At 33.1% G+C, this 60,948-nt stretch overlaps 1 protein-coding gene across 1 annotated transcript; it reads left to right on the forward strand.

The window, feature by feature from the left end:
• Window positions 1-19,632: 19,632 nt before the first annotated feature.
• On the forward strand, window positions 19,633-60,098 carry LOC124368946 (protein disulfide-isomerase A5). The gene is made up of 12 exons (XM_046826513.1): window positions 19,633-20,020; window positions 24,610-24,830; window positions 27,296-27,500; window positions 29,497-29,607; window positions 30,050-30,162; window positions 32,957-33,125; window positions 35,535-35,702; window positions 36,495-36,735; window positions 40,203-40,402; window positions 43,521-43,653; window positions 52,971-53,087; window positions 57,276-60,098. The coding sequence occupies exons 1-12, from the start codon at window positions 19,994-19,996 to the stop codon at window positions 57,536-57,538; spliced, it is 1,968 nt and encodes a 655-aa protein (XP_046682469.1). The 5' UTR covers window positions 19,633-19,993; the 3' UTR covers window positions 57,539-60,098.
• The last annotated feature ends 850 nt before the right edge of the window (window positions 60,099-60,948 follow it).

Raw genomic sequence — 60,948 nt, forward strand, 5'->3', positions numbered from 1 at the left:
CTGATCAGAGATCATGTGCAAAACATCCTCCTGTATCAGAGTGCCAATTCTGCAGTGCCCACCGCTGCAGCCCGACCAGAATCCCGTCTGCTGAAGACAGTAAGCACTCTTCCTGGCCATAGCTCGAATGACAATGTCCAGGGGGGCGAGATTAAGACAACAGTCCAGAGCCGCGCCTGGCGCACTAGGAAAGGCCCCTGTGATAGCGAGGCAGGCCATCCTTTGGATACCTGCCAGACGTGCTACCACCGTCTTGGCTTCCGTTTTTGGCCACCATACGACAGCTCCGTACATTAGTGCAGGTCTGACCACGGAAACATAAAGCCAGTACAAGAGCCTCGGCTTCAGTCCCCAGGGCCCACCTATCACACGTCTGCATTGCATTAGAGACCACTTACCCCTGGCAATGACCCTTTCTAGATGAGGTCCCCAGTTTAGAACCCTATCTAGGATCACGCCCAGGTACTTGACCTCAGGCTTCAGCTCAACGGGTGAGCCTTTAAATAGAAAGGGACCAATGCACAGTCGTGTTAAGATTATCAATACAAAATTCATACTCGTATTATTACTAAAACAGCCAATGACGCAGTCAAACTGGTGCAGCAGTAATCGTAAGATAACATACTGAAACAGTGTCGAGCGTGGGCGTTGCTTGGATGGGTGACCACTGAGCGATTCTGTCCTTGCGAGCAGCCCGCCTGCACAGTTGGTCCCCAAGTTGAGTGTTAGAGACAGCGTCCTTTACTTCACTTCTAAAACAGACACTATGCCACCGTTCTAACCCTCTATCAATCTTTGGCACAGATTCTCACAAGGTAATCGTACTTTAGAATTTTGTTTTTGATTTACATAAATGATTTTTGCAATGCTAATTTCAAAGGATATGTCACGTCATTTGCTGATGACACTGCCTTATGTTATATTGAAAATAGTTGTGTTGATGTAGAGCAGCATATCAATTTCGATCTGCTGTTGTTGAGGCGGTAGTTCCATGTTAATAAAATAGTGCTCAGTCCAGAGAAAACAAGCTATATACATTTTAGTCTTAGCAGAGAATAATAAACTTAAAATCCGTTAGTGTACAGATGTTTAAACTGCTTGGGGGCTCCAACGTTTGTGATGAATTTTGTTTCAAAATTAGGGAGTTATAAAGTATCTGGGAATCGTATTAGATAGGGAACTAGATTGGAAACCATATAGAGCAATTTTAAAGGGAAAATTGGTGAATCAACTTCGTATTTATAATTTTCTTAGACAATTATACCCATCAGACGTACTTCGCACGATTTACTTTTCTTTAATTCATAATAGGCTTGATTATGCTCTCTTCTGCTGGGGCGGAACTTATATCACAAATTTAGGAACATTAATAACAATAAAAAAGATTGTTATAAGATTAATAACAAAAGCTAATTGCAGTGTACATTCTTATCCCTTATTTGTAACCATGAACATATTACCCTTTCGATATATGTACATTTACAAAGTATTTAAATTGATTTATATTAGAAGTGAAAATGCTTTGAAAAAAGAAAATAAAATAGAAATGAGATTAAGAAATGCAAATAACTTTTGTGTACCAAAACCTCAAAAAACACATTTCACAAAATTCTTTTCTTTTATAGCCACTAGGGCATATAATTTATTACCAGACTTGGTCCAAAAATATTAGGAACTTAAATATATTTTCTTAACAAACTAGAGTATGGTTGATCGGACAAGATGATATTGAATATATGGTAAGTCTACTCTGCTATGTTACAATAATACTTAAATAGACACGTTAGAGCATTATAAAATAACTGTTTATAATATTTAACGTCACATGTTTAAACCTAACTTTTTAATTGTAAATCATGCATAAATCCTTTTATTTAATACAGCACAATAACTTTACTAAATTTAAACTTTGAAATATAATAGTACATTGTTTGAAGGTTATTTTTGACGATGGAAGGATTGTGAAGGAAACAGGATTTTCCGGACATTTTCCATCGTTCAGTGAAACAAGAAATCAGTAACACTACGTTTCAAGATCTGCAATCTGATCTCTTCTTCAGGAAATTTCCTAACTTAGGCGTGCCACAACGCTTTGGTAAGATTTGTTTATTTTAACCTAGTTTGTAATTATGTATTAGGTTATTTTTTTTAGCTGAAGAAGAGATCAGATTGCAGATCTCGAAACGTAGTGTTACTGATTTCTTGTTACACTGAACGATGGCAAATGTCCGGAAAAATCCCGTTTCCTTCATAATAGTGCATTATTTACTACATAAGTTCCAATAACTAATTTTTATTATTTAAATGTTGCTCGTTTCTGCTATTTTTATTTTTTACTCTTTTTTATACATTATTCCCAACAGGCAGAGCCTTGTGGGGTACCTACAATTCCCTTATTGTTTAAAATATATTGGCATAATTATTAGTATTAAAAAAAGAAAGAAACCCCTAAAAGGATTTAACCTACTATCTATATTGTATTACTCTAAGGTACATGTACCAATTGGAAGTAAAATAAGTAGAATACATTTGTTTTATTTGTGTTTTGATCTTATTGTAAATAAGTTAAGTTATGTCATAGTGTTATTTATTTTTAAGCGTTGGCAATAATATTTGGTTGTAATATTTAGTTTGTTATTTTGGGGAAATAAATGATTTATTATTATTATTATATATTTATTATAAGTACAGCCAATAGAAGTTTTGTAATGCAGTGTATTTTAAAGTTGGATTGTTGTTAAATGCTATAAGAAATTCAGAATTAAGGGAGATATTATTAAAGTATAAAAAATAATTTATATTTTGCTTTTGTGTTATGTAGCCATTTTTTAAACTATGAATGACGTATTGTAATATCTCTATAATATATTAACATTTTATAAAACTTAAAAATAGGCTATTATAAAATAAAAGGAACTGTAATTGACATTCATGAAACCTACGTGAAAAATTGGGCATATTTCAAGTGCTAAAGCAGCTATAGTAACAACAATTTCAGGATATGTTCATAAATGCATCTACTATGGTGTGTATTATTGTAAATTAATGCCTGTACAAGAGTAAAATTAGAATTTCGTAATTAAAAATAGTATTTAATATTTAGGATACTTAAAAATAAACAAACTAAAATAATACAACTCCACCAATCAATAACAACAAGGAGACAAACAGAACTAATTGAATTTTTTAACAATAAGTTATTGTGTCCAAAAGTTTAGTTTTAAACTTATACACAAATAGTCTAAACATTATTATAAAATATTCATAAATAATATTTTAGCTTGGAAATTTTGTAAACTCCACATGGCCATATTCAACATAAAAATTGCATTAAAATATAAAACATTCGATTTACATTAAAAACGAGTACTAAGATACTACAAATCAAACCTTGTAAGCTGTATTAGCCCCTTGATTGAAATTAATATTTTTAATTTCTTTCTTAACAAGGATATATGCTTTGTTCTCCACCTACGAAGGATGACAGATGATCTCAGTCACTTTCGGAGGTGGAGAGTAAGGTACGTAACCTTATTTAATGTATTTAATGAATATTTATCCCTTCCTATTAATATGAAATATATTTTCTAGTGTTGCTTACACCCGGCTTTGTTTTACAGTTTAGTGGTTTATGTTGGGAGATGGGGAATCCTGAAAGATTCAAATTTCAGATGAAATATGTTTTAAATGAAGTTAAACACTTATTAATCATGATTAATTGTGATATGTCACCAAAATTTATTGTTTGAATGATAAATTTGAAATAATAAATCTGTATTCAGAGCAATGATAGATAACACATGAGGTGAATGAGGTACGACAGGCTTTCGTTCTAGCGGGATGGTCTCAATGAGTAAAATAAAAATGGACTATTGAAGTCGTTTGGTTGCTTTCTAACTGAGATTGACGCATTTTCATCAGAATAAAAAGCTTTTATAAAACAACTAGCTGACCTTTGGCAACTTCCTGTCATGTGACATAAAGAAGAATGGAGCGATGTAGACGATGACCGCCGATAAAAATGTTAAAAACCTCCAACCACTCATTTTCCCAGTTATGTATGTCACTAACGTAGCTGGCATATTCATTGTTTCAAGTCTTATAAGTTAGTTCTAAAGTGAAAAAGTACAATGTTTTTGATGCGTTCATGAGAAAGTCATTTGTTAGACTAACAGTTCTAACTAAGATCCAAATTACTAAAGTCCCATTCTATTGCACCGTTTAGGATTCAAAACATTAAAATCTTTGTTTAGTACTGTCTATAATTTGCTCCCTCCATGAAGCACATGTTTCCTTTCTCTTAAATATATTTCGTCAGAGCACTTTTGACAATTTCTTAACATATACAATCGTTTCAGTCTGTTAATGCCTGATACACTCTTTGTTTATTATAGTTCTTCAAAATATAACTTGACACCTCCACTGCTCGTCTATGCTGAGTGATCATGAACAGTCAAGTCATACCGGTATATATAACGCACTAACGCTTATATCACAGTCAATGTGTTAGTGAAATGCCATCTATTCACTCTGATACGTCACTGTTGATCTTATCCATCAACAGACTCTCTGTTGTATATCTTAGCGTCATGATTTCTTCCGTGCGTGTCCAACCGGCGCGGCGGCACAATTGCCGAGCGGCTTTCCTTCTATCCCCCCTCGATTACTGCCAAAATCGTGGAATCATAGAATGGCAAGTAATTTACTACTGTACTCTAAAGCGTTTTGTTCATCTCATGAAACACATAACATGTAGGAAATGGTGCCATGGATCTGTAATCCCGTAGCCACATCGAGATATAATTGTATGATAAATTTATCACAAGGATGACATGGAGATTGGACAGAACATGACGTAAGTCTTAATAACCAATTGATTGATTGATCGATTGATTGCATTTATTTCCAAAATGTACATACAGAGTAATTAAAGTACATAAAAGATATCTTTCTAGGAAATTATCCCCACATGGGCATCAGCCTGTGTGTGGGGAAACGAGTTCATCAGTCTGCACTATACCAATAACACTCAAAAATATAAATTAAAATAAGAGAATGAATTATTAACAAAATTATCATTGACAAATGAAAAAAAAGATTTAACCTCTAAAATAAACCATACAAGACCAGATCATGGAATACCTGAGTACATTTAGTTAATAAAAAAATCTAAAATTAGAAAGGAATCTAACTTATGTCGGAAATAAAATTTGAAAACTTAAAAAGGTTATATAAAAAACTTACATAAAAAAGAGCAATCAGAAAGACTTTAATTCAAAATTAACCAATATAAGTAGAGAGGGACTTGGGTTACACCTGCACATCCTGCACACACACGCACACATTACACACACCGCACACGCACACACTACACACACACAAACACACCACTCACGCACACGCACACATGCACGCACCACACGCCCTCATTGGCCTGTACTCGAAAGATTATACAAACTCACCACACACTCGGATTACCATTGAATGTATCACAAAAACATATAACAGAAATTTAATACATAAAACAGCATACCTAGGTGTAGATTGAGGGAAAATACTGACGAAACCCATCTCGCCCAACATCTACCAACCATTTATTTACTAATTGTTCTGTACGTACTAATATTGCAAGGTCTTGGGTTTTTTATAAAGTTTGGTAATTTAGAAAAAGATTACGTGAGCAATATAGCGAGATGATGTCGAATTAAAGGCTTTAACGAGTCTAGGAACAATAATCCTGTTTTAAGTGAAGAACGCGTGAAATTGATGTGGTTACTCTGAGAGAAAATTGAATCTTAATGTTGATAAATGTACAAAACTAATGTCCGGACCAATGCACCAAAGTAATTTCATCATGTTTATACCTTCATGTTTTATAAGTACTTAGCTGTGCTAGTCAGTAGCATACTCTTTGAATCGTAAATTTTATTTCTGATTTGATCCTTTTACAACTAAAAGAGTTGTAAGTTTAAGGCTTGAGCAGAAGGAAGTGACAGATATGTTGAAGTGTTCCTTCTACTCAAGTGTAAACTGTCTAAAAGGGTAGCAAAATCAAAAATAAAACTGTATTACTGTTAAAATAATCTCAAAGTGTTTTTCTAAATCCATTTTAGGTGGTCATGTAACATTTTTACTGACGTATCTTTTGTGGTTGGGAACAAAAATTTAATAATTTTTATGTACTAAGGACCAATTAAAATAATTAAGAAAACAATCTGTCATTTCTTCTGGTAAAATATATGTTGTATATTACTTTAACATATTGTTTTGTTTTAGGGTGAAAATGTACCTGCCTTCCTACTGGCATTGCATCAAGCATACATTGTTCCAGATCATTTGTTTTATCATTAGACAAGTAATGATTAAACAATATACTAAAATCAACATTCTTAAAATTATGTATATGTTAATTGCAAAATATTTTTTCTTAAATTTAAAGAACATCTAAGCAATGTATGTAGGCTACCATAAAACATGAATATTTTGTACATCACCCATTTCAGATTCAAAATGTAAAATCTGTAATGTATTTGTAAATAGAATAATTAAGTATTTTATACTAAATAAAATGGCTGTGATGTTTTAGTTCTATGATTTTCCTTCAGATATTATCCTCAGCTCCACACTCATCAAGCCTCTCTATAAATCAATCAGACAGTATTTGGAAATTTGAATATAGGTATTGAATATACTCAATATAGGTTCTACTGGAAGGTATAAACCGACTAGAATTGAACCTTTCTGGAGAAGACACTTCGGGTTAGGCTACAATAAATACTTACATAGGGATATTGACATCTCAAATTGATCATTGATAATTAGAGTATAAAAATAAATGTTTGATATTTTAGAGCTATTTTTTAACTTAACTACTTTTTAGGCTACTGTTGAAAAATGCAGTTAATTTAATTAAAATAATTAACCCGAACAGATTAAATAAAAAGTTCATATAGATTAGTTAAACTTATTTGAAATTTAAAAAAAAATACAGCATCCTTCTGATCACTTATTTGAACTATTAATTTGCATTTCTAAAAATATTAATATCCGAACGAGTATAAGAATTCACATGTTATAATGTTTGTCTAATCAATTCGGTCTCATAAGCACATTTATTTTAAATTGTTATTTACTTATTAACGATGAAAGTGAAAATAATTATTCAGAGTTTCAAGTTTATTAAAGCAATATTCTAATACATCATCTTTCCAAACAGTAACTTCCATGCCGTAACATATAATTTTGATTTTGCTTCCTCTTCGAAATTTTCATACACAATTTGAGGAAATTGTACAAACCAGGAATTTTTATTAAAAATGCAGTCTACAGCGATCCAATCTTTATATCACACATACAGAGGAAACAACCCACTACAATACGGTTCCATCTAAATAGTCTTAACAGAAGGAATTCTAATGCATCATCTTCTAGAACTACCAAGGACTTCCAGACTGCCTACCATACCATACCCTGGGACTACATCATCCCGGAGAAGTTGAGCTACCGTCTTTCATCTTCGAGCTTCTCTTTTCTGCATCTCCACTAACTGTGAGGTAGTTATTAATACTCTTGATTTATCTCATTTTTCAAAATTATACAGTTATTTCAGATGCCTTTAGATTTTCCAATTAAATATTCTTTCTTCATGCCAAAAGCTCGATACCCACGATTCTGTGATTACATCCTCTTAATTTTTACTTTTTAATAATTTCTGTTGATTATTGATTCAACTACTTAATTTCCCTTTTTCCACAATAACAGATTTTGTGATAATTTAAATATTTGTCAATAAAGTCTAACATTTGTGTACAAAACCGATTGTTACATTTCAATTTTACTTGTAATCTTAAACGAAATATTATAACCGTTTGTGTGTTATGTGACATTGACACATAAATTTATGGTTTAATTACAACATCACCATATGATGTATGATCATTACTGTACGAGTATTGAAAACTATTGGAAGAAGTGAATAAAAAGAACATAGAGTCTAATTGTTTTTGAAATTCATAATTAGGGACTAATTTTATAAGTAGTAGTAACTGTGTCTACAACGTAAGTAGAATCTACTGTGTGGTCACTACTTACTAGTTTAAGATAAAGATACAACTAACTTTTCTATTTTATCAATTAATGTCAGACCCGTTTTAATATTTTCCCGCCTTTTCATTGAAAAAAAACCCGTTTTTGTTTTATTACAAAGTATTCAATATTTCTGTCCCTGCTGTTAGTGCACAAAACAGATTTTCTTTACATCTTAGTTATGAAAACATCAATTTCAGCTAAAAACCTTGAAAATTACCAGCTATAACTAGATCGAAGAATTAGCATTGCTTTTCATCCGCTTAAACTTAAGTTGTTTCTACCCCGTCCGGAGAAATGTTATCTATAACTAACGGAGTAGTATTTCCTATTTTATGCTTACCGAACCTAGTTACTGCATTAACTTTTACATTAACTTTAACAGTTAAAGCATCAACTACTTTTTATTTACTTCACTGAATATAACTGAACGTATTAAATATTCCAAGTAATCATTCACATAAAGTGCAAACAACCCCTAGATGCACCGCAAATAGGTGAGGGGAACGAATTTAAATATGAAAATAAGACATTTCTTCACCGGAAAGGAATTTCTATCAACAGAAAGTTCCGTCGACAAGGTGAGCTCTGATAAACGGCATAATACAACAATCTAGTGATATCTGGAGTTAATGAATTTAAAATATCTTTGATGTGTGATCGTCCAAATTCATTCAAAATTGGAGTGTGCAAGAATTTACTGGAACCTAATATTATCTCAAATAAAATGGACATTTGAAAAGGCCTATGAGTCCAACTGGAGTACAGAAATGTTTGTAATAAAGAACGTACACTGTTTCCCTCAACCATGACACAAATTTTGTTTTATAAATTTGATCTTCTATGAGGTGCAAGTTTACATTCAACCACAAAGGTCAAGTCACGTAAATAAAATATTAGGTATGAAAGGAAAGGAATTAGTAAGGAATATATTACTAAGTGGTACAAGTCCAATGACGAATTCAACGTTTGAGTTCCAACTACACACATAATGAAGGGCTAATTCTACTAGCCAGTAACAAGTTATTAATTTCTATTGCTTTTGTTGCCATGAACCCCACATTCGCGAACGTGAGCTTCTCACGAGATCGCACACTTAATGAAAAGAAACATTAATCCGATCTCAGACTCCAATTAATAAAATGCAGCATAGTGGGGACGCTGGCCTTACCGTAAGATTTCTAAACGGAATACCTTGAATTGTAAAGAAGAACTCAAAATCAAATAATTCTCGGCTCTAATAGTGTATTGTTGTACTAACAAAATAAAACTGGACTTCGAACTCGGACAGAGGAATTAAAACCCCGTTTTTCTATGAGTATACGGTACTTTGATACTAACAGAGACAGATGTAGATATCTCTAACTCCAAACTTGGATTCATCGGATATAGTGTATTACGAAATGATAGGTTTACTGGTTCTAGTTTGAAGACTTGTGTTAAGGGTGGTCTCATAGTTGCTAAATCTGGTCTCAGAATATTAACAGCCATAAATACTTAAAATACTGTCGTTAAAACTTTATTTCTTTCTACTGGGGTTCACTCGTTCACGTTTTTTTGATTTGAGGTACGTACGTCCCACCTCAACAAGTTGTTATGGCATATGAACACTTCTGAAAAGCTCTGATATTTCGTATTGATGATTTCAAACTTCCAGATATTAATTGGGACACATATCCACCCATTCTGACTAATGGTTTATCATGGATAGTTAGTATAATTAAAGTTTGAAAATACCAAGTATTCATCAGTCATATTTGCATTAGGCTAAACTTATTTTAGATTGCACCAAACCTATTCCTTGCAATTTATTGGAACGCGAACGTCGTTTCAACCTTATGAACCAAATAATGACAGAATCCAGATCTAGAATCTTGACACAACAAGTGAAGTCTGATACATCTAACATTATTGACCGAATATAAGGCAGTAGAGTGTGGAGCCTTATGTTAATACGTGACTACAAAGGCACCAACTGCGGAAAACACTAGAATATTCCAAACGAAACCTCTAAGATATTAAGACATTCTGTTAAATTCTTATCTGAGGATGGACCTTATTTTGTTATTCTTTTTGCAAATGCACACGACGATAACAGGATATTAACTTATTATGTGTGTACTACATTAATCAATAATTTGTGTATAAATAAGTTTGGTAGGACTATTTAAGTTTGCACACAGTTTACAAATTTTGCATTTTTTAGTCTACAAAGGTTCAAATAATTTTGATTGCATTTATTCAGCATGTCTTTAATTATTAGTTTATAATTATTTTCTAGTTTGATAGATTTTAAAAAATTCAATTTAAGGTATTTTATAAGCGTATTTTAGGTTTAGATTAAATTTAAATCTAAAAAAATACATTTTGCGAAAAAGAAATGAATAACATTTTAGAATTACCATGTTTTCCTTGCATTTTAGATCGTTTTTAGTTTGAGATACTTTTTGCAACTTAAGTAGATCACATTAAATTTAATCAATTATATGTATTTAGATTTTAATGTTTTGTTGAATATTAAAAATAATGTAATTTAGATTACAGTCTTAATTAATGGTACTGCTTAGCCTGTCGCCTTTTTCCGTAAACCTTTTAGAAGTAGGGTCCCAAGACTCCCACTCACTGAAAATAAATGTTTACTACTAAATTTACGATCACATCAGGGGTGTACTGGTGCTGGAACGCTGTTCCGGTACCGTTTTAGTAAAAGAAAAATGAATTTTTTGGGAAAATGTTGTTCAGGGACTAAGGGACCACTAGTAGAATTTATTGTGTACATTTAACTGAATACTTTACTCCATTGCAATTCCGTTGTTTTAAGTATTAATAATCTATGCTTATTCAAACCAAGCATTGAATGTGATTGAATGTGTTTAGCGCCAGCATAATATTAATTCCTAATGACGACAATATACCAGAAAATCTTACCAAACTCTGGTTGTTGTGATAAGTTTACCTTCATAAGCTAAAAAGAACTTATATTGAAGATTCGTCGATATGTCTTGTTGATAACTCTCAATCTCAAAATGATAAATCTCAAACTTTGACAACTGATAAGCATAGTTATCCTTCCACTTGGACCTAATAAATCTGAGAATGTTCAAAATACGTTTTCATTGTTGGATTGTTGGAACGAAAAGCTTGATTGTAAGATTTGAAAGACAGTTTGTTGTCCAGCTTGGAATTTTTAAACAAGAGCGCTCGGGTGTGTAAAAAGAGTGGTTTAGTTTGGTATATATCAATAATCAAGCAAAACAGATCAGTTGACTTCTTTAAAATAAAAGATCTTTGAACACAATTATTCTGCTGAAAGAATCGCTTCTGAATATAAAAAAGAAATAATTGAGAATGTGTTTTATGAAAGGTGCAACCCCACCTAACGATAATCATAACGATTTTAGAACAGATTAATTGATTGCCAAAAACAACAGGCCTTACTCCGACCACTTTGGCCTTTTTGATATGTAAAGGTTAAATGGTGTAGGTGTTTGATTACATTATGAAAGTCCTGTAATTAAAATAATAAGTCATTAATTTGATTAAATGAAAAGAAACATTATTCCAAAACACATTTATAAGTGGCCAGTTAGCTATTATTTTGATAGATTAATCAACAAGTCTTGGAAGCAAAAGCATGTTGACGGAATATTTAATATGCGAAGACGGTAAAGAGAAGCCCACGTTTTATACTCCTCGATTTTGTTTAACTGTTTGATCAAATACAAGGCTGTAGTAAACACTTATTGCTTTGAAAACATGGAGAAAATGAGCAATGTTCAGCAGTGGTTTGTCAATATGCTGTCATCTCCTGGATTTTTATATGTAGTGTACGACATCATGTGTTCTATGAGAATAAACTTATTAGGATAAGTGTCCGACGTTTAGAGGCTATGAAGGCAAAGTCTGACACCAGTACTTTAGAAGCAGGGCGAAAAAAGATATCAATAATGAAGTCAAATTTGGTATTGTCCTGTTCCACCCTCTGACAATAACTCCAACAGACAATCATGAACAGTTGTTGACAAGCGTCGTAAAAAACGAAAAAAAGTATTTTAGACCATAATCCCGTCTGTCGAGCACACCGTTTCACCAAACGGCTTTTGAATCACTGTTACTAGAAATTGATTATGTGTGAACCCCCAGCTGTGCTGTTTCAGTGTTGTGTCCTTTATTTTTAATTTTAAAATGTAGTTTTTTTTACCCAATTAGTGGTTTTTTTAAAACTATATAAAACAGTTCTTAAAACATTTTTGTTCATAATTTACATAAAAATGTTTAGATTTTTTTCGTAATCTTTTTTTTTCCAGTACTTTTCCTACAACTAACCTTACCCGTTAACTTTAATTGTTTTCAGTGTTTGTTTACTATTAGTAGTTTTTCTCAAGTGAGAAGGTAATGGACAACTTAAAATTTGCCCCTTCAAACAACTCAAACTGTTTGGATTTTGATACCATAACTAATGATCACAATTATTGTTCTAATAAGCAAACAATGAACATAATTTCAGGAATAAAAACTATTTCTAATGACGATGTCAATAATCAAAAACGAGTGGCAAATCGAAACAACTAGAAACAAAAGACATTTGTCAACAGCCCAACGTTTCAGATGTTAAGAAACCTTGTAGACCTACAGAGTACGTTGCAAAAACTGCTAGACCTATTGAATTGCACAACAGATTTGAAATGCTGAGTAAAACGCCAACCTAGGGCTCTGAAGAAGAAACGATGAATGACGACAAATGTAGGACGAAGGTGAGGCCTCCACCTATATTTGTCCCCCAACATTGTCAACATAAGTAAAATGATGGTAAACATTGAACAAGTAATTAAAAAAGAGTCATATTCATTTAAATGCATAGCTAGAGATAAAGTAAAAATTAACACTGATACTATTGAAGCCTACCGCGCATTAGTCAAAACATTTAAACTAACATGAAAGTAAACTTTCCATAACATACCAAATAAAGGGTGACAGAGCTTATAGAGTAGTGCTTAAGAATATGCACTTCTCTACGGAACCCCAGGAAATTAAAACAGCTATAGAAGCTTATAACCACAAAAGTTAGGAATGTGTCGAACCTTAGAAGTAGCAAATCTAAAGATCACATGTCAATTTTTTTTGTAGACTTAGAGCCAGCATCAAACAACAAAAGACATTTTTAAAATTGAAATTCCTACTAAATGCCAAAAATTGTACTTGAGCCCCCTTACAAACGTAATGATGTGGTGCAGTGCAAAAAGTGTCAAAGATATGGGCCACACAAAGGCTTACTGCTGGTACCAAAACCGCTGTGTAAAATGCGGCTCAGATCATGATACTAGCAGCTGTAATAAATCTGTAAATGTTCCTCCCAAATGTGTATTATGTGGTGGTGAGCACCCAGCCAAACTATAAAGGTTGCTCTATTTACAAAGATATTAAGAAAAAGGCTTTTCCACCTCTAAGACCAGCGTTTAAAAAAAGACACTCCTCTCTCCAGTGCAAGATCGAGAAGTAGATAGACCTATATCTGTTCGTACTCAAAATTCAAACAGGTAATCAGTCTCAACCAGTATCACCAACATTATCTTATGCTAGAGTGGCATCAGGTCAATCAAATATAGAAGCAAATCACAATCTGAATCAAATAATTGATGGATTTTTAAATAAGTTCGAAATGATGATGTCTCAACAAGCCAGCAAATAGGTACATTAATTAACCTATTGACAAACTGTCATATCAAAACTAAAATGAATAGATTTTATAGGATTGGACTCTGGAATGCCAATGGCTTGGCCCGACATGGCCAAGATATTCAACTTTTCATTTCAATACACAAAATAGATATTATGTTAATTTCTGAGACCCACTTTACAAACTTAAATTTTTTTCAAAATCCCAAATTTTACTTTTTATTCTACAAACCACCCTGACAAATACGGCGCATGGAGGTAGCGCTGTGCTAATCAGAAAAACAAATAAAACATTATGAATTACCTAAATTTCAAGAAGATCATATTCAAGCTACAAGCATAGTGGTTGAGGACTGGATGGGACCACTTACATTTTCTGGTGTTTTACTGCCCCCCCCCGAGGCACAATATTACCAAACTTCAATTCAACGAATTTTTTCGAAACTTTAGGGCCTCGTTTTTGTAGCAGGTGGTGACTTTAATGCCAAAACATGTCATGTGGGGTTCAAGGTTGATTAACCCTAGAGGTAGAAATTTGTTAAATTGCATGAATGACAATTCACTTGAGTTACGTATCTACAGGGGAAACCAACCTATTGGCCTTCAGATCCCAACAAAATTCCAGATCTTCTTGATTTCTTTGTTACGGGAGGTATTTCTCCTAACTATATGGAGGCTGTTTCATCTCTTGATTTGTCGTCCGATCACTCTCCGCTCATCCTATCAATAAGTTCATCATTTGTATTGAAAGAAAAGGCAGCGTCCTTATCGAATAAAGGCACAAACTGGGTGAAGTTTCGTGAAACGTTAAATGAACCGTTTTAAGTCTTTAATATATCACTTAAAACAAGAGAGGAAATAGACAACGCTGTGGAAATTTTTAATTATACTGTTCAGAAATCTGCTTGGAGTGCAACGCCTGAACTTAATAATACAACGTGTGGCAATATCAATTACCCAATATATATTAAGCAGCACATTGCTCAAAAACGTCGCTTACGAAGAATATGGCAAAATTATTAGAAATGTAAGAGATAAAACAATGTTTTAACAGAGCATCATGACAGTTAAAGATTTTGCTTAAAAACTTAAAAAACATATGGTTTCAAGAATTCACTTCAAATCTCTCCCCAACTGAAGCAACAGACTATTCTTTATGGAAAGTAACAAAAAAGCACAAAGAAACCGCAAGTGCCCATTCCTCCAATATCTAAACCAGATGGTTTCTTGGGCGAAAAGTAACAGAGAGAAAACTGATTTGTTTGCTGCATATTTTAGTAATGTTTTCAAACCATACCCTGTAGATAACAACTTTGATAATAGACATGTTGTAAAGGAGTTTCTTGATTCACCTAACCAACTCTCACTACCTATTGGCTCCTTTAAACCATCTGAAATATATGATGAGATTAAAAATCTTAATCCCAAAAAGGCCCCTGGTTATGAGTTAATAACAGGTAAGATACTACAAGAGCTTCCTAGGAAAGCCATACTCTTTCTTACCTTCGTATTTAATGCTATTTTGAGGCTTGAATACTTCCCATCACAATGGAAGGTGGCTCAAGTTATTGTTGTTCCTAAGCCAGGGAAAACCTCAAAACGAAGTAATGTCCTACAGGCCAATCAGTCCTACTACCTATACCTTCTAAATTATTCGAAAAGTTATTTTTAAAACGACTTCAGGTTTTTTATAACTGAATGCAATTAATTCCCAATCATCAGTTTGGTTTCAGAGTGCACCACTCACTATCGAACAAGTCCATAGAGTAGCTAATATAATAAGGCAAGATTTGGAATCAAGAAAAATTTTGTTCTGCAGCATTTCTCGATGTGAGTCAAGCCTTTGACAAAGTGTGGCATGAAGGGCTTCTATTTAAAATAAAATAAAAAGTCATCTACCTCACACTGTTTTTACAACATTATAAAATCTTATTTAGAACGAAGGTATTTTTCAAATCAAGTTTGATGATTGTCTTTCAGATCTGAATGAAATAAACTCTGATGTACCTCAGGGAAGTGTACTAGGACCAGTGCTGTACTTAATTTTCACTGCAGGACATTCCAACTAATCAAAATTCTTTGACAGCAACATTCGCCGATGACACTGCCGTACTGGCATCCCACTCCAACCATGTTGTAGCATCACAAATTCTACAAACTAACTTAAATTCTATCACAGTTTGGCTTAAAAAACTTGGAGAATTAAAGTGAATGAAACTTAAATCTGTTCACGTCACATTTACGTTGAAACATGACACCTGTCCACCAGTGTTTTTAAACAACATTCAAATTCCTCAAAGAAATGAAGCTAAGTATCTGGGTGTACATCTCGATAGGAAGCTGACTTGGAAACCACACATATGGAACAAAAGGCTCCAATTAAATTCAAAATTTTTCAAAACTAAATTGGCTTTTTTGGGAACAAATCCCATTTATCAATAGAAAGCAAACTGTTGTTGTACAAGACTGTTCTAAAGCCCATCTGGACGTACGGAATTCAACTGTGGGGAGTTGCTTCTACATCAAATATTGAAATTATACAGCGTTTCCAATCTAAAGTTCTCCGAAAGATATTACAGGCCCCATGGTATGTTCGTAATGAAGTCATTCATAGAGACACGAATATCCCTTTTGTTACTGAAGAAATTCCAAAGTTCTGCATCAAGTATCAAAACAAATTAAACTCTCATCCTAACTACTTGGCTATTAATCTGCTGGACAACAGTGACCATCAATTTCGGCTAAAAAAGACATGATTTCTTAAACTTAGCTGATCGATTTTAAAGATGAACAATCTCTTAAATGTTTATGTTAATTAAGGTTAATGAACTTTGATTAACCATGTCCTTAAGATTTATCATCAATTTACTTATTGTTTGTTGTATATAAACAGATTGTAAATTAATTAAAGTCAAAAAAAAAAAAAAAAAAAAAAAACTGTTACAGGAACTAAAAGTTCTCGAACTTTATCACGCAACCTCCTGATCAACCTGACGAATTTAGAATAATGGAGATTGAAAATCTGTGTGAAAGGTGCCAGTTACCACATATTGTTTTGTATTTGTAATGGTATTAAGATGATTTTTTTTCTTATTCGAACAAGCGACTTACAGAGTTATTTGCTTTTGATAATCCACTAGTATTCTTGAATTAACAGCGTTACATCATTGTAACAACTAATTAAAACTTCTTCTTAAAATATACAGTATATAATAGTTATAATTCTATCTCCTCGAAATCGTTTTTAGAGGTTATGATTTTAAATATTGTATGCAGCCGGAAAATAGAATATTTTATCCACCTCTGCAAGGTATTACCAATATTACTAAACAACTGTTATGACACTTGGTTCTCACACACCTTATACATAACTAGGATTTTTACAGCGTAATTTGGATGGGGCAAAATGATAAAACATGAGGTTGTTATTTGTTACAAATACCCGGGGAGTATGCACATAATTAGAATAGGCATTCAAAACTTACTATACAAAACCTATATTCATTTTAGCTAGCTCACAATAAAATTAAACCTAGACAACTATTACATTACAATCCCAAACTATACGATTATACGTAAAGGCCAATAAGTTTATTTATACATATAATTAACTTTTGGGTGTCAAAGTTATTCTTCTTTCTTGGCATAGCTAAGAAATAAGAGATCGAATTAACATTCTAATAATGAACCAATTATTAATGTACTATTTTAAACTATATATGTTTGTAGAATTTATAGTTGAAATGTATTTTGTAACATCCATGTTATATCAGAAATAATTGTGATCTTCTTCATTTTTGGGACCTTCCCCCCGTCTTTTTCTATAATATGCATATCTGTTTAATACTCAAGGATTGTGAGCTTTCTTATGACAGTTTGCTTTGTTAGCTAAGAGAGTAACCAGCAACGGTTGGCTACGATATTAACAACCAAAATGTTTGCTATTAACAATAACATTTGTTATTTATTCCTGTTCGCATTGGCTAAAGCACGGCGCCTACTGCGACCAGCCTTTGTTACGTAACGCCGTTCACAGTTTAGTTAACAAAAACTTTATTTTCCAAACAGTTCACAAAAAATACAATTCCATGTGCTATACAAGGCACGTGTGGAAGAGAAAAACAATTTCTTTTTTAAATATTTTGTCATTATATACTACAGTTGGAAAAGTATATTCAAAGCCTATTCTGTCATCTTTTGGCAGAGGGTGGACTTACATTAAAATAAATAACACATTTCAAAGTTTTTAGAAATTATAAATACATAAATCAAACAAAAACAATTAATAGCAGAATGCTTAACAAATCTAAGGACTACTTAGGCAGATTTAAAATATATAAGTCAGTAATTCATGATTAAATACATCCGTGATATTTACTCCATTTGCACCAGCGCAGTCAGTAGTCTCTTTCCAACTTCACACTACGTTCATATCCCGTTGTGAAATCATGTTACTCCTTCTACTCGTGGTTTACTTGTTAAGTTGTGAAGATATAAGTTCTGACGAAGAAGACATTATGATAGCTGTAGCTTGTTATGAGCTAAGCGAACGAGAACCAAAGTACTGGGTTCTCGATGTCAATCTAAAAAGGGAAGAATGTGGTAAATTTGCTCATCTCTTCCCAGATCTCTTACAAGATTTCGTCTGAATAGACCAATACAACGATCTGCACTGCTGAGGGTACGTTCGGAGAATGGAAAAACTCTAGGCAGATAAAGGAGGCCATGTAGAAGGGGTATCCCCAACCCACCATACCATCACCTCCCTTCCGGCCTTCTCGAAATATCGAAATGCACGACCCGGCCTATCCGGCCTCAGTCGGTGTCAGTGCCGTGTGGGCCGAGCCGCTCGCAGTGGGCTATGGTGTCCATTTGATCGTACGCATTTTGACAGAGTATAAAAGGCCGGTCCGGGCTGGGCTGGGTCGGGCCGGTCGCAGTTGGCGGGTGTCCATTTGATTGCGTGTATTTCGACTTCACAAAAAAGCCGATCCGGGATCTGCTAGGCCGGGCCGGTCGCAGTGGGCGCCGTCCTTAACAGTGTGAAAACCTGATTATAGTGTTGATTCTTGATAAAGTTTCAAATGAGGTTTTGGTGTGGGAGGGTGATGTTCCTAAAAACAACAAAATTATCGGTTATAATTTCTCTGGAATATCGAGTATGAACAGTTTGTTTATGGGCACTATCACTTGAAAAGGAAAAGTAAAGTTATATTACTCGATATGAAAAAAACTGGTTTCTAAATTGATAATATAACTTGTGTTTTTAAGACTGTACGAATTTTTAAGTAATTATATTTTCTAATGTTATATTTCCTTCTGTAAAGTATATTCTAGAGTCTAATACTGGCATTTGTTTCGATTATATATCCCTTCTCTGTGCTTTGGTACAGTAGGCCAACAGCAATCTTTATTAGGTAACGCAAAAGTTTATCTTTAAGTTCGCCCCACCGCTTAAAATTAATGTTCACTAAATAAAACAGTAAAATTCACTGTATTTAAATGCTAGCAAAAATTACACAGTTTATCTATAGTTGAATGGACATTTACATTCACATTTTATATACGTTTTGTTCAATATAATCCAGTGAAATTAACAATATATTCTTTCAATTTAACCGACTTTCAAAATAATCTATAATGAGACACAACCATATCAAATCCCAAGTTTATAACTATGCAGCAATATTTTATAGTAAGAGTGAAAAATTATTCGTGACCAACAAAAGAATGTATTATCAAACCTTTTTTGTTTTAAATTAATTTTATTGTTTTAAAACGTAGCGATAACCGATAGCTATACAAGCGAACCTGAGACTCATAATAATCGACTATTATCAATCGGTCCTAACCCTAACAAATTAGAAATGTCACTTGTTTGAGATTTCTACCCTCCCCTAACCCGAATTTAGTGTCAACTGTACCATTTGGAACAAGTTTTACTGTGACATTGTGACGCCGCCGAACGAATGTTTTTTTCTTCTTTGTAGTTTACTAGTTCACGTACAATGATTCTGATATTCGAGTTAGTTTGTCAGTGGTAGTGGACGTGTCAGTTCTGTTCTGGATAGGTTGGCGTCGGCTTAGCTGGCTGCCTTTATTTGACCGGCAGGTTATGTAGAGGTAGCGTTCCAATCTTGTCCAAGTTTCTGAATAATTGATAAATATGTTTTACTCTCGGAAAAATGTTCGTAAATTTAGAATTCTGTATTTAGTTTAATTATTTTAGAAAATGACGAGAATTCTTCTAATTTATCTGGTAAGTAAACTCATTCAACTTGAAATTATAATTCTCTAACATTACATTTCAATCTTAATAATAGACAAAATATAATATGTCTACAGTAACTAGTATATTATATAAACAATATTAAATTATATAGTAATTTTGAATAGTTTGTTTTTAATTTCTGTAACATTGTCTTATTCCTGATGAGGTGTGTATAACATGTTTTGACAGTTTCCAACAGGCAAAAATGTAACATGAATAATATTGCAAAGACATGCTTCAGCAAATTTATTTCATAGTATTACTTAATCTCCTTAAATGAATTAGCATTATAACTTACTTTAGTGCCTGGGTAAAAAAGGGATTATTAGGCTTTTAATAAAAAGGCATTTAACAATATTGAGATAGGGTTCTATGAACCTGTCTATGATTGAAAAATTAAGTTCTTGTACCCCATCCTCTGGTGCCTTGAATATTAAAATTACTACAAATAATCTCCCAACTGGATACTCAAATACTTAATTTGCGATTAATTATAGGAACTAATGTGATCTTCAACTGAATTTTGTAGGAACATTTAAAAAATCAAATCATTTTATTAACGAACAATGTAAGGCTGCAGCATAATAAGCGGCCACCACGACAGTCAAATCATGGATATTCATAATTGTCGAATCATTGCTATTCATGATTGTTGAATCCTCGATATTCATGATTATTTAAAACTACTGAATAGAAAGTGTTAAACCAAATTGCATTAGATATTTCAAATTAGAGTATAGTTTGTTTGTTTTTATATTTTGATTATGTATATTTATAAAATGTAACAATCAAACATAACAGTGCAATAAACATTAGGTACTTTTGACTATTTTGAAGGATAAATATGTCCGACACCTTGTGACACAATAACACATGTACATCGTCATTGTACTTGTGGTCATTACTCAAATACCATACACATGATTTTACTTTGAATTAATTTGTAACGATAATGTCAAACCAAAGTATGTTATTGGCTTTTAAGATTGTACTATGATGAAGCTATATTTTTATATGTAAAAGAAATATAGATATTTAATATTATAGAAAATAATACTGTAGTTATAAACATATTTTGTATTACCATACAAAAAAACCTTTCTTCAAAATGATAACCAATCTGCAATGATATTTCTGCAAATAGCCTACTGATGATGTCAAAACTACATTCATTTATTAGATAGTCATAGTTTGTTTGGTTCTAACTAAAATAGTTCATGCTTGTTAATATATTCATTAAACCAAATTTAGTGTTAAGAAAGACTTTTCAGGTGTTTTTTTAATGTCATGGTATGTCTTGATTTTTCTTGTGATGAAACACTATTCGATTTCCACCTTTAATTCTAGTTTTCATCATCTCCTCTGTACAAACTGGACACTTTGGATAGAAGGGAGTTTGGACTTAAGGGGAGATCATTATCTTGTAGCCATTTGAAACATTGTTTAATGTTTAAAAATATATTTTGACAAAAAAGCGCTTTTTCATCGCCAATGTTCTTGGTGATGTCTTTACTCACTACTTATAGTACTTTTATTAGTACTGTACTAGTAACATTTGTTTCATAACAATATTTAAATGTTATTATTTCTATAACAGAGCAATGTCTTTATCAAATGAACAACAATATTTTCACCTCAATCTCAGTACGCAACAGTATAATATTGATAATAGGATTTTGGACATCTGCTATCGTTATGGTTACAGAAGATACAACGATGGCATATGTCCGAAATCATGTCATCCTATCAAACCTTACATTGTAAATAACAAACTTTAAACAAAGAGTAAAATATTGATAACCAATAATCAGTTCTTTTCACATCAACCAAAACCTGGTGGTCAAAAAGTTCGGTTCACCTTGTTAATTTTTGAACAATTTTCAGTAGGCAAAGGAAATTTCAAGAATATTGTAGTGTACTTTTTTGTTTTAATCAAATTGTAGAAGCAATCCCTCTCTTTCGAGATAGATTGTTCTATACTTAATATTTCTAAATGCCTACCCCTACTTCACCAAGTCATAATTCATAAGTTATGATTCGCTTATGTTGTGGCCTTATACAAATTTATACATTTTGTGTTCACTTTTTATTGATATATCACAATATGTAAAACAAAAAAAAAAACATTTATATATCACAAAACTTATAAATTTGTTAAGGCCACAATTTAAGCAGTTCATCATTTATATTAATTAACCATTTGGAAGACTCAACTATCGTCAATATGGTTGAATCTGTGAGTGTTCAAGACCCGTCACCAATGATTATGGTGTTAATGAACTACACCATAATGGTGGTGATGTGTTGGTAGTCACTGATTGTGTGAGTCTTTACTGTGAGACTTCAACATGAAGTTGCTTTTGCTCCGCCTTCAGCAGCTTCAGCATGAATTTCACCCCACTCCCTTCATTGCCAAATTTCTGGTCAAAATGGAATGTGCTAAAATAGTGATAGTGCCCACGATGGCACAGCATTCGCTTTGGCAATGATTTGACCATTTCGGCATGTCGATGGGTTACTGGAGTGTGACTCACTCACAATCAATGTCTCACCGAAAAGGCTGGCAGCCAGTACCAAACACTGTCCACAGGTGGAAAGAAATACATACATGCGGACATAGGTTCAAGGTCGATTCATGACCATGTATAAAAACCAAAATAATGTAAAATAATCATAAGTGAATGTATATAATATAGAAATGAAATAAGGTGTTGTCATAGTCTTTAGTAAATTAGAAAAAATAATAAATTAGGTTGAAAATTAAAAACATATTTTACAGCAAAAACCCCAATAAAACCTTAAATTCAAAAGCTAATTAAAAATCAATAAGTCCACTTTTATAACAAAGTATATGTTATACTTTGCAAAAAAAAAACCTTTGAAGATATAGGCCTATACAATTGTTACTCAATTTGTGGAGGATTGTAATAATAAAGTACAGTTGAAAAATAAACAAAGTAACAAAACACCTAATTAAAACTGTAACATGTTTAATAAATTCTATAATTTCCACCATTGCTAGTGGGAATGCCTTCCTACAAGCTTAGAATATCAGCTAGGTCTGTATGTTAATTTAACAAACCTAATATTATTGTTAGAAAAGTAATGAGGTAAGTAATTTAGCAACGTTTACTTTTGAGCTAGAAACAGTTTTGAAAATCACTTACTTTATTTTTATTTATTTATTTCCAACCAATATACTTCTCCATGTTTATATTTAAGATCCATATAATTAACTTATAACAACTTAACCTAAACAAGAATTTCTTACAACAAAACATGTGAACTTACGGTATAGTTTAGCTTGTTTTAACTATAGTATTTGCATATGACATTTTTCATTATTAGTTTACCTAACACATGTAAACAGAATTGTTTATACACATGAATTTAATTACTTCTGGACAAACATCAAGATTCCCTGAGAAGTAATGGTTTGCTCACTCCATTAAATTAACTTTTACATGGTACGTTCATTCAACCATTCCGAAATTTTATTTGAAAACTTAATGTCAATTTTAATTTTAAGTTCCAAGTTATGGTTTCTGTAGAGAGTAAATGTGTTTTAAAAACAAAAGCAGCTATTGCACTTGTCAGACCACTAAGTTTAGCCCTTACTTATCTCTTGCTCAGCTCAAATGAAGTCTCAGCTAGTTGTCCTCTTAGCTTACTGGGCCACGGGGGTTCAGCGTCTCCACTTAGCGATTGTGTAACCATATACATTATTCAGACTCATATGTTAAAGTGTGGTATGTAAGTTTCAGCCCTTTAAATGACTGGAATTTGAATGCAATTCTCAAGCACTTACCAGCTTAAGTTAAAATATTTTTTAATATTTAGTTATTCTTTTATAACAAATGTACCAATTAGTATGTAATGTACGCTATTGTTTTGTCTAATTTAAAAGTATTTTTATTTGCAGTATAAAGCCAGTCTCAAGTAACTAAGGTCTCTACTAATTCAACAGAATATAAACTTAATTTCTTTATTTTTCTGTTTGGCTCCATCAAATGTACTAGAGCAAACCACACCAAAATAGTTCGATGAAATTTGAAGCAATGAGCCATATCACTTCTGACCACTAGCTGTTCTCGCTATGACATGGTTGTGGTCACAACTGTCTCTTTAATGTACATGTTGTCTGAAAAACAGATAAGTGAAATCTAATGTACATATATTTGTTAAAGGTAAGATCTAATGATGTTTGTTTATTGCAACTGTTATTGAGATCAGTAATTTTTTATACACATAAAGCTGGCAGTACCGGATGCGGGGTGTAGAGGAGGGATTGAAACTCAAGATCCAAAATCGAACTATTTTTGGTGAGATTATGGTATATCTCATAATAATACACACAAAATTTATATAAAAATGAATGTAGAATAAAGAGAGCCAAAATTTGGTGATTTTCTAAGGGGAAAGTGGTTATCAGTTTCCTGATGGCTTGCTTGGGATGCCATGCTAAAATATTTCTTGCCTATTTTGACTGCCTTTTTATACGTAGCTGGAAACAATTGACAAAAAAAATAGTGCCCTCTTTAATTGTATAACATTGAAAATGGATGGTGTTTTTGCAGTTTGTTTTGTTGAGTGCACTTCTTGCACAATGCAACAAACTTAACCCTGTGGAAGAATTCTCGGACCCGAAGTTGTTCAAACAGCTGCTGCGCACTCGGACCAATGTTCTGGTCTTGTTTGCCCAATCTCGGAACGCCATAAATGACATCTATAAGGCCTTCAAGGAAGCAGCATCAGAGGTCAGAGGCATCGGCACCATGATCTTGATTGATTGCTCAGGGTATGTCTAACTTAGTTATATTTTATTTAATTGTATAAAAATCACTGTCTTGTTGATTTTATGCATGCTGTACTTTCAAGTCTCCAGATAAATAAGTTTTATCACAATAGACTTTTTCAGAACAAACTCTTTAAATAATAATATATTTTCCAAAGATACAGAGATAGGCTGTATAGAAGAGAATGTGCGAGCCAAGAATTGTTAGGTATTATAGACTTGTTATAGTCATCTCATCTGACTGCTACTGAATACTTTGTAACCGTCTGGCTGGAACGCACTTGTGCCTTAACTGGCTCAGCATTTTTTTCCTGTAAAACTATTTATTGAGTTATACATCAATTTACTCCAAAAATTCAAACCTACAATGGGAAAATAATTAAAAATGTACTTATTAAAATGGTATATGTTTGATGATCAGAAGTTAAAACTTTGTTTTATCAAAATAGATTTTTTAAATTTCATGGCACTAAAATAAACACATTTAAATTTATTCACAAATCCAAAATATTCAAAATGTTCACATTTTTATGCTTAAAAATATACACATATACTTTTGCTTACAAATAAAATAATTACAAAAAACAAGAAAAAAAACTACAGATATCAAACAGAAACAGCTGTTGAGTTTATGTCACATGTGAAAAGTTGTCAGTTTTCATTGTACAGTAAAAGAAAAAATATTTGTGTGTACATAAAAGTCTTTTCTACTAAACATTAAAAGTTACATTGAAAGATTGGGATATTCTGATTATAATATTGTAACTTTTAATCTGTATCAAGGTATAACTATCAGAGCTGTGACGTAATTAGTTGATGATGATTAGTGCAAATTACAACTTTGTCATTGTAAGGGTTAATAGGTTTTTGGGGCTCTAACAAACTATCACTTCTTTAAAAAGTGGGCTTATGCCTACATTCTTGAAATGAACAAATTACCATTACTTTGGAGATAGACAGAAAAAAATTAAAATGTAACCAATAAAAAATGTATGTGCAATAACTTGATATATGATATTATGATAACTTGATATAATATGGAACTTGATAAGAATTTGCAAGTTGAAGTTCTTTACATTATTTTTTAAATTTTATAAAGGTTGTTGAAGTGACAGATGTTTGAGACTAGCTCAGTAATGGTCGGGGCTAGAGCTCCCATCCTGAGGTAAAAAGATCCCTACGCTTAAGTTTGCATCAAGCTGTGATAGCGGTGGTTTGTATCTCTCCTACTTTTCTCACTATGATTAGTTAAAATGTGTGTTGCAGTTTAAAATCCTGCCACATGTGAAATTCCGTGTTTAGATTTTTATTGACAAAAACTTCAAACCAATAAAAATCTATTGTGAAAACAGACTGAGATAGTGTATACTGATTTTTTTTTAATGGCCTCATCAATATTCATAATGAGGATTGCAGTGGTCAGCCTAGCCTGGTTACTGAAGACTTGTTGACGAAAATCAATGAAAATTACCATTTCCTAGTCATGGTATTAGTTCGTGATATTGTTGTGGAGAAGCTTGACTATCACAAATTTTATGCCAGATGGGTTCCAAAATTCCTTTGGCCTACTGAAGACCACAAAAAACAAAGGCTTGCTGCATGGTTGAATTTCTTTAAAGATTACAATAACCATGATAATGAACTTCTTGTTCATTTCATAATGGCAGTTTATGGAATGGGAATACACGCAAAAAACTCAAAAACTAAAGAGTTTTGCGAAACTCTCAGCAACTTTTTCCAATTCTGGTTGATATCCTTTAATGAGGCTCAACAATCAATGCAGAAAGGTATTGTAAAATACTGAAAAAACTGTGGAGGGCATTATCAAATAAGTTTCAAGGAAAACTGAGCTTAACATTTTTGTTTTCCTCATGACATTGCACATCCACACACAACCAGTCGTACCTGACTGGTCTTTTATGATTTTGAATGGAAGATGTTTGGTCATCCTCCATACGGCCCAGATCTAGTACCAAGTGATTAATACCTCTTTCCAGGAATGAAACCTTTGCTAGGAAGACAGCGCATTGATAGTGACGCCAAACTTCACGCCGATGTTAACTGGTGGTTAAGATCTCAGGCAGCGGATTTCTTCAAAAGTAGGATAAAAAACTTTGCTCCATGATAAGTGCCTCGAATGGGGATTATGTTGAAAATTAGCCTAAGAATGTAGCTTTCAAATGTATATAAAAACAATTTTTCTCTCAATTTGGTAAATTTTTATTTCTAAACGTCTATTACTTTCAAGACAGCCCTCGTATTTCAACATTTCATAGTATTTTGTTTAAGTAACCACACCTTCACAATACAGTATTTTGTTTAAGATTGTATGTGTAACTTTCTTAATACAATTCCTGTCTTAAATCCTTTGAAGTTCCATAGGAGAACAGTTCTTACACCAGTTACTGTAAATCCCTTCACACAGATTTTGGGTTGAAACATACGTTGAACAAGCATATGTGTTTTAGGTCAGGCCAGAAGCTGTGTCGTCAGCTGAAAGCCTCTCCTGATCAGTTTGTCATGCATCACTATAAAGATGGCAAATTTCACAAGGTGTACGATCGACAGCTGACAACAAAGAGTCTTGTGCGCTTCATGAATGACCCCACAGGTGATCGTCCGTGGGAGGAGGAACCTACCAGCAAACATGTTATACACTTGGACACCCCTTCGGTAAGTTGCTCATTCACCAATTTCTGTGACGTTAAGAAAAGTAAGATGAATGATTTTAAAAACAGTCAGTGATAATTGTTAATGTTGTCCCACCATTACAGATTTTAAGTCAGCGTTCAGTTATTAGTGTTTGGAAATTGATGTATTCTTTCAATTTCACAAAGAACCTCTTTAAAAAATATTTTGCGATTGAATATCATTACAGTACATTTCTAAAAAGCAGAAAGCAATTTGTTCATGTATTTAGGTTTATCTAATGGAGATAAAAAAAAACTTTCATTCATACACAGAAAAGTTAAGGAAGTACTTATGTTGGTCAATTTTATTTGTGAAATTTTATTACTAATCTCACTCTCAAGTTATACTTGATTTTATTTTCATAGTAATAATCTTTTCTTTTTTGTGTTTTTGAAAAAGGAGAGGCTAATCCATTTTTTTTTTATTCTGCTCATGGGCCACTGAGCTGTGACAGAATTGTATTAAATAGAACAAGTGTGAGTTTTCAGAATGTTTAGTAACTGTGACAGTTAAGACATCAATTTTAGATCAAAAGTTCTTTCACTTATGTTGTTAATGGTACTCGTTGATAACTGTCCGGCACAGGTTCCATTATCAACCTTTACCTAGCATTCCAAAATATCTTGTGCTACTGTCTTGATCATTAGAACAGTGTCGGCGAGGTCTTGCCAAGCTTAATACAAAACTTGGTCACCAACCTATGCAGAGTGATTTAAAATGGCAACATCATATCGATTATGTGGCAACAAAGATTTCAAAAAGCATATTCTTGATAAGATCTTTAAGAAATAAAGTAACTCGGGACATCCTGCTTAGTGTGTATTATGCCTTTGTACATAGTCAGCTAAACTATGGAATCATCCTTTGGGGAAACTCTGGCTATTGTGATAAGTTGTTTGTTTTGCAAAAAAGAATCATTAGGCTTATTTGCAGTTTGCCAGATTTGACTCACTGTAGACCATATTTTATAAAATTAGACATTCTTTCCCTCCCATCAATGTATGTTTTTTCTACACTAATGTACATTAAAGAAAACCTCTATGGCTTTCAACATATAACTGATATTCATGGCTATGAAACAAGGAATAGGCATAATATTGTTACAAAAAGATATAATTCCTCTAGCACTCAAAACAGCTTTATATATCAAGGCATTAAGTTATTCAATGCATTACCTAGTGACGTCAAAGGCATGTCCCTAAACAAGGTTTAAAATTGCTATTAAGTTATGGTTGACTGAAAGATGCTTGTATAGTGTAAGTGAGTACTTTGATGTATAGGGTAACTTTCAACCTGGTTTCGGTCCTCTGGCATCTCTGTATTTTGTAAATTTTTAGTTAATTTTAAACCTAGACTGTTAAATTGTAATTTTAAATTAGGCCTAGTTTTATTGAACAAAATATTTACCGTTTTGACAATGTCTTACAAAATGACCAAAGACTTTAATCTTTAATATAGTAAATAAAAACATGTATTTAAGGGTTGATGTATTTTTAAAATGTATTTGTATTTAATAATTATACGTTAGTGTGGATTGTTGTTATCCTTTAACTGTTGACGTTGTTATACACTTTGTGTTCTGACAATAAATGATTGATTTTTTGATATGTTCCATTACATTTCACGTGTATGGGGTCACAAAATAACTCCAAAAAAAACGTAATGGGCAGGGCAGTCATTTCTACTTTATGAAAGCTAATCACCCAAAATCGATGTAAAAACCATTCTCTGTGTTTTCTGTCTATAATACAATTTAGATTTTATATACAAAATGTACTTGTAGTATTGTTAGAGTGAATGAGGAGTTATGAGGGGTTTAATCGTGTGGATCTTGTGATTAATGAGTGCTATATGCAATGTTTTCCAGACAAAATTATTCAAATTTGAAGATTTTAGACAGATAAAAAACCCAACTTATAGTATATAGCAAATAACGTCTATTCATTATTGTAAGTCGAAATGTTTTATTGGTTTTCAGAATCTTAGTAAGCTGTTGAAGAAACACAAGCGAGTCCTTGTCATGTTTTATGCCCCGTGGTGTGTTTACTGCAAGCAAATGAAGCCTGAATACGCTGCTGCTGCAGCCAAAGTAGGTTCTTTTACTGTTACTCATAATATTTAACAGGAATAATTCTTTATACTGTAGCAAATGTTGATGTATTGGCTTTAGAATATTTTAAGTGTATAATCCAGAGCTTGCTTCTTTTTATTTTATGTTTATTTGTTCTAACACTATAAACAACTTTTTACACAAAGTGATTGAAGAATACATGCATAAAATAGTATGTGAAAAATGTAATAAACATAAATGATTTAAAATGATAAATTAAATAGGTATCTTATGAATTAGAATACATATGCATTGTATCTATATTTTTCATCTGTGTGAGCTTATGACTCCTTGAACTACATACTCAATAGGCTAGGTAGTTCAAATACCATAACTGTATTTTCTCTGTATGTTTTCCTAAGGTCATTAAATGTTTAAGGAAATTTCTTAACTATAACATGAGTAACCTATCTGTCACAAGGTGAAGGAGAATGGGCTAGGTGTGTTGGCAGCCATGGATGTCCACAGAGCAGAGAACACTGGCATGAGGACCAAGTACAATATCACAGGATTTCCTACTGTACACTACTTCAAGTAAGTTGTTAGAAAAAGCCTTATAGTACAGCTTTATAATATAATTCTTTGCCCTTTTTTACAGTTGTATGTTAAATACAAAATTGATTAAGGATTTTATAAGTAGTGAGGAGAGTAGCTTTAGGCAGATTCTGATAGCCTTACACAGGGTTTGGTCCTTGTTCCTCCTACTCTTTTTAATGTTTATACTGCTGCAATTCCAATATCACAGTGTATAAAGTTTATCCTGTATGCTAATGATATTATTATTGCATCACAATACAGAGATCCACACATACAAAATGTACTCTCATGACATTCCTTTCCTCATGTTTTATCAAGCTGTAAATAAATAAAAAAATGGCTAACAAACTTAACACCTGAATTAATTATATACAGCTCGAACACAAAAATCAACTACAGCACTTGGATATATACTTTCAGACCTACCTTATAAAGCCATCTGAAAAGAGAGCATGCAAGGCAAAAACTAGGGTTAATATGTTACAGCATCTAACAGAATAATCTTAAGGAGTGAACAAAAGCTTTGTGCCTAGTCTATCCTTCTGCAGAATACTGTGCTCTTGTTTGTTTATCAGTGTTAAGTGAGAGAAGTTTATGTTAAACGTAGCAGTGTAATGAAGATGATGTTAAACTTAACAGTACCATGAAGACGATAACTTAGCACCCTTATGGCCAACTCTTTCAGTGGCTCCCGATACTAGACAATATAGCCAATCCAGTATACGATAGCAGACTAATGAGAGAATTTCATAAGGTCGTATCCAATCCAATTTCTCCATTTTTCAAGATGTTCCAACCCTTATTAGCTTATTTAAGTCCTGTGAACCACCTCTTAGATCGACATTCCACAGGCAGTCTTTCTGTTCTGATAATTAAGGATTCATATGACTTGAAAAATAACTTCTTGATAGCCAAATAAACCTACCCAGGAAGAAAAAACATTTTCATATTGGTTTTGAAAATTGAAATTGGACAGAAGATCACTTCTGCGACTTGGGAGTAGCCTGTCAGATGATGAATGTACTTTTATTTCTGGAGGAATAACACAACTAAATTTAGATAGTCAGAATGGATTTCAATATTTACACATTGAATACCTTCACAGGTTAAGGTCAATTTTTGACACAAGGCACCCTGCACTTCAAACCAAACCTTTTGTAATACTTGGCAGTGCACCCGGGTTTTTTTGTTCTTATAAACATATTCCTTAATTTTTTCTAGCTTACCAAGTGTGGATTAATGTTCGCAACACACACAGTGAGTAGTCAAAATTCACCAGTGTTCAATAAGATTGTATGGACATGGTTTGATTTGTATAACCCTTTTATACCGTCAGTTGTTATTATGCTTAGCTCTACATTTGATATTAGTAGGTCCTGGTCATGATTAATTGAGTGTTTTTTGTTTCTTCAATATCAGCTGCAGTTAACAACATGGCACAGCTGTGTTTGGTTAGTTGTCTGAATATTAGGCTACATGATGTAGATCTTGGTATTTCTTATTTGAATTTAAAACATGAGTGAAATCATAAATTTAAGTAAAGATATTGTAAGTGAAATTATATCTGTGTAACAATAGAAGAGCTATTGGTAATCATTTTATTGAAGGCAAGTGCAATGAAGATTCTTTAAGTTTGTGAGACGAGTTGGGGGAAATTAAAATTTAATAATTATATTTTGCTTTTTTTTAAACAACTAAAATGTATCAAAATTAAGTTTTAGATAAAAACTCATGTATACCTCCTTAGTTAGTGTATTTATCAAAAGCATTGTTATTGAATTCAACAAGGCACATATCAAGTCAGTTTCAAGCTAACCCTATGCACTCGAAGGCAGTATTTATAATTTATACTTGGAGCTCATATGGCTAACTCTGCTGGCCACCGCCATCTAGTCGGAAAAGTGGATTAATTTTTGCCATAATGTTAGCTCGTATTTCCAGCTGTGTACTGGCCAAGATAAAATACGTGCATATCTCGTAAGGCCAGCACCACTGCCCAATAAACATAGCAGTTATTTTCTAATATTCTCTTTGTTTAATAATGAATGGTGAGTGCTAAAACTTATCGAGCAGCTTTATTTAAAAGTAATTTTTAGGTAAAGCAGTAAATTTTTAATTAGCCTATAATTCTTCTCTAAACATTGACTGTGCAAATAAGACGAATGACAGGTAGTGGGTCTATCCACTGAAGGGATAGAAACCTACAAAGTTTTACTAGAAGACATGTGCTAACTATTCTTGACTACACATAGGTATGTATTTTTAAACGTTTTATTCTGTAAAAAATGTAAAGACTGAGAAAAATGTAAACTGGTTCATGTCTGGGTATAATATAACTGTAAAGGTCTACTTTATAACATTTCATTTTCATATCTTTGTTAACAATATACATATAAGATATAATTTACCAAATGTACAGTATGTTTAACTTTGTATTAGAAAGATTCATTTAGAAACTAATTTAAAATTATTTTTAATTTTTTTAAACATTTTAAATTACTATGTAAATAACGCAGAGGATATTGAAAAATAATTCCGATCTTGGGAGGCAAATAACAAATATGGCCGCCGAGATGTCAATAAAAGTAATGCGGCCATCTGTACTGACCATACGAGTTGCAAGAACAAACTACCGCAAAACTAACGTAAGGTGTCTGCAACCTTGATGTGGCCAGTGCTGCTGGTCTTTCAAGCGCAAAAGGTTCAAGTAAATAAATAATAAAAATAATTAACTGAAAAACAATACACCAAAGTTAAAATAATACCTACTTAAATTTTGTTTCGTTTGTAGGAATGGTGAAATTTTGGCAACCTATGAGGGAGAAAACAAGCAAGATAAGATCGTGGAGTTTATGAAGGACCCAACAGCAGTCCCTGTCAAAGTCAAAGAGACTCCTTGGTCTGAGGAACCATCAGAAGTGAAACATCTCACTACAGATACATTTGATCAATTCATTAAGGTATGTGGATATAGTTTGTACAATTTGTGAAGTCAGATGATGAAACAGCTAATTTTTTGACAATGAAATTTGGCCTTTACAACGTAACTGAAGAGTGTTTCTGAACATATGGAAAACCTTTGAATAATTTATTCTGGTAATGAAATGAAACAATCTACACATTTTTTACATTTTACATTTGTCTATATACTTGAATCTGTAAGTACCTCTCTTTGGAGGTACAGAAGTCTGAAATTATCACTTTGAGTGCTGGTTGGCCTCGAATTACATGCCCCTTTATGTAATTATGGTTGTTTTTAGTGATTTTCACAAGTAATAAACTATTTTTATATATATAATGTTATGTTATTAACTCCACATTATAGGGTTATCTTTATATTAGTATAATAAAAATTCAACTATAAGGGTATAATAAAAGAGTTTTAGTTGATTTTTCATTATACTAATATATATATATACACGAGGTCCAATCAAAAAGTATCCTACCTTTTGGTGCAACGTAAAACTGAAGTTACCTGAAAAAAGCTGGCGTTAATTTTCTTCAAAATAAGCACCCTGAGAAGCAACACAACGATTCCAGCGAGGTTTCCACTTCTGGAAGCAGTCTTGAAAATCACTTTTCGGTATCGCCATGAGATCAGCCGTCGTTTTTTTTCATAATTGCTTCTCGACTTTCAAATCTGGTGCCTTTCAATGGTTTTTGAGGTGGGGAGAAGAGCCAAAAATCGCATGGAGCCATATCTGGAGAGTACGGAGGCTGAGGAACTTGCGGAGTGCCGTGTTTCGCCAAAAAAGTTCGAATGAGCTGGGAAGAATGAGCTGGCGCATTGTCGTGGTGTAGCCGCCAATTTTAAGACGCCCACAAGTCAGGTCTTTTGTGGCGAATCGCATCTCGGAGACGACGTTGGACACTTAAATAGTACTGTGCATTCACAGTTTGACCCTCAGGGGCATATTCATGGTGCACAACTCCACGGTGGTCGAAAAAAACAGTAAGCATCACTTTGACATTGCTTCGAACTTGCCTTGCTTTTTTTGGCCGAGGATCCTGGGGAGACTGCCATTGTGATGACTGAAATTTGGTCTCAGGGTCATATCCATAGACCCAACTTTCGTCTCCAGTTATTATCGATGTCAAAAAGTCCGCATCATCCTCACAACATTGCAGCATGTCCTCAGCAACATCCAATCGCCGTTGCTTCTGCTCGTCTGTCAGCAATGTGGCACAAATTTTGCGGCTACCCGGCGCAATCCCAAGTCATCCGTGAAAATTGCTTCAGCTGATCCGAAACTGACATCTAACTCAGTACTTACTTCCTCCACAGTCATTCGACGATTTTCACAGATCAAAACTTTTGCTTTCTCGATGATTTCCGGAGTTCGACTTGTTTTTGGTCGGCCCGAACGCACGTCACTTTCTGCCGAGGTTCGACCACTTTTGAAACGGTTATACCACTCTTTAATCTGCGTAACACTCATTGCCTCATTTTCGAATGCTAGCTGAATTTTCCGAATGGTCTCACTTTGTTTTTCTCCGAGTTTCACGCAAAATTTAATGCAATAACGTTGTTCCACTTTTTCCGTCATCTTCACAGTTAGAGAAAACCGATACGCGCACTTGACTTATCAGTACATACTGACCCGTCTCCGGCGAACCAGTCGGGGGATCAAGATAAGACTTTGTACCTTTCCTTATCATAGTAGGAACTATTGTCGCAACAAATCTTATCTCATTATTGGCAGCAGAAGCCGCGATACACGACGAGGTCGGATATTTTTTGATTGGACCTCGTGTATATATATATATATATATATATATATATAATATGTTTACATGCAAGTAAGTTCCTTGTTTTCTTCATGTTATTTTACATGATGGGCTTTTGCAACACAAACCAACAGCTTCTACCATATCAAAAAGCTGATTCAATACATTGCTTCCATTCTAGTTCAGAATTGTGTAACTATCATCTCTATAGACATTACAGATTAAGCAGAACATGTAAAAATATAGATTACACCATATAATTAAGTCAGAAACGTTAATCAAACTGTGGTATTTGCGTTCTACCAGAGTTTTGCTGTTCCGTAAAACTACAACATCAGCGCTCAAACGTTAAGGTGGTTATTAAGATTGTTTCTGTGTATACATTTCAACCATATGGGTATATTCTATGTATACTATTACAATTATGTGTGTAAATACACATAGGTCCGAATTATTTGAAATTTTCTTTATCTTTGTCTTATTTTACCAATAAGACAAATATTTTTTGTTTCCAAAAATGATTTGTCCTTTTCAAACAAATTTCATCCCAGTCATTCACTCTTGGACAGTTCATACAATGTACAGTAATTGTTGATTTACATAACTACCACACATTTACACATAACTTGTATGTCTTATAGGAGAATCCGTCAACCCTTGTGATGTTTTACGCTCCATGGTGTGGTCACTGCAAGAACCTCAAGCCAGAGTGGGTGAAAGCAGCAGCTGTGGGCAGCAAACAGCTCAATAACGGAGTAGTTGCTGCTGTAGATGCTACTAAAGAAAATGCCTTGTCTGATCGTTTTAAGGTACTGTGTATTTCTTTTCAACATTGATTTTATTGTTTTAATTTCTGTTTTAGAAACTTTATCTTAAATTTATTCCTACACCTACTACAACATGAAATCCTGCTTGTGTATGTACACTTCCTTATTGTCCTGTTTAAGTTTATGTTTAGGCCAAAATATTGAAAATTAATCTCTGCTTAAATATCAAATTCCCTGTCTTATCTTTACCTTCTGTCGCCATATTATGCCCTATTTAACCACTGGGTTTTCTTTTGGTTTTATGCCACCCAGTGCTAAGTCTTTTAGGAAATTCCCTATATTGAGCTTATTCATAGTAAACATTTATGAAATAGATGAATCGATACATGAAACAATGAATTAGACAACATCATCTGTAATAGTTGTCTATTTTAGCTGTGACTAAAGATCACATCAAAAAACACAAAGATCACATCTTATCAAAAGAATAAAACTTTTAAAATCATTTATTACACTCACAAAATCGACCGAATTTGTGCAAAAACTGGAGCATGTACTTTAACACAAAACATTCTTAAAGCAGTACTTTCTTTGTTTATTAACGATAAATTTTAAAAAAAATGGTCATAATTCATAATGGTAATTAATCTTTGATGGTTGAGTGGAGATTTGTAAACATTGATTTATAAACATTGATATAACATATAAACATATAAACATTGATTTGTAAACAATGATTTACTAAACATTTTTCTAGTGGTCTGAAAACCGTAATAATTAATTATTTAGTACCATAAAATAATTAATTTAACTGTCCATATTATCATATTCCAGGTTAAGGGGTTTCCCACCATAAAGTACTTCAAAGATGGAGAGTTTGTGTTTGACACTCCGAACTTGAGAGACTCAAAGAAGGTGATAGAGTTTCTGCGAGATCCCAAGGAGCCACCGCCTGCACCACCACCAGAGCCTGCGTGGGCAGACGTACCATCTGAGGTGGTTCACCTCACTGAGGATAACTTCAAGAGCCAATTACGATCAAAGAGGCATGCCCTTGTCATGTTTTACGCTCCCTGTAAGTATTTAACAATTGTTATTGCCTTTGTAACAGTATTAATTGCGTTTGGTGACCTTGCATCCACATCGCCTTGTACTTCTTCCCACCGGAATCTAAATATGAAAGTAAAAGATTTGTCTATAACTAGCCATCAAGTGCTCTTCACATATTAAACATACTGCAATTTTAAATGTTATAACTTAGTTTCAGCTTACGCCTAAATCTAATGCTAATTTAAAAAAATACAATCAAGATTTATGTACAAAACATAATAATTATGTCAAATGTTTATTTAGACAAACATTACTGGAGACAGTCGACTTCTCTGAATGTAATTCCGTTGTACGATGGCGAACAATGGGATAATCATTACGAATTTGACTAGATTTGGAATTGACTAGATCAGGAATTTTGGCAGTACACAATCAAGAATAGTACTATTAGAAACGTCTTTTTGACTTTCAGAATAACTATTTATAAATCAAGTGAACTAATAAATATTAATGTAATTGTGAATAACTTTAATAAAACTGGTAATTTCTAATCTATCAAAAATGTCTCCATTAATTTTGATTACTTTTTACTTGTTGACAATGGTTAGAAGCATTAAAAATTATACATTAAAAAATCTAACAAGAGAAAAAAATCGGACTGGAGCTGAAAACAAATTTTACTTACAAATATTTACAATTTGATGTTATCTCCTTCTCGGTCTTTACACGTTCGCTCAATACGAATATTGCTAATGTTTATAGCAATGCTGCGTCATTTTCAATAAACCAATTCAATAGTTACGTTCCTTTTTCTTTTACTGCTTCAACAATCTCAAATCTTGTTCATTTCAGCTGACTTGACTTAGTGAATAAAAGGAAGGTGAGTAGGTTGGATGGTCTAAGATGTGGATTTTGTAATGCTAAAAACGTCTTCACTGACAAAGTATTGTGGGCTGGAGTATTGTTCTGGTGGAGGATTCATGACTTGTTTTTCTACAAATCGTTCTGTTTTCTCTTTACATGCTCATATAGAGTAGTTAGAACTCTAATGTAATATACTCGTATACTCTTTGCCACTCTGGTACCTAACCAATGTGCATTCCTGTAATAAAAAAAAAAAAAAAAAAAAAAAAAAAAAAAAAAAAAATACCAGCAAAAAAAAACCTATCATTACTTTGAATTTTGAATTTTGATTTTGTCATTAGTGCTTTTTTGCTGTGAGAAGCAGGGCATTTCTAATGGAAATGGAAGCCACAGTCACACAGCACACCTCGGCTGTTATGTTAGATTAATTTATCATCCACATAGTAGATTATACTTTGCTCTTATGTGAGTCATTTCTGGTAGTTGTAGATAAATTCATGATGAGAGCTCTCCATGTGGTAACATTGTGTTATCGAATCAGGGACAGCTTATGCTCTTTTAATATTATGCATGGGATAGGACATCCATTCATTCATCCTTAATTCAAGGTTGTCTGTGTAATCTAAAATTACTGACTGGGAATGGGGATGACTTTTCTTAGCTTACCAGCTGTTGAAGTAACAAATTAGGGTAGTTCAGAGTTCACTCTAAGAGGGTGACTTGCCTTTTTACTTAGATTTATTTAAAAAAGTGTTACTTGATATAAAAGTTGTTCTAAATTGAAACCGACGTCCAGAATATTGGCTTACCACTTAGAGCGGGTGACCAAATCCATCATAGGTGGTTGCTGTTGAGCCATTGCCAAAGCGGAAAAGTAACTAGAAAGAGTTCGTTAGAAACTAGTAGAGGCCTACAAGACTCGTCACTCAATCAATAAACATATGGGTAGGACCTTGGAAGGGAGGCTTCGCCCCTAGCCCTAGGAGAGAGGGATAACCCAACCCGGGTATTTAACTTATTGTTGGAATTAGCAGTTATGTTGTGCGCTCAGCCGGTGTCAGGTTGTGTACAAAGTAAACTGCTCATGTCTTGATGTGAGTTGTTCTTGATCAGTCCATTTGGTTGGTAGATTCTAAGATTTGCTAGATCAGATGAAATTCGCCCCTTCAAAAGTTATGTTTGAGTGTACAGTACATAAATTATCCTGATATCTGATGATGCCACATGAACAATGATAACCAGATATCCAGGCTTAACACGTCCACTGCATTGTTACAATTGGTAATCTTACTCTTATTGTGTTGAACAAAAATATGTTAGCAACATACAACTTACATGGCAAAGATGTCAAATTTATAAATACAATAACTTTTGGTGATGTGTGAAAAAGAAAAACGCTCCCTGTAATGAAATGCCAAATTATTTTAAACAGTGATCTGAACGGGAAACCGAGTATGAGTAAGAACCTCATTAACCCTAGAGCTGGCAATGGTGTCACTCTGTACCAGCGGCTCTATTTTAACAGCCTCGCAGACGTTTCTTATAATGTATCATATTTCATAACTGTTAGTTCAAATATAAACTATTATATGTCAATGTATTCACAACTATATGGAGAGCATTATAATAACAATATATTATTGTTTCCATGGAAACATATTTTTATTTTTTTACAAAATGTAAGAAAAATGTTTTTTGGGAATTTTTTTGTAAATATTCCGTTGTGTAACTGCTTAGCAATAAGCTTTACATAAAATCCGTAAATTTATAACTTATTCGAAAGTTTATCCTGATTCCAAAAATATATAATTATTGTAACTTTTACCTCAAAACGTTTGTGTTACAGGGCTTTGTATGAAAAAGCACCCATATTTACTTATTTTCAAAAATGTGTACATTTCTAAATACATATTATTGTTCGTGGGTAAACATAATCTCTTGACTGCATTTATACTTATATATAAGTATGACAGTTAAAACAAAAATAAAATAGAATAATAAATAATTTTAATCTTACCTTATTTACACATTTACAATATATACAAAGTTTCATTTTTCACTCAGCGTCACTAGATCCCGCCCTGCGAGCTCTCTAAGATCATTTGATCGGTCTCTAAAGTTTTCGCCCATACTGAACAACTAAAACTATAACCTAAGAAAGCTAAAAAAACAATATTAACAACACCAAAAATACTATTGGATTTGTAAACTCAAACACAAAACCCGGCACTTGTTTACAGTTTCACAACAATGTGGTTGACCCGTACTACGTTCACGTCAGCTGTCCAAAAAAAAAACAATGTTTTACGGTAAACAAAGAAGACAATAATCGAAGTAAGAACAGTAAATCGGTACTATAGTTATTGCTTTTCCAGAATATATAAAATAAAAATCATTTATATGACCTTAATTACCTACAATTTCAATAACTGTACATGTCTACTTTGGCGACGAATATTCGTTGTTGCCAAATCGGACGGGCCTTTGGCGACGAAAATTCGTTTCATGCCAGCTCTAGGGTTAATCAGGAGGCATATTATTGTATTCATTTTAAAAATTTAAAATATCTCAAATCTATCGGGTGTGCTATGTATTGTGAGCATATAATTATTTAAAATTTTCTTATAGGGTGTGGCCACTGTAAGGCTGCAAAACCGGAATTTGAAATGGCCGCTGAACAGTTGAAGGAAGAACCTCGGATGGTTTTAGCTGCAGTGAATTGCGTTGACAACCCAGCAGTTTGTAAGCTGTATGATGTCAAAGGCTATCCAACGTTCAAGTACTTCAAATATCAAAAAGAATCTTCTGGTTATGATGGCGGAAGAAAGGTTAGTAAGTTTGTACTATTTTTAATTTTTGAAGACCTAAGTCTTTCTGAGACTGTCAAATTCTTTCCTATACTACCTGGCTGTAAAATTATGATTTAGTTGTGAGACTGAGAAAGCAATTAAAGTATCAATATTCCTTTTGTGAAAAACCTCATACCGTTTAAACAATTATTCAAACTACTAATCTGTCTTTAATCAACATTTTGCCTTGTATTTTACAACCCATTAAACTTTGAATGTACACCATATAAAGTATGTATTACAACAGCTTTTTAAAATTGTTCATTAGAACACAGCAGTGAATGACCACATGATATCATACGATAGAGAAGCCACAGTGTTAAAACTTGAAAATCAGTCATCAATTACAATTTTAATTTTATTTTTTCTATTTTAAACAGGATTTCCAAAATATTTTGCAATTGATTTTAATTTTATTTGTCATGAAAGAACAAGAAGCACTCACTCTGCTTCATAAGACAGCCTGTAACTCATCATAGAACTGTAGTTGTTGACAAACCTTTCATAGTTACCACATGTCTCTTATGAAATTCCCCACCTCTCTCCATTTTCCTATTGATGGTCGTCTCAAATTTTTTGTTGGACTGAATATGTACATAGAGCGGATATTTAAGACAGGTTCATCCTAAGTGCTCTGGACTTAACCATTATTTAAGATTTATGCATGATATATTCATGAGACGTGTGTGTATGAAATTTCATCTTTCTACAGCTGTTATAGGGTTGCAACCCTATTTAAACCTCTTTGTTTATTTGATCTGTATGGAAATGGTATAGTTTTTCTATTTAAGTCATGAGGCATACTTATGCCAAATTTCAAGTTAGTGTGTGTAAAGAATGGTAGGTAAAAGTAAAGTAAATATGTCATATTTCATAAGGCGAAGTAAAATTTCATGGTAGGCCAGTCCTATCTTCAAATTGGAAAATGCATAACATCAACTTAGTTTTTCGTACTTACCACATTTACTGGCTAAATTTTTCAAAATCATACCTTAGTATGCATTTAGAACCTATAAAGAATATTTGTGCCAAGTTTTGTGCTCTAAAGCCATAGATATGGAGAAAATGTAATCTTTATATGTAGATTTAAAACGTTTTTTTTTTGTTGCTTCAGTAGGCATTATATCTATAAATTTATTTATATCTCAGGTGCAATTATCATTTTTAAGCTCAGTTGCAAAAGACGATGTTTTAAATCTTTAGACTGTATGGGTTTTTTTAAATTTAGCCTACCAGAAAAAATTACAATATTGTTTAAAATAAAGATCTGTAGACCATGATCAAATTTCACTAAATTTATACCTGGGCCTGTCTGATCACAGATGTCTCTTTATTACTATTGATTTGAAAGATAAAAATTACAAAGTTCAAAGTAACTGTTTGAAAAAAATAATATTTTTAGAACGTAACATACTCAACTTTTTAAACGCACTTAGTAAAAATACTTGGAATTTAATTAAAGAAAACAATATTCAGCTAAATTTAAATATTTTATGTCAAAATTTAAATTAGTTTTTAAGTACTGCTTTCTTCTCAAGTTGTGTACAATGAAAATAAATCACAGGAGTACTAAACAAAATTGGACCACTTTGGGGATTATGATATCAAGTGCAAGTAAAAGAAAGTTAAGTAAATTAGCCAAATGTTGTAATTATCAGGGCTTTATTTTATTTGTCAAAACTTACTAAAAGATTTTTAAATCTGTTTGTAAAAGAGCTAAAAAGTTAGCAAATTGTGATTTTATTGAAAATGCAGACAATAGAAGTAAGGCAGTCTGGTCGATTGTGAAGTTAGAGCTCGGAATTAGAAACCCTGTGAAATCATTTCCTGACCTTCACTATATGGACAGAGTAATCACAAATGGCCATGTAATAACTGATTACTTTAATCACAACTTTGTAGATACATATAAAAATATAAATGTTTCTAGTGATGGGACTAGTGAAATTCAGTATTTGGAGAATGTAAATATTCAAAATATCTAAGTTTATTTTGGAGCCTCTTTACATTAAAAACAATAATAAAATGGTTAAATATTTTAAAAACAAGAAATCATCAGGATGGGATGAAGTACCCTTGGATTTATTACGAAAAGCAGGTGACATACTGTCTGAACCACTCTGTTTCATAATTAATCAATCTCTGATGAGTGGAGTTTTTCCATATCAATTGAAATATGCAGAAATTACCGTTATTCAAGAAAAGAAGAAAACGTTGCCCTGAAAATTATCGACCTGTGTCAGTTTTACTTTTTTCCAAACTTTTTGAAATAATTGTTAGTGCTCAACTTTTATCATTTTTTTTTTTTTTAAGAATAATAACATCTTCTCGGAAAAACAGTATGGCTTTAGAAGAGGTCATAGTACCACGCAAGTGATTTCAAATTTTATGGATGATGTTGCTTGGGGGTTTGGATGAGTCACAGAGTACAGCTGGTGTGTTCTGTGACCTATCCAAGCCTTTTGATTGTGTATACCACCAAATATTGTTAGAAAAATCTAAATACTGTAGATTTTTTTCTTCTGTTAATTGGTTCTATTCTTACGTTACTGATAGATGTCATTGAACAATAGTGATTAAAGTTAATGTCAAGTTTATATCAAATTGGTGTACAGTAACTTGAGGGGTTCCTCAAAACAAGAAACATTAATTTTAGACTTACTATTTATGCAGATGATACCACAGTTATTATCAAAGCTCAAAATTGTTCTGAACTTAAAGAATCAATAAAACACTCTTATTGAACTATAACAATGCTTTAAAGTACATGTGATCTTTTAAGTTAAATAGTAAGAAAACACAACTTCTTCATTTTAAAACAACTCAAAATAAAAACAATCAAGAATTAAAATTGAATTAGAGAGAAATTTTATCAGAATGTACATAATTTTAGGACTTAAAAATAATTCTGTATTGTTAATCAGAATTTAAAATGGAGAGAATACTTGCAAACACTTGCTAGGAGACTGAATGTAACAGTTGTTGTATTTATCACCAAAATGAATTTAAAACAATATACTAGATGATTTTTTAGCTAAGGCAAAACAAAAATACCAACATTTCAACATAACACATGAATAATTTTGTATCGTTTTAGGCTGCAGATTTTGTAAATTTTTTGAAGAACTTAGAAAGAGACTCGGGGGTTCAGACAGGAAACAGTGAACAGTCTTCCACCCAGGCTTCAGTTGCCAAGGAACAGAAGCCAGTTTCAGAGAATAAAAAAACAGGTAAATAGTTATATTTAAAAGGTGTAAAAGTTATTTGTAGTACTTACAATTTTCGACTGTCTGTGAATTTCTTTTGTTAATGCAATAGTCAATAGTCAATAGTCAAATATTCTTTATTCAAAAACATATAGTACATTTCTTACATTAGAATAGTGTCAAGTTTCAATAATATAAAATAAAGACTACATCCAAAACTAAATCTAAAAATCAATTGTTATTATTAAAAAATACCCTTTTCAAATTCCTCTATAGAGTACAAAGCTAAACCTGTCAAAAATGCTTTTAACTTTTTCTTAAATATATTACAATTGTCCTCTTTTTTAATTTCTTCTGGTAACTTTTTCAAAAATTTATTTCCTGCAAATGTTGTTTTGTTTTTGTAGAACTCCAGACGGAAAATTAGACTCATTTTTGTGTCGTGTATTGTACGAGTGAATAAAATAATGTTGATCCCTTAGTGGGTTGTATCTTAGGAACATTATGCACTCATAAATAAATAGCCCATAAACGGTCAATATTTTTAATTCTTTGAACTTTTCTTTGACAGAATCATTAAAATTCAGATGTAACATGACTCTGACTGCTCTTTTTTGGACTTTCAATATTTCCGTGAGGTTTTCCATTTTTGTTGTTCCATATACACAAATGCCATAGGCTATGTGAGACTGGATATGAGAATAATAAATCAATTTTAAAGTTTCCAAACTACACAAATTTAACATCTTTCGAATTGCAAATAGACCTGAATTTATTTTGTTTAAAACCAATTTAGTATGTTCATCCCATGACAAATTACTATCAACCAATAATCCTAGAAATTTTATCTGATCAACCCTCTCAATTACACTGTCATTAATTTCAATATTTAAATCTAAAATTTGATTGGATTGTTTTGTTTTAAAATTTACAAGCTTGGTTTTATCAGAATTTAGAGTTAAATTGTGGTTTTGAAAAAATTGTTCAATACAAGCCAATTCGATTGAGGTCAGTAACTTCTATCCCTTCTACTGTCTTCCCTGAAACTTTCAAGTTAGAGTCGTCAGCATAGAGACAAAGTCCTGAATAAGGCTCAAAATTTAAACATTTTGCTATGTTATTTAAATAACACAAAAAAAGGAGAGGTCCTAAAATGGAGCCTTGCGGTACCCCTACATTTATTGATTCAAGGTTGGATTGAAATTTAACTACATAATTTTTTTCAGTAATGTGGTTAATTTGAACAAATTGTTTTCTATTAGAAAGATATGATTCAAACCAACTTAATGCATTGTTTTTTATACCCAACTCTTGCAGCTTCAGCAATAGCAGTGAATGATTCACACTGTCAAATGCTTTAGACAGGTCCATAAAAATTCCTATTACGAGGGTCGTCCAGAAAGTAAAGAACGTTTTGTTATAAGTCAATAAAAACAAAAGATGAGAGCATGAAAATTTATTTATAAATACTTATAAACTTACTCTATTTTTCTACAAAATCGCCGGAACTGTCAAGGCACTTGTTGTAGCGTGGCACCAGTTTTTCTATACCGACGTTATACTGTTCTGCCGCCAAGGAATGAAGCCACGTTTTTACTCCTTCTTTGAGGTCTTCGTCACCCAAAAAGTTTTTTCCGCCTAAAAACACTTTCAACTTTGGAAACAAGTGATAGTCACTCGGAGCCAGATCTGGACTATACGGAGGGTGTCCGAAGATTTGCCATTTGAAAGAATTGAGTTCTGCTTTGGTTCGTGCACTGCAATGAGGCCGAGCATTGTCGTGGATCAGCACCACTTTCGACGACAGCATTCCGCGTCGTTTGTTCTGAATAGCGCGGCGAAGCCGATGCAAGGTCTCGATGTAGGCCTCTGAGTTGATTGTTTCGCCTCTCGGCATGAACTCCACATGGATTAGGCCTTTTTCGGTCCCAAAAAACTGTTGCCATCAATTTCCTGGTGTTCAAATTTGGTTTTTCTTTCCTGTTTTTTGTTGGTGAATTCGAGTGATGCCATTCCATTGACTGGAGCTTTGTTTCCAGGGTTCGATAGGAAACCCAAGTTTCGTCACCCGTTACGATGCGGTCAAGAAACGCATCACCTTCTTCGTCATACTGAGTCAAAAACTCAAGAGCTGCTCCCATCCGTTTAGTCTTGTGGACATCAGTAAGAATCTTAGGCACCCAACGAGCACACATTTTCTGATAACCAAGACGTTCAGTCACTATTTCGTGCAAAAGCGACCTTGAAATTTGTGGAAAAAATTCCACTAGACCACTCAAAGTGAAACGACGGTTTTGTTGAATTTTTCCATCAACTTTCGCTGCCAACTCGTCAGTAACGAGTGACGGCCTTCCACTTCGTTCCTCGTCGTGCACATTAGTTCGACCTTCCTTAAATTGAATGCACCATTTTCTCACTGATGACTCGTTCATCGCATTGTCACCGTAAACTGCCTTAATTTGCCTATAAATTTCAATAGGTCGAACATTCTGTGCATTCAGAAACCGTATCACACTACGCAGTTCACACTTGGCGGGATGTTCAATTAACGCCGCCATTTTAAACTTTCACAGGAGACGCAAACGTGACCTCACGGTACCGCTACTCAGCTCACACTGAGGCAGAAGGTGTGGCTAACGAACAAGCTATCTACCGCGGTGGTGGGGGAACTGCGCCGCCCGTGATGCGCAATCGTTCTTTACTTTCTGGACAACCCTAGTACTTTTTCTCCTCTGTCTATTGCCTCTATAATTGATTCAATAAAGCTTACCACTGCTGTGATTGTTGATTCTTGTTTTCTGAAGCCATGTTGAATAGTCTCCAGAATATCATTATTCTCTAAAAATTGCATAAGTCTGCTATAAACTACTTTTTCATAAATTTTTGATAGTGATGGCAACAGTGATACTGGTCGATAATTTTTAATATCCAAGGGGTCATTTTTTTTGTAGATTGGGATAACTTTTGCAATTTTGAGTTGATCAGGGAAAATACCACAAATAAATGATGAATTTATTAAATGTACTAATACTTTGCTCAGTTGTTTATTCACAGTTTTTATGATTGTCATTGGGATGTCATCATGGCCACTTGAAAATTTGTTTTGAAAAGAGTTTATTATCTTTTGGATTTCCATCTCATCTGTTTGTGTTAAATAAAATATTTTTTTCAAAATTAGAACCAAATAAATTTTGCCCACTAATGACCGATAGATTATTGTTTATGCAGGTGCCATTGGCCGTATTTACATTGGCAGATATCATTCCTGTAAAGAATTCATTGAAAATTTTACTTATTTTCAGTGGATTCACAATTACTCGGTTATTATTTTTAATTTTGATGTTGTTAAAGCTCTTTAACTTGTCACCAGTTTCTGAATTTATTATATTCCAAGTAGTTTTATTTTTATTTTTTGACTTTTTAATTTTTTGATCAAAGAAATCTTTTTTAGCTGTCAGTAAATTTGTTTTGTAGATTTTATTTTTGTGCTTACATAGTTTAGATAGATTCAAATCATTTGTTACTCGAGCTTTCTTATTTAGTTTAATTATATTTTGTTTTTCCTCCTTTAACTCTTGGTTTATCCATTTTTTTTTTTTTTTTTTTTTTTTTTTTTTTTTTTTTTTTTTTTTGTCTTAAAACATTTCTTTGGAAAAGATATATTAAAGTAGTTGATGAATATACTGTAAAATATACCAAATTTTTCATGCACAGGTGAAAGAAAACCCGTCTGCCACGTTTCCCTCTGTAATAGTTCTTTGAACATTACCATATTTTCTTCTGAAAAATCCCTCTTGATATTTATTAAACAATTATTTCTTACATTATTTCTACATGTATTCACTATTTCTAATACTTGACCATCATGGTCAGATAGCATAGTTATTACTCCAGTTACTAATATTTGATATTTTTTTAAACTAGTTAAGAAATTATCTATTGCTGATACAGACCCTTGGAATACTCTTGTTGGGAAATTTACTGCATAATTCATATCAAAGCTTTTTAAAATATTTTTAAGTTTTACATGTTCGCTACTATTTTTTAAAACATTTATATTTAAGTCCCCTGCTAAAATAATATATGGATATTTTTTAATAACTAAATCTATAAGACAACTTAATTTATCCAAAAATACATTAACATTTGAGCTGGGGGACCTGTAAAGACCAATTAAAACAAACTTAAAATGTTTAAAAAGGAACAATGTTGCACAAAACTCAAACTGTCTCTCCTCACACAAACCCTTTGGAAGACGAATTGCCACCTGTGTCCACTCAATTTGTTCTTTACTTAAGATTATTACTCCTCCCTTATTTGATTTTTCTCTGCAAAAATATGATGTTACTCTGTAATTGTTAATAATGTTAAAGTAATGTAATGTTAAAGTCTGTCAATATCATGAGACCTCATGTCATGTTCAGATAAAACAATTATATGCGGATCTATTTCATCTAAGACAATTTGTAAAGGTACAATTCTAGATTGTAAATTTTGAATATTTTGATGAAAAATTTTTATATTCTTATTTTTACCATTATTTTTTAAGTCGTAGTCTGGCTTTGAATGACTGAGGAGTTTAAAGAGATGACAATTCCTCCTCAAAGTGAACACTGATATCACTAGAACGATCTAATGACTCTCCACTATCACTTAATATAGAACTGGTGGTCAACTGCACTGGTCCTGCGTGTGGAATGTCATTTCTCTCTTCCAAGGTTGAAGAGTCATCCAAAGTCAAATCTGATGTTTGGTTTGTTTCTCGCTGCCTGTCGAATGATGCCTGATGAATGCTGATGATGTGTCTCAACTCCTTCAAAAAGTCTGCGTGTGAAAGTCCATTTCTTAAATTGTTGTTTGAATTTTCGTTGTAAGTTATTATCTGTATATGAGATCCCGTGGCTTGTTGAAACTTCATCACATTAGCTGCAAAATGTTCAATGGAAATTCTGTCCCTGACACACCCCATTGGGGAACAGATTAATTTCTTTAGACCTCTTTTCTTAAAGTCCTGTGTAAGTTCTTCAAATGCCAAGTTGTAATCCGTTAAATTTGGTTTGGTATAATATTGGGGTTTAGTTATTAAACCATAAACTGTAGCACCATTTTCTATCCTCTGGATTGAGAGGTGGTCAGAGACACAGTCAGAGGGTGCTGGTTTGCCAAATTGATCTTTGAACACTGTTGCTACTCCTGCACTTAAGCTTCTGATATTGTTCAAGTCCGCTGAAATACAATGAGCAAAAGCTACTTCCTTGTTGTATCGGTAGCTTTGGATTACATCCTCCATCTTCAGCTCATTAACATGAATTGGCTTGAGATGTTCACCAACCTCATGAGACTTTTGCACAGAAGGTGAAGTGCATGTTGCAGCTCCCTTCGGAGGCACCAAGGGGGGAAAGTCAGCCATCGAGTTGATTTTAAAAATTTCCCTTCTTGTATTGACTTTTGTTTTGATATTAGTAAGGTGCTGTATAATCATGAATGCCAATTTTCTCTTGCCCCTAAGATTCAAATGTAAACCCCGTCGTGAAAAGTGGATTTTTTTCAAATCGTCCAAATCAATAAGTTGAACAGTTTTCATTCTGACAGCAATTTCCTTTATATAATTATTGGCTAATGCTATTTCATCCTGAATAGGATCAGTTTTCTGAATGTCATAGGGAGGTGGGATCGTAGTAATTATAACTGGTCTGGCCTCACTAAGAATTTGGAGATCCCTCTCCATTGTCTCATATATCGATTTAAATGATTTTTTGACAACGTCATTGGATCCTGCTATTAAGACAAGTGGGTCACTGTGAGATTTTTTAGCATTACTGTAAACTTGTCCGACTGTGGCACCAGATGTAATTAGTCCGTTTACATACACCAAACCCTTACTGCAGGAGCCAATAATCTCAGGTAATTCTCGACCTTGACTGTCTGCAAACAACTCAATTTTTATCCTTTTCTCTAGACTTTTATTTCTTTTTTTATGCAGACTTTCATTGGAAGCAGACCCCTTTTGCATATCTTTAGCTTTGCTAGACCCGTTTGTGGCGTTAATGGGATCATCGTTCGAAACAGAGTCTTTTTTATTATAAATTTTGTCCAAAATGTCATATTGGTTAGATGTGGGGATTGCAAATTTAGTTAGTGATTTATTGTTTGCACTATTCCTATGTATATTGCTTTTTCCAACAGTTCTCCACTGACCATCTCCATCCCTGTGGTTTTGTCCTGTTTTATTATCGTTCACATCTGGACACTTTGATTCATTGATTGTTCCCAGTAACAACTTTTGAATTGTACTTGGGTTAAATTGCAGGTGCTGGTCTCTGTAACACAAATAAGCTAGACAAGATCGTTTAGAAACAATGTCACTTTCACTTATCCTCATAAATCTTGAGCAGTTGGCGATGAAGTAAGACACTTTATTTGCAATTATTCCTCTAAACAGCCAGTCAACAAACAGACATAAATAAATTCCACAATCAAAAGTGTTGTGTTGTTGAGGGCATTGAATGTTTTCAAATTTAGCGTTTTCAAAGATCTTAAGTGTTGAATAAACTGTGAGGAAGATATATATATATATATGTATATATATACATTTTATTGTTAGGGAAAATGCTAATACACCATCAGTTCTCCTAGTAGAGTGTTGCTTAGTGGAGCTCTCACCCACTAAAATCCCCCAACAATTTAGGTGTTATGTTCTTTCTGTATTATTTCTTGAGGGTGTCTACTAGGTCCTCAGAGAAATACTATTGTATTTTATTTGTATCAAACTTGGTAGCTCCAGTACAGCATTTGTCTTTCTTTTGTTTTTTTTTTAGGGGTGGTCTGATACAAAAATGATTATATTCCAATTCTGATACAAATACCAAAATTTTAGTCTCGATTCTGGATTCTGAATTAGATAAACATTCATAGTGCAAGCGTATTTATATAGTGATCGAGCTTGCTTATCCATTGACGGATTTCGTTGTATAAGGTACAGTTGGAATTGTTGTAAAAAGTACCAGGTTTTTTGTACATTTCTTTTCTCAAAAGTAGTTGGTGTCTTGTACATTTTTTATAAATATACTTTTTTATTTGACTTTCAAAATGTTTAACATGTGCCATTTTTTTAATAATCTAATCAAGCCTATGTGCTAAATTTGATTTCTTCAGCTTGAATAGTTTTAGAGATAGTAATTTGTTCATAACAAATACAAAATGGCGGCTAGCAGCTAAATGAGACATTTATCAATTTATGTATATATAACATTTTTTCGTTTGGAATGATGAGTGCAAAATAAAGAAGTTTGGACACTCTTTCTATCCAGAAAGTAGATTATATTTTGCTCTGTAGTCGATACAGGAGGACAGAGCCATTTTGATGTCAGGGTGTTTCTCCGTTAAGTGGCTATCTAGCCGTGGTAGTGAGAGGTTACTGCCGCTCATTGTTGTTTCACAATAGCAGCTTAAAATGTGTAACGCAATTGAAAATCCCGCGAGTTGTGAAGTGCGGTCGGTAATACGGTTTTGTTGACTAAGCGCAATAAACCAATTGAGATTTATTGCCAACTCTGTGAAGTTTATGGGAATGATGTGATTAATGAAAGTGGAATGTGTCATTGGTGCATTAGTTTTAAAAATGGTCAAACTAATATGCGTGATAACGAACAAAGTGGATGGTCAAGCATTTTAAAATTGTCTCTGAAGTCGATGAGAAGACCGCCTAATTACAATAACAGAACTCTCACTTAGTTCTCCTGAAATTTCAAGGATTTTGTTACACTAAATTGTTATGCAGAAGGTAGGTTACGATGTATTTTGTACAAGATGTGTACTGAAAATCCTAACAGATACCTATAAAAATTAGTGAATGGCTGCTTCATTGTCATTTTTGGACACAACGAAAAAGATGGTGACTCGTTGCTCTATCAAATCATTTCAGGAGATGAGATTTGGTTAAAATACGTGAATTGTGAAATCAACTACAAGTTTATGGGGTGGGGGCACACACTCTCCCAAAAAATCCAAGGAAATGCATGCTAACATTGTTGGCACGGAGAATTATGGCAACTGTTTTTTAGGACAGGAAAGGAGTTCTTCTTGTTGATTTCTTAGACGGCACAGTCATAAATTCTGAGAGTTATTGTGAAACCTTGCAAAAGTTAAGAAGATCAATACAAAAACAAGCGCAGAGAAAAGTTAAATTTGAGAATTTTGTTTTTGCACGACAACGCCTGACCACACACAGCAAATCAGACTCGGATGGAGCTGTTTCCATATTCACCTTACAATCCGGACCTTGCACACAGCAACTACCACCTGTTTTCAGTAATGAGGACCTGGCTTGTGACGTAGCACTTTGATGACGACGTGGAACTAGGAGAAGGTGTGACTACCTGGTCTTAGGCGGCAGAATTTTATAACGCTGGAATTTCAAAATTAGTACACGCTATGATAAGTGCCCAAATTTATATGGTGACTATGTTGAAAAATAGTATTTTAATATCACTTTGAAATCTATATAGTAAAATTGTTTTCTTGTAGACTACTTTGTTTTTAGTTTATATCAAAATGAAATATACTTTCTGGATAGTCCTTGTGATATTTTCAGCATTTTAATTTCAAAAGAATTGATAATGAGTTATTCGGTTTGCACATAGTATTCCATTACAACAACTTTAAAACATTGACTTCCCGAACCAAAAATCTTGATTTAAAATTTAATTGCTAGATCAAGTGAATACTTATGCTGTGGTTTGGGTGTTCTCATTGTGCAGCATAATAGAAAGTGGGTATTGTGTAATGGGCTGTTTCACTTGCTCCTGCGTTAGAGAAGATTGTTGTGTAATTGATCACTAATGTTAAGTTGGTCTCAGGGTCATTGTAATGGTAGGGTGTCAATAATAAAACACAGTTTACTAAGAATTTAAGTTTATTTGAATTTAACAAAAACATGTTTATAAAACATGTGTAATAACACAAATGTTTATAATATTGTTTACATGAAGTCAATTAAAAGTTTTTGAATAGAATGAAGTCCTAATAATTAATTATAAATTTAGTTTTTACTATTAGTATACATGCATTTTTAAGTTTTTAAGACTTGTGAATATAATGGTTATCACAAGATAATTGGATCAAACGACAACAAGCATAGTTGCTCCTTAGATGGATCTGGCTTTGCAAGCATCCCATGTGCTCGTTCATTGGTGTTCAGAAGTCATCTTTAAGCTGTTGGTCCCCAAATCAAGTTTTGTATAGGGCTTCTTAGCTGTAGTTCTTTATAAAATAATACCTTTTTGATTTCCTAACTTTTCTCCATATGTTTAGTTTTCACAAATTAATATGTTTATTTTCAGAGAAACGAGAGGTTCCAAACCATTCTGGATCTGATAAACTTCTCCAGCTGACAGATGGCAACTTTAAAACACTTGTGGGAGAACACAAGCACCTATTTGTCATGTTTATTGGCAAAGGTAAGTTTGGTTCTTTGCAATCTTTTGAGAATCTTAAAAATTTTGTAAACATAAAATTGAAAAAAACGTGATAATTAATTTTTATACAAGATTTGTAAATATGTTGCGGCATATAGAATTAGATTTGTTATTACAATTTTCCCATAAGCAAATTTGTGTTATAATAGTTGCAAGGAAAACATTTTTTGAGGTAATTTGATTCATATTTTTCACTATGAAAACAAAAAAAATATTTTTCATCACCCGTTGGGTACGAGGGGACAAGGTTTTGTGTGTTTTTACAAGGATTTGCATTAATTTTATACTCTGTCCGGAAAATTTTGGCTCCTGAAGGATTATAGAACCTTACGACTACAAACATACTATGGCCTTGGCCACTATATGAGTGGTAAGCTGTAAAGAGGCAGTGTGGTTGTGGCCACGATACAAGCAGTGTTTCTAAATTTAAGTTTTATTCAGTCATCAAAATGGAATTTGGTTTCATGGTATCAACTACATACAAAATATGACAGAGACGGATAGGAGTTTCAAACTAACAAACCTCTTGCAAGTTTCGAAATGGTCCCAAATTGTCTTTCCCAACTGATTTTCAAAGAACAAATTTCTGTTCTAAAAAATTTCACATGTAAATTGAGATGAATGGTAAAATTTACTACAGATGCAAACTATCAAAGACAGCGTTCATCTGGAAGCTCTTTTACAGGCTTGGCCTGTTAAATCATTAACATATCAATAGATTGACGCAGTTCAAAAAATCTTTACATCACTTTTCCTCTGCTTATCCAACACATATCATAATGAAGGCATGTCTGGATATTCACTCACAATTTCTGAAAGAAAATGCTAAAACTGACGATGTTTCAAAGGGCGAGACCTTATAATATACTGTCTTAACAACAACCTGCATCACTTGTAAAACCTTATTTTTAACGCACAAGACTTGATGGTGGATAATACAATGAAATTCAATGGATTTCTGACTTCCAGTATTTTGAACTGCATTCTAAACCTATCTTACTAAGCCTGATTTAGAGACACAAACACTTTTAACCTCCAACTGTTGTTCCCTTAAATTCATTCAGATCAAGTTGGAGTTTATAAATACACACCTCAAAACAATTAAAGGATCACTTTTTTAACAGAATGTACTCGGTTAACGGTTAGAAATTTTATAAAATTATTTATTTTTTTTTATTTCAAAGTCGGTGTTGAAAGTAAAATACATTGTATATGTTTTTTTTATACGATATTTTACTTAAGGCTAGAACAGTAATCAAAGTTTAAAACCGCAAAATTAAAACGAAAACAACTCTCTTATTAAAGTACAAATGTAATAAGAAATTATCTGGTCTTTTGAATCTCACTTTCAATACCTTGTATTGCCACCTCTAGCTGATATAACCGCTGTGGCATGGTTTTGATGAATCGTCTGAGGCCATCTTGAGGTAACCGCTCCCATTCTTCTCGTAACGCCATTTCCAGCTCATCCGAAGTCCTGGGTTGGTTTGGGCGGCCCGGATACTTCGTCCTAGTTGGTCCCAGACGTGCTCAATCAGGTTTAGGTCCGGACTGCAGGCTGGCCACTCCAGCAGTGGTATGTTGTGTTCGCCCAGGTACTCACGGACCAATCTTGCTGCATGTGGTCAAGCTCCGTCTTGCATAAATAAAAGATTTTGACCTGCTTGCTCTGCTCTCAGACGAATATGAACATCTAACACCTTGTCCACATAACGCTGGGCTGTCAAAGTACCGTTTCGGATTATGACACGGTCTGTACGACCGTCAATTGTTATACCACCCCACACTAATATACCATCTAATATATGTTATACCACCCCGCCAAACGAAACTCTGGGAGCTAGGCAACAGTTAATAAACCGTTCATTTCCTCTTCTCCACACTCGAGCGCGGCCATCATTACCAAAAATTGTAAATTTTGACTCGTCTGAGAACATTACCTTACGCCACTGTCTCAGCTGCCAACGCCTATGGTCTTTTGCAAACTGCAATCTGGCTCTCTTATGACGCACAGTCAATCTCGGCACTCGGACAGATCTCATAGATCTCATCTAGCTTCCCGGAGTCGATTTCTAACAGTCTGATCCGACACACGATTTCCAGTCACCTGGCTTAGGTCGTTTTGAAGTTCTCTAGCAGTTAAAAATCGATTACGAAGTGCATTAACTCGTAAAAATCGATCTTCTATGTGCGTGGTGGATCTCGAGCGGCCTTGTCCTAGGCGTCTTCGAAGAGTTCCTAGCTCCTGATGTCGGTTCCATAATCTTGAAATTACTGACTGACTCACACCTAAGCGCCTACCCTCGTCTCGTTGGGAAACTCCCACTTCTATCAAAGTAACAGCTCTACTGACATCACTCTCAGACAAAAACCGTCTAACACCCGCCATAACAATAAAAACACACAGGGCTAACTATAGAAGCCTAATCCAGACTGAACGAGATCAACTTGTGAGAAAACTGAGCCTGAACCTTTCCTTATCTCATTCTTGTTTGGACATAATATCGAAATAATCGCTCTTATATTTTACTGAATTAGTCAGAAATAAACAAGAATTATTTATCTTTGCTACCGAGAGGTTCCTTTATCAGTGTGCAAAGTTCAAACATTCTTCTGTTATTAATACTTGTTTTACAAGACGCAATAAAAGTGATCCTTTAATTGTTTTGAGGTGTGTAGTTTGATTTACCTTCAGAAAATATTTGTACCAGTAACATTGCTTTCTGTGAAATAGACAACAGCCAAACTTCGATAATTTTAAAGTTACTATTTACACTTCTCTTAAAAAGAATTAGTCCTAATCGGACATTTCTCTTGACTCATTTGAAGCAGTTGAATACTACTCAAATTTCCTAAAGACATCTTCGAACTGGTGGCTAATGTCAGTCAGTGCATATACCTTCTATTGGGCACGCAAATGTACTTGGAGACAAGCTTAGTGAATTAAATATTTGAGTTTGTTTTTGAAACATGACATCTTAATTACACTTTCAGTGGTTTTACTAACTCGCTGCGGCACCATCAGAAAAAGGCTTACCCACCTTAACTAATAATGTGTAATATATTTTGAGACAGCTTCGATCTGGTATTTAATCTTAATAAAAATGAAATTTTGATGTGTATAATTTTTCTAAGATTTCATTTTTTATACTCAGGACTGTCCTGTAGTTTGAGCATATTTGCTTTTACAATGTTTTGTTTTGTAATTTATAGGTATATTATATTATTTCAACATGGATATTTTCTTCTTTATCAATAAAATATAACATGCTGTTATTTTTAACCACAAAGTAGTTGATACACACTTATAATGAAACAGACAGCATTCACTATTCAACAAAGGCAACAGAATTAAGGCATTACTGAATTAAGTGTTAAAAAAACCACACACTGAAAACTGCAAAGCAGTGTTTTACCATCAACTAGAGCACAGAAACAGATACTGTATACTGAGAGTGAGAACGTAGGGTAAAGATACGCTAAAATAAACTCTGTCATCTAAAAAGATAAAGGCAACAGTTTCTGGAAAAATAACGTGATTCTAGTTAATTTCCTTGAAAGAGGCTTGGCAATCAATACAGAAAAATATTATCTACTGACGGAGATATAAAACAACTGTCAGGAAAACAGAACTCAAAAACTGTCTACAACCAATCGTATCTGACAGCTCTTAGATGATATTGAATAGGGAATATTCAATCATCCGTACAGCCCAGATCTAGTGTCAAGTGATTACCATCTCTTGCCAGTGATGAATCCTAGCTCACAATACAGCGATTCAACAGTGATTCTGAACTTCATGCCGGCATTTACCAGTGGTAAAGATCTCACTTAGGCGTCAGATTGTTTCCAAATTTGAATTGAACCACTTGTGTCACACTATGATAAATGCCTCAAATTTAACAGGGATTACATTGAGAAATGTAATAGTGAAGTATTAAGAATGTAGCTTTCAAATGTATATGATGCAAGTTTTTGCTTTCACTTTGTTAATTTTTTAATTTCAGAATGTCTCTTTTTTTCTGAACAGCCCTCGTACGTTTGATGTTTTCAATATATGTAAAATCTTAATTATGTGACCCTCATAATGAGTTAGTTTGATGATCCATTATAAGCTAATGTTAATATATCTATGGATTAAATATAACTTGCTACTGTTTATAATTTCAGGATGCAACAAGTGCGACAGTGCCACAGCTGTGTTTGGTGAAGTGGCCCGTATGAGCGACCCCGGCTCAGGCCTAGCCACCTTGGCTGTGTGTGATGTAGACACCTCTCCTGCAGTAGCAGCTGAACTTAAGGTCGACACCCTGCCCACCTTCAAGTACTTCAGAAATGGCATGTTTGTCCTCGACTACTCAGGAGAAATTGTTGCAAATCTTATTCATGAATTTATTAAAAGGTTGAAGAACCTCTCTAAAGACGAACTCTAATTATTAGTGCATTAAGGACATTGTCTCAAAGTGAGGAAAGTATAAACTACCGAAAACTAAAAAAAAACTTTCTAAACAAATGCACGTTGAAAATTTTGAAAATATAAAAAAATTGTTTACAATGTATTTTTTAATTGGTGATGGTATATGGTTTGTTATTTGTACACTTTTGCAACTATTTTCGTGTAAAATAGTACACTCAATTCCCTGACTATGTTATACGAATGTTTACGTGTGCTGTAGTGAACAAAACTTTTTTAAATTTAACTATTCACTTACTGTGGTCGTGTTCTGACAATTTTCGCTTTTAGATCTATTTAAATTAATTATTTAACATTATGTTTATTATCAATGATAATAATTTGACTGTAATAGTTTAATGTTATTGTTGAATCATAACAAATGTAGAAGTATGATATAAAATAAGTATATGACATAGTTTGCTGACAAAGACTTACAATTTTGACTTATGCTGCAGTGTTAGTTTCAGAAGTGTATTACGTTTCTCAGCCAAAACCATGTAGTTTGAATGACTAAATTAATAATCTTATTTTTACTGTTAAAGTACCAAAACCAAATTTTTAGTAGGTCAATAATAAAACTTGCTATTTTATTTTGCTTAGTATTACAGTTAAATTGGGTTTTGGCCTAAAGCAACTTGATTTCTTGAGTACATTTTTTTCTTTAACATCTTGCTTTATCCAAGAAATAATTTTGCTTTTTGTCATAAAATTTGGGTCGTTCCACAATTTCCATAAAGCCTTGATATTGGAAATTGTGGTGATATCTGAATTTGCCTCTCATACATGGTTTAGTCAGTACGTTTCCCAACTTCAATAGTAAATTAGAACTATACCTCATATTTGACACTATTTTATAAATGTTACACAGTGCATCAATTGTTTGTTCAGCAGGCTGTCTTTGTCAGCAAGAAAATATTTCAAAATCTGTACTTAAATAAGATAATTACAGTTTCTAACTATAATATTTAATGAACAAAGTTTGTGTTTACGATAATATGTTCCAATAGTTTTGGATTAATCTAAATTATATTTCAGTATGTAATAGCCTAATGTTTGCATAGCAGGTGTAGTAAACCGCCAAAGAGAGGACAAAGTTTTAAATTTAAAGTAATATAAGTATTGCCGTTTTATAGTACTATTTTAGGTAATAAATCATAAACGTATGTACCTCTCAGGCAAAAGCATTAGATTGTATCTCTTATAAAATGTAACGTGTTAGTTTTAAAATTAAAGTATAGGCATGTATGATTATAGTCTTAATAGGTCAGTTGTACCAAAATAAATGTTGTGTAATGTATTTTAATTTTAAAAAGTTTCAGCCGATTTCACTCAAAAGGGAATTTATTACTTGAGTACAATTTGCTCGTCCATGCCATCCTTACCTTCCAAGAAATTTTTTCCCTTTTGGGTATAAAAAATTTGGGCCGTACGACAATTTCCATAAAGCCTTGATATTGGAAATTGTGGTAATGTCTGAATTTTGTCCAACCATATAATTTGTTTTAATATGCATTTGTCTAATTTCATTTAGCATAAATATCTTTTTACTTTCTTTAATTGCACTTAGATTTTCATATATTTTATAAGAATTATAAACAATTAAAAATAAAATAAATTTGGATCGTGCTGGAAATTCCATATAGCCTTGACATTGGAATTTTTGGTAATGTCCATAAATTTTAAAACATCTTTGCCTGTTATCTTTAATATATAAAATGTACAGTGTGTGTTGCAACATTAGGCATTACATTTTGTATCTTCCCAAAAAGTAAGATACTTTAAAATACCTTGTGGAAGTGTATATTCTTGTTAAAATGTTCAGGACTATTTTGTAGCTCACAGATGTTTATTTATTAGGATAATTAACTAATCCATTTCATGACAAGTTGACATTAAATGCGATTGAACAATGTAACAAAGCATCATATTAATCTCATTAAATCTTCTATGAGATTTGTTACAGAAATTAAGTGCCTTTTTAGTAACTAATTAAGATAGGAGGTAAATGTTATATTTTGTACAAGCCTTAAATGTCATTAGAACAAGATTAATTTTAATAGTAAATTCTAGATTTCTTGCAGTACTTACTTCCCTTGCAATGGTAGGAGGAACAGAGCGATGCCATCTTACACATTTCAGTCGGAGTTGTATTTGTTGATTTTGTAGTGGATGACAGAATTAGCAGGTAATATACTCTGATGTTCACTCGATAACCTGTCTTCCATTAGTCTCAGATATCTCCTATACGTTGTTCCCGTTATTAGTCTATATTTGTGATTGTATGTGATAACTTAACCCCTATCATATCTAGTTTAAGTCTATTTTGTATTCCTGTATTGTTAACACTGCCGTTTGGTGCTTTGTATATTTATTATTGCTTTTGTTAGCGTGTGCTCACAGGGAACCTATTTACACTTTTGTACGTTACTTGTAAGTGTTGTACTGTAACACAGGGAATAACTATTAAGTGGTTGTAAATTTGTGTACAAACATTTAAAAATGATAATATGATGTTGAATAATATTTATAAATAACAATCTTGTCTTTTTTATTAACTCCCTCTTTTGATAGGAGGTAAATGTAATGCAGTATCTTTATAATATATTTTGAAGATACATAGGTGTGAAAATACATAAATTAAAAACAATAATACAACAATATATTATAACAATATGGGAAATATAAAAAAAGGCAAAAATGTATTGTAAGGTCAATAGAAAGAATACTGAACAAAAGAATAGAAAGAACTTTTTCAACCTGCTGTGCTTAGTCGTCTTCAGAGGTATTGGTCGTTTGTTGTTCCCTATCCAGGAAGATGGTTCCAGAGCTTAACCTGGTTGAATTACCGCAACGCAAATATGAGCTGATTTGATTGAGCCGCTCTGTCGCAGGATAACACCCTTGTGTTTTTATTATTTTAACTCTACTCAAACAAAACTGTTCTATACATCATTATACATGTTATTAAATTCTCTATAATATGATGGTATTTGAAAAATTATTAAGGCTTTAAGGTAAACTAAATCAAAATGAATACTCGTTGGTACAAGAAATGTTTGTACTGTTATATTAAAATACGACTACATGTCTTGTACAAAGAACTGTAAAAACAATTTTGTTATGTAACAATATGTTAGTAAAACAGTAGCTACAGGAAGTTACAAATAGGTATAATAATTCTAAAAAATATCAGAAGAAGTTTCAAGGAATTTTGATGAAGAACGGCTAAATCACTGTCAATGAAGTGGTCAGTAAAATGTTCATATATTAATCCTAGATAGCATCACTAGGCATGAAAACATGCAATGAATGACAATTACATTCTTATTTCTCTCATTTAATCTTCGTAAAATAAAATATCCAATCCCCAACGGAGGTTCCAAATGG

Source organism: Homalodisca vitripennis, chromosome X (genome assembly GCF_021130785.1).
Source record: "Homalodisca vitripennis isolate AUS2020 chromosome X, UT_GWSS_2.1, whole genome shotgun sequence".
Classification (NCBI taxonomy): Eukaryota; Metazoa; Arthropoda; class Insecta; order Hemiptera; family Cicadellidae; genus Homalodisca; species Homalodisca vitripennis.

What these genes read in the sequence shown, in the direction of transcription:
- LOC124368946 (XM_046826513.1), top strand. Translation starts at nt 19,994, where the DNA reads ATGACGAGAATTCTTCTAATTTATCTG. An exon ending in CCTTGTCTGATCGTTTTAAG is followed by an intron (nt 35,703 to 36,494) that starts GTACTGTGTATT and finishes ATCATATTCCAG; the next exon opens with GTTAAGGGGTTTCCCACCAT. An exon ending in TTCAGAGAATAAAAAAACAG is followed by an intron (nt 43,654 to 52,970) that starts GTAAATAGTTAT and finishes GTTTATTTTCAG; the next exon opens with AGAAACGAGAGGTTCCAAAC.